At 41.8% G+C, this 70,612-nt stretch overlaps 5 protein-coding genes across 13 annotated transcripts; 2 read left to right on the forward strand and 3 right to left on the reverse strand.

Annotated features, from left to right (window-relative positions):
• Positions 1-1,047: 1,047 nt before the first annotated feature.
• Positions 1,048-35,148, reverse strand: traf4a (tnf receptor-associated factor 4a). The gene is made up of 7 exons (XM_068585840.1): positions 34,908-35,148; positions 10,716-10,767; positions 7,739-7,843; positions 7,492-7,653; positions 6,327-6,488; positions 4,952-5,107; positions 1,048-4,077 (listed from the first exon to the last, which is right to left on the reverse strand). The coding sequence occupies exons 1-7, from the start codon at positions 35,048-35,050 to the stop codon at positions 3,445-3,447; spliced, it is 1,413 nt and encodes a 470-aa protein (XP_068441941.1). The 5' UTR covers positions 35,051-35,148; the 3' UTR covers positions 1,048-3,444.
• Positions 35,149-36,382: 1,234 nt separating this feature from the next.
• On the reverse strand, positions 36,383-46,535 carry nek8 (NIMA-related kinase 8). 2 transcript variants are annotated; one of them, XR_011077934.1, is made up of 16 exons: positions 46,450-46,535; positions 45,449-45,654; positions 44,470-44,702; positions 44,244-44,375; positions 43,814-44,022; positions 43,624-43,700; positions 43,342-43,526; positions 42,700-42,847; positions 42,127-42,203; positions 41,502-41,619; positions 41,215-41,365; positions 40,697-40,860; positions 40,334-40,486; positions 39,422-39,580; positions 37,785-37,877; positions 36,383-37,646 (listed from the first exon to the last, which is right to left on the reverse strand). XR_011077934.1 is itself a non-coding variant. In XM_068584975.1 (15 exons), exons 1-15 carry the CDS (start codon positions 46,494-46,496, stop codon positions 37,849-37,851), a joined length of 2,088 nt encoding a protein of 695 aa, XP_068441076.1. In that variant the 5' UTR covers positions 46,497-46,535; the 3' UTR covers positions 36,383-37,848. The 2 variants fall into 2 exon arrangements, 1 of the variants encoding a protein (XP_068441076.1); XM_068584975.1 differs by having other exon boundaries at positions 36,383-37,877.
• A 7,461-nt stretch (positions 46,536-53,996) lies between these two features.
• tlcd1 (TLC domain containing 1) lies at positions 53,997-60,730 on the forward strand. The gene is made up of 4 exons (XM_068585192.1): positions 53,997-54,538; positions 55,502-55,584; positions 57,282-57,364; positions 58,345-60,730. Exons 1-4 carry the CDS (start codon positions 54,333-54,335, stop codon positions 58,744-58,746), a joined length of 774 nt encoding a protein of 257 aa, XP_068441293.1. The 5' UTR covers positions 53,997-54,332; the 3' UTR covers positions 58,747-60,730.
• A 1,521-nt stretch (positions 60,731-62,251) lies between these two features.
• On the forward strand, positions 62,252-66,952 carry rab34a (RAB34, member RAS oncogene family a). 8 transcript variants are annotated; one of them, XM_068585079.1, is made up of 12 exons: positions 62,252-62,464; positions 63,482-63,600; positions 63,686-63,777; positions 63,864-63,932; positions 64,358-64,459; positions 64,563-64,627; positions 64,870-64,921; positions 65,006-65,087; positions 65,604-65,694; positions 66,158-66,265; positions 66,360-66,444; positions 66,803-66,952. In XM_068585079.1, exons 2-12 carry the CDS (start codon positions 63,526-63,528, stop codon positions 66,948-66,950), a joined length of 969 nt encoding a protein of 322 aa, XP_068441180.1. In that variant the 5' UTR covers positions 62,252-62,464; positions 63,482-63,525; the 3' UTR covers positions 66,951-66,952. The 8 variants fall into 8 exon arrangements, with proteins under 8 accessions (XP_068441180.1, XP_068441176.1, XP_068441182.1 ...); XM_068585075.1 differs by adding an exon at positions 62,717-62,755 and having other exon boundaries at positions 66,360-66,900; XM_068585081.1 differs by having other exon boundaries at positions 66,350-66,444; positions 66,803-66,890.
• Positions 63,323-69,379, reverse strand: zgc:174895. Its single transcript, XM_068585083.1, has 5 exons — positions 69,226-69,379; positions 69,006-69,099; positions 68,622-68,768; positions 67,677-67,772; positions 63,323-67,263 (listed from the first exon to the last, which is right to left on the reverse strand). Exons 1-5 carry the CDS (start codon positions 69,346-69,348, stop codon positions 67,124-67,126), a joined length of 600 nt encoding a protein of 199 aa, XP_068441184.1. The 5' UTR covers positions 69,349-69,379; the 3' UTR covers positions 63,323-67,123.
• Between the last annotated feature and the right edge of the window lie 1,233 nt (positions 69,380-70,612).

Below are 70,612 nucleotides of genomic sequence, written 5' to 3' on the forward strand. Positions count from 1 at the left end.
CTTCAGATGAGCGTTTTAGAATCATTAAGAATTCATGTTGATAATAAATGTCATCAATAATTCAAATGGTATTTTATGTCCATGTTTTAAATACGCTAAGTACATTCTTGGTTGTCAATATGCTAATTCAGGAAAACAATATGAAGCAAGTCCAGTCCAAACCCAGTTTATGCTGAGGAAGATAGTATGCCCCAATACCAATACATCAAGTTGCATTTTGCAGCATGCAAATCAGTATGTTTCTCCAGGTCACTTCCACACGGTGAGGAATACAGATTAATATATAATCACTGGTATTGGATCGGTACTTAGTGTCGGCCCATACCCAAAGCCTTGGTATCGGTATCTGTATCGGGACGGAAAAAGTCGGATTAGTGCATCAATATGTTTATTCACATTAGGTCTGACTTGAATCTTCATGTCCTTTTTGGATTTGAACATGAATTTGTTTAAATTGAGTTTATCTTCATTTGGTTTTCTTTAGATGCTGTGTTTATGTAAATTATGACTACTTACTACTGCCTATGAAAATACATAGTGCCTTCTCAAGGAGCTTTTTTTTAATCTAAAAAAATGTCTGAAGTGACATCACCCAAGTATTCATTTTAGCCTGGGGACTACAGGGTTACAGAAAGGTTGTGTAGGAATTTGAAAGACTTTCTTTCATCAAGCAGTGAAGATCTAACGGAAGACTTGAAAACAGCATCATCTGAAAGTCAAGGTGTCTTAACGTGTGCCGCTTTGATTTGAACCTACTTTCATTTTTTTTTATCTGACCCTGAACATTATACAAGAACAACACTAAATCAACAGAATTCCCCTTGAACACACTTCAGCAGCACGCTGTCATCATAACCAGTGAAACCAGCCGGTTTAATACTAAGTTCCTGTGCGAGATGGGATGTTATGTATTATGTGACAATATGAAATATGAAAGAACGTCGTTATGAAGTTGTATGGATGAGCACAGGTGGTCAACAGTGTGCTGCTTTTTTTTGGTGATTTTACCAGTTTTGCACTGTATGAAACACAAAGAGATAAAACAACTATAATATATGATATTTTATTTCAATTAAGAAATTGACAAGCACTTATCGATCAACATATTAAAACGTTTTTGTGCCATCTGTTCAAACTCACACGACGGCTCCTTAAAATAAATACTTTTAAGAGGAAATAATACAGACAGAATATGTGAGGCTCAAACCACAAGTACAAACAAATTATCCAAATGTCCAAAGAGACGAAAGGGTCGAAAAATTCCCAAAGTCAACCCCGACTCTCCAACGAAAAGTGTTTGTATAAAACAGCTAAGTATTTTTAAAAATACAGAATCTTACAAAAAGTTGTTATCTTCTCACCTCTTTAAATCACTGTAAAATATCAGCTGGCATTATGACAAGAAATCAGGAGGTTTTTTTTCATGTATAATAATAAAAAGACAGAATGTGCTTCTGCATTTTTACATTAGTATTCACATACGTCATGAGAGTACTGTATCATCAAAGTCCTCCGCCCCTGTGATGGAGACGGGTGCGTCGCTCGTTCCTCCGGCCGCTCCCCGTCACAACACTGCGTGCCGAGCTGAAGATGGACACCGCTGACCACGGCAACAACAAAAGGTGTAGTCCGTCCCGACACACCCACTTATTTGCAGAGACCATGTCATTAACCATCTTTTCAAACAGTACCGACCACCCATGCCGAGGCCATGTAAAACAATACACTTCACAGCCAAATGTCTTCATGGGTTATTACCGACAGCGTTCACATTTTATGTATATAAAAAAAACAAAAAAAAAACAGACTTTTTTTTTTGACAATTTCTCAACTTTCAAACGGTCCAAAAAAAGGAGACAAAAAAAAAAGCCATCAACGGGAGAGGACTTCAAGAATACAGGTTACAGTACAAAAAATGTGGTTCAGGTGGTAGCACATGAAGCATGCATGTATTTATGTTGCCCTGCTCACCCCTAAAACCCTCATGCAAAGACATACTGTATAAAAAGGCCACATGGCTTTTTATTCACTATTAAATGTGTCCAACAACTGGCCTCTTTGTCTGCTCTGCTCATCTTAAGACCGACGAAAGGTGCTTTTTTCCCCCGTTATTGGTGAACTCCTCAATAGACACGGAGCCTCGTAGGGTCACTGCGACGTGTGTGTGTTTGGTACACGAGCATGCTCCAGAAGCTATTTACGACCGGGTCGCACTACTGACGAACACAAGTCACAGACAGTTACTGTGATGGGAGCAGGGTAACTAGAGGAGACAGATTTGTAGCTTCAATGTTGTCAGGTAAAAAACTTGTCCACTTAAAACAAGAAGAAAAAAAAATAGCTTGGTTGATCTTGACGGTTTTTATTTTATTTTTTAAAAGTCCAAAGCTTGGAGGACTTTCTCAGCATTATTAGTTCATGTGTTGTTTTTGCTGTTTTAGATGATTGATACAAATATCATGTTTGCAGCCAGTTAGCTTAGCGTTAAGGCTAATGGTTAGGAGGAAACAGCTAGTCTGGCTCCGACCAACAATGTTTGTATTGATTCAACAAATGAGACGTGAAGTGGCTAATGAGCGAGCTTTACAGCTGCTGGTCAGTGGATGTTGTTTCCTTTGGACAGAGCTTGGCTGGCTATTTCCACCTGTTTCTAGTCTTTACGCTAAAGCTGAGCTACTTGGCTGCAGGTGGTACAGATATGAGAGTGGTATTGATCCTATTCAACAGAACCAACATGTAAAACTATTCATTTAAAAAAACACGAAAACTACCAAGCTTGAAGCTGCAAGTTTCTCACTTGAAAACATTAATTTGATGTTTTTGTGCACACAAACCTGGAGCAGTTTCTTACCAAGGGCTTTGTGTTTGTTTACGGATCAGTGGGAGGATACTGTATGAGCATGTAAACAAAAGGCAGTTGGGCTTAAGCTTGAGTCTGCTGAGCTCCCTCTTCTTTAGATCACCCGAACAGGACGTCTCTAACCAGTCTAACTTTCTTTCTTCTTCAAGTGCAGAGGCTTAGTGAACCCCTTCACCTTTTTTTTTTCCATATCTTTTCCATAATCATCAACATTTGTACTGCGGAAATAACAACAAAAATATAACTTAAGATAATCTCTCTAGGCACTGTTTGATTTCCAAGGCTTTTTGTTGTAGAATGTGATAAAAGGGTAGCAAACAGATAAAAACAGAATGTAAAAAAAAAAGAATAAAAAGAAACACCAGGGAGTGATGGTTCTGCAGACCAAACACGTTCTCCTCCGTGATGTATCAAGGTCCTTTCGAGTCGGCCCACACAGCCAAACAGACTCGCTCTGTGGTGGAGAGGCTGCTTGGCCAGAAAGTATCTAAAGGGTAAGTGTGTAGAAGTCTCAAGGTTAAGTCTCAGTTCCAGTCTTGAACCTATCTCCATCGTAAAAAAAAACAAAGAAGAAACGTCAAATCTTAAGCCATAATCTTCTGGGGGATCTCTATAGAAGCCTTGACGAAGATGCAGTTGTCTCGGATGTAGTTCCTCTTCTTGATCTCCTCGTGAGAGATGAACTTGGGGTAGCCGAAGCCCAGGGTGCTCTCGTCCAGCGAGTTGCGGCTGCTGCTGGGCTTCTGGAAGTTCTTCCAGTTGGGGTCGGGGTTGAAGGTCTCCGTGATGTGCTGGGGTTTGGAAAGCGACGGGTCGCTCTGGTCCAGGATGGAGAAAGTCACCTTGAAGGAGAAGGGCCACTCCAGCAAGCTGTCGTACTCTCCGGGTAACACGCGGATGTAGACGGAGAGGTGGGAGCCCTCGCCGCTGCCGTTGCCGTTCAGGAAGGCCGACACCTGCAGCTTGTAGCCGTAGCGGTGGGTGTAGAAAGGCGGGCTGAAGAACTCGTGATTGCTTCGGAGTTTGGCCTCCTGGAGTTTGCGCGTGTAGTCGCTGAGCTTCCAAATGAGCACGCCGTCGTGACTGACGGACAACTCCTCCATCTCCCTCCGCAGCTCCAGGATCTCCTGCCTCTGGCGCCCCACCAGGTTGCACATCATAGTCAGGTGAGACTTGGTGGTGTCTTCCAGGTGACGACCGATACCCAGTTTGGGGCACTGCCAGAAAGAAATCAAAGAGGTTCATTATTAAAAAAAGCTGCTGCATAGTGAGTAACTGAGGAGGTGTTCAAAACAGGAAAATACAATTAAGAAAGTGTCCGTGTTGAAGTTTTTTTTCAAACTGGAAGTTCACATTTGACGGTTGGAGGTTCAGATGAATAACAAAATCTCTCAAACGTTTGAGACAGTCCCTAACTGCATCACCTTAACTGTTGAGTCGTGTAGAGTGCCAGCTTTCAATACAGGATGATGAGATAAAAGCAAACCCTGTGCAACATTAGTTTCATCCTCCACTGGACAAATAACCTGGTGAAGATTGGTAAAAAATGATCGTTCAACTTAGATTTTTTATATTCTACAGCAAAACTGTGGACGCTGTTCGGTGTTCATTCATTTGAGCAGTTTCTGAACAATGTACTTGTGTACATCCACAAATAGTCACAGATGGACAAATGGACAATGGATACTGTGATTATTATATTTAATAGTCACCCTACTGCTGTGGAGACATGTTTTTGCTTTCCATCTATAGATGTTGTATGTCAAGTTCTCCACAGAGTATACAGAGCGAGTATGATGCTCATCTCGCCCTCTTCCTCGAAGCGTTTCCACATTTTCTCAAAAATGATGTCAGTTTCAAAAATAGACGGAAATGCACTGTCAGAATATAGTGACGCTCTCATTAAAATAGACCCTACAGGCACAGTGCTGTATGTTCGAAAAGAGAAAAAGCATTACTTTGGAAACAGTGAGCCACGATTTAAAAGGAAATATACAATAAAATACACGCTTGTAAACAACAAAGACAAACAAGCTCGTCGGTTGATTAACAATAATGGTGTTATTGTTTTACTCTGCAGGTCAGTCCTACTCTGTGTTTGCAGCCGGCGTCTTTGAAGGGGCAGAGAACGAGCGCGCTGCCGCAGTTGTCCTTCACGTGGTTCGCCAGATCCTCTCGGGCGATGTTTGGTGTGCCGCACTGGTTCGGGCACTGGACGGGAAACCGAGGGCAGTGGTACTGATGGTTCTGTAGAGGAGTCAAGGAGAGTGTTAATGTGTGCTGACCTACAGCACGAGCGATACCAACACGGCTGCACAGTGGGGTTGCAGATTAACGGCTGCAGTGAAAATGTCCTCGAAAGAAACTGCAAGGATTTTTGGACCATTCTGCCAATAATGCATACAAATCAGTGTATAAGAACACACACTGAAATAATAAACTGATGCACAGATTATTAACCAGCAACTTGATAATTCATTGCCTATTTCTAATGGTTATTGCTTTTTTGTTGTTGCTGCTTTTCTTTTCTTTTTTAACTGGCAGCAAACTAAATAACTCTTGTATCTTTTTTTGTTTGTTGATGAATTAAATAATGAAATTAAATGTCGTCCAATCCAAAGTTATTGAATGTACAATTATATAAACACAGAGAAAAGCTGAATATCTAATAACCCTCAGGGGTCTCAGGTAATTTTCTCCATTTTATATACTTTCTTAAATTCACTTTTTAAAGTCACTTGCATATAATACATACCTGTGTGTTTTTCATCTAAAATAGCAGAACAGTCTATAATGAGGCACCAATGTCCTAACACACAAGTGTAAAGTGATATTATGGCCCTAAAGCTGAAGATATAGATATATATATATATATATATATATATATATATATATATATATATATATATATATATATATATATATATATACACACACACTATTTTGGAACGTCAATGTCTGTGTGACACGGCCGCGCACCACTCAATTCGGGGAGGATAAGTACTAATCTATTTATTTTTTTAATTACTGAAACTTTTATTTTACAAACCAATTAATTGGTGCAGCTTTAGATGAAAATAATCCCTCTTTGCTGCTTACAGACTAACTAAATGGAAGCTGATTGTTTAATATCCATCGACATGGTCGAATTATTATGTCATACCTCTATCAAATCTAAAAAAAACATCAGGTGACAAAAGGCTCTAAGACTCAACTGAAATGATGTCGACACTGGCTGCACACTGGCAGGTGCTTCAAGACAGAGACACCATGACCCGCAGAGCGCCTCCTCTGGGCCGTCCTCAGGGTTGGAAACCCTCTTCCAGCTACATGCACGACCCGGACGACAGGTAGGACGATACTGAGACGAGTCCCATTTTGACTCAATCGTGCCAAATATAAGCTAAAGTCATTGAACGAAAAACGACATTTGAGATACAGGTGGGAATCTCAGTGTGAAACTGACCTGGATTGTGTCGAAGACAAACTCCTTGCCGCAGTACTTGCAGGGCTGCGTGCGTTTGGGACACTCGGCCAGGCCGTGTTGGGACAGCAGACGACGCATCATCCTCGCCCCACACTTGTTCTCACAGTAAACGCTCTCCTGAGGACACACACCCTGATGGTTCTGGGGTTGAGAGGAAACACGGGATAACAATTCAGTTCATACACCGCAGTTTTCAAAAGCTCAAAACTGCTTTACAATTTATACAATATGACTGAATGCAATGAGGCTATTGCACATTGTTGCGGGGTTAGCCGATAAAACTAATTATGTATAAAAATAATAATAATGAACAACATTTTTGACTTTTTACTCAAAAATCAAAGTTACTGTAATGGCTCCAATCTTTATTGTATTGTATTTTATTACTTTATTTTAATCTTTATTGTATTGATCAATCCAGATAAAAGTAAGCCGGCATATCATAGGGAACGTCATCTTTTCAGAATTCTATAATCAGAGACTATTTTGATTGTAGATGAATCGTTAAAGCATTTTTTCCTGCAAGGCCAGGCAAGTGTATTTGTACAGCACATTTCAAAAACAAGTCTATTCAAAGTGCTTCTCAGAAAACCATTAAAAGCATCAACACATCCCGCAGAAGAAAACAAAATTTAAAAACAATTAAGAACATTCATTTTAAAAACATACCAAAAAAAGTTACAGTCGTGAAATGCGGAAATACATATCCTTGAATCTTGTTCAATTAAAAGCAAACAGAAAAGTGTGACGAGTCATTAATAAAAGGTTTTGAACAGGACACGGTTGTAAACACGAGTAATTCCGATGCGAGAGCCAGGAGGAGGGGCGGTGGAAACGACCGAGGTGTTACTGAGGAGCCTCTGAGGTACTTCAGCCCGCTCGGCGAGAAAAACACATTCGGCACAAGAGACCCACTCAAAGGTTCTTTCTTTCTGCCAGCACACGTGTTATTTTAAAAGAGACCAACACACGTGTACAAGCCTCTCCTCTCCTGCTGCTCTGCACAAAGACGTCTTTCACACAGGTATGGAAATGATGTGGCGTCACTCCGGGTTGTTTACATCTAGCTCCCGCTGGGTTGTAGCAGGAATGAAAAAAACAACAAAAAAAAAAAAACGTACAAACAGGTCTTTGCGTGCTTTACCTCGTAGGCTTCGCCGGTGAACTCGCTGCCGCAGAACTCGCACTTGACCTTGCGCTTGGGGCAGTCGTGCTGCAGGTGGTCGGGCAGGTCGCGGCGCGTCAGCTTGACGGAGCAGCGGTTGGGGCAGGGTATCACATTGAAGGCGCAGGTGGAGAAGTGGCCCTGAGGGAGAGACACAATGAGGACACGCTGTTCGTACAGTGTTTGATAAGGCGACCGGAGGAGAGAGATATCAAAAGCTTCTCACCTGCAGCTGCTTCATCTGGCCGGTCCAACGGCAGCCCTCCTCACTGTGGATGCAACGGATGGGCAGTGCCAGGATCTGTTGCTCCAGCTCCGGGTCCGGGTAGATCTGGAGAAGACAAGCAAGACGAGGTCAGGGTGGCAGTGGCATCAGCTGACCGGCTCATGTTGGAAGACTGTAATAGAGTGTATCACGTGCGGTGAATAGATCATGTAAAAGCCACCAAACTTTTACTCTAATATTTTGAGAGTCGTTGGTAGGCAATCGAAATGCTCCAAATTTTGTATCTGGCACCTTTAAACAAACAAGATACATTACGCAAGAATGTCACCCTAACTGTGCTTTGAGTCTTTATGCTAAACTGGGATGAAGAAATCCTCCCAAACTGCAGGTTAATGCACACAGTTGGGATTGATATATCTCTCAAAAGGACATATAAGACTAAACTTTATTCATCTCGAGCAAAATGATTGTGCGGCCGTTGCAGTACAAAGTAGTGGAAATTGAAAATAACAAGGTGACGCAAAATTGTAATATACTCAATGCCAACAGTATTAACAGGTTAACAAAAGATCATAAAATCTATAAACAGTAATAAGCGCGTTTTACAACAATGGTGAACTATCCTTTAAAAATATATTAGAGTGACGGTAGCGTGTTGGTTTCTACACCATATCATGCAAGACTGAATGTTGAGCTACAGAAAGACACACACACACACACACACACACACACACACACACACACACACACACACAGAGTTAAACTGTTGAGATTGAGTTAGCAAACTGCAGCAGCGAGTCGACCTGGTCGCTGCAGTGATAATGAGCGAGTTGGAGGGGTTATGGGACCTTTGAGAGAGACAGGGCAGCATAGGAAAATATTTATTTTTCCGCAGTCACTGAGCGATCAGGGTGAGTCAGTTTTCTGCCCAAACACCCCAAATCTCCCCTCCAGCACGCTGTCCGGGGGGATTTGCGGCTCTGCTCTGGCTCTCCATCCCCCCATGCTGTCACACGAGCGGAGGACCGGTCAAACAAGACAAGCCACTTCCTCAAAATGGCCCAACAGCCCTCGAAACAAACAGCAGCTCAGTAACAGCCCGACTGCGCTGCCGTGCCCCTGCAACCAAAACCTGCGAGCCGTCGCCTTGAAAATTAAAACCGAATTTGGAAAATAATGTAGAATGAAACACTTAACTCACTCATTGTTTAGCTGCTGTCTTAGGGAACACATGCCTCTGCCAAACTAACCAATCAGATAAACCTGTTAAATATGATGTACACATAGACACATAGATCTAACATTAAAACAGATGCTTCACTAGCAGCACTTTTACAGTGGAAGCAGACATTTTTGCTGCCATAATCACATTCTTTCAGCATAGGCAAAGAAGGGGGAAAAAAATCCTCTAAAGCAAACTGAGACACTCTCTCATTGTTCCAGTCTTGGAATCTGCAGGGAGATGGCAAAATGACCTTTTAATAACTTAGTCCCAGGCAGATCAGGGGGGGTTAAGCTCTTTGGAGCTCCAACTAGGGGGCTTATTCTGTCTGGTTTAGCAAGTGTTAGTGGGAAACTACAACTACTATTACTACTACTGCTACCGCAGCTGCAGCACAATCCTTTAATGACGGCAACGCTTTTGTTCGGTTGGAACGAGGTTGTGTTTGTGCATGTTTTTTTTTTTGTTTTTTTTTAAAAGGACAGCGAGCGCTACCCTGACAGCAGACCACCAAGACGGGGCAATTTGCAGGCGACTGGGAGCCTTGGTAAATAACAACGTCTGACAGGTGCCCCATGAGCACATCCTTCCCGTGGGGCGTCCCTGCTATTACAGGCGCCTTCATCGCTCTCAGCACAGCATGCAGACATGCACTGCTGCAGCTCCGGGTTAATGGCTCGACGGCTAATTCCGGCTAACGCTAACTAACTGCAGTGGGAGAATTACACACAGAGGACTTCTTTCAATCGATGCCAAAAACAGCTCAGACACCGAGATGATCATAAACTGTTCGTTGGGTTTGAAGTCCCTCATGCATAGTTCAGAATTAAGCCCGTATCCTTTAGTTTCACTCTCCCACTTTACAATGAGGGTGTCACGTGTGAGAGCCGTCCTCTGACTCGGTCTTTGTTCCCCCTCAGGCACATTTTGATTAACCGCCATGCAAAAACAAAACAACGTGTTCAGTTGAAATTTAGACACTTTTACGCTTTTCTTTTCTTCTCTTCTGGGAGAGATTTAATTAACGGGAAAAATAAAATGGTTGGATCAACTGAACGTACTTCTTTCCCACTTTAATGTGTAATGGAATGAAATGCAATCGCTGACTCGGGGTTAAAGAATATTCCCTTTTTGTTTAGCCATGCTGCAAGCACACACGCACACACACACACACACACACACATACACAACATACATAGACGCACACACACACACACACCATACATACATGCACACATATGCAACATATATAAGATGGTTGTAATGTATAATGTTGTAGTATTTGTTTTTATTTTGAAGCCCGACATACATTTGCATCGGTTCCACTTTATTTAAAAATAACAATGCCTTCACGTATTGTCCCGGTCAAATAAATGAATACACACATAAAATGGCTATAGGATTAGAAATGTCGGTCTGTCAGTCAGTCCAAATTATTGGTGCCAACTGAAATATCTCTGCAACTATAGGATGGATTACTATAAAATGTTATACAGATATTTATGATCCCAGAGGGTTAATCCTCTGATAATCTTTGGACCTTTCATAGTGCCACCATGAGGCCGTGTGGTTTGGGGTTTGGAATGAAATAGCTTGACCACTACTGGACGGGTTGTCATTCAATTTGGCACAAACCTTTATGCTTACAGCTTAAAGCACCACTGTGTCACATGGTACTTGTATACTATTTTAGTCTTATGTTAACAGTGTTATTAATACCTTATTTGAGGTGTGTTGTGAGAGTGATCATCATACCTTCGCATAGTCTAACGGTAGCTGGTCCTCCGGACACTTGAAGACACCCTCACTGCAACAAAAAAACAGAAGAGCTTTGTTATTGTTGGAATCACGCCGAATAAAAAAAGGACGGCAGACCAAAGTGTTTGCAAGCATCTCAACAAGGATGATCAACCATTTTTAAAATCCCTTTCAGCGTTCAGTGAGATAACTCTGACCCCGAATGAGAACCACTGGAGCTAAAAGTAACTCCTTTGACAGTCGTTGCTTTTAGGTTGATTCTGTCTCTTCATACACTCTTAATATGAGAAGCTCTCTGACTCACCACGCTGTACGATGTAAAAACACACACCCCCATCCACACACTGCACAGTAAAGTCAGATCTCTGAGCTTCTGGCTTCAATAACATTGGCTCTTTCATCCTCTCGTCCTCAGAGGAAACAACTGACAGATTTTTATTACAACGGAGGACAAAACTTCAATTTGGAGCCTGATTGTTTTATTTATAATACATATAGAAATGATGCCTACCCAGCTACTTTTATAGATTATCTCACAGCTTCGAGTTTTAATTGTTGCCCTTGCTCCACACTCTAGATAACAAAGAGCCAGTTTCAAGAGGTTTCTGTTTCCCTGAGAATAAAGCAGTGTGAGCCTCGCGTTCATGCTTGAGGCCCTTCCACAGAAAAAACTGTCGATTTGCTGATTTGCTGGTGTGAGAAGAGTTTTTTGGTTTGTTTCCTAATTTTTCTCCGCCAGAAGTTCACCCCCAAAGGAAGACTTCATTTCAGGCCCCCACTCACTTTTTGTCGCACCACAGCGGAGCCCTCACTGGCCTGTTTTAGGGCCAGATGATGCCACGGCTCATTAGGACATCCCTACCCCTGATGTCGTCATGAAATATTCACACTTGTAAATAATGGAGGCAGCAGCCACTAGAGGGGAGCTGCTACACAAAATCTAAGCTTGCAACCATCCAGACACACAAAGGTTACTGAAAGTAACACAGAAAAGACAATCGGTGGCGTATCTCTTGAGATGTCAGCGGCACCACGACTGTCTGGAGCGCTGCTGCTCTTTCTGGAGCAGAGATGCTCCCAGTATCCTATTTTGATAAACGGTTAAGACATTTCAACATTCTTTAGTGCCAGCGTCTCCGATTTACTGCTTATGTGGTCGTAAACTAACCTCCTTTGGGTTTTAGACTGCTGATCGTACACAAGAAGACATTTAAAGATGCCACTTTGCGATTGTGGGAACCCGCAGAAGGCATTTTGATAACCAAATTATTGTATGTTTAACATCGAGTTGATAAGGAAAACAATATTTCAATGTTGATTTCAAACTGCAGATAACAGAGATGCACAGAAATGTGATTTTGTTCAAAAGTCGCTGGCCCTGAAGCGTGATCTGACCTCCTGTGCAAGGAGGCCCCTCGCAACGCCGGCCATGCCTAAATTATATTAAAATAATTAAGGGACAACAGTGTGCAAACAGTCAGTGTTTGTCTCTTGGTGCTTTAATATGGTTGGCTGCAGTGTCACCTGACCACAGCTCCCAGAGGCACAGCGACATATGACAGGACGGGAGTGCACTTTGTCCCGTCTACCCAGCTGTTATGACTAGGGGTGGTGGGGGAGGAGGAGGGGTGTGTGTGGGGGGGGGGGGGGGCTGAGGCTAGGCCTGAGAGGGAGGGAGGGTTGATGAAAATGGAGGGTGGAGGAGGGAGGTTAATGCATGACGAGACAGCAGTAATTCTCCTCCATTAGGGTCACTGTGTCAGCATGAGAGCTGGAGTCCAATTAACAAGCCACATAGGACAGTGAAAGAAGAGGGTCAATCGATTACAGGCTAGGAGAGCCCAGTCAGCATCTCACGTGTGAAATGATTTACAGAACTCATCGTCGCCATCACCGAGGAATTGTCCGGAGCTGCGGAGAGCAGAGAGCGCGACAGCCACACGGGCGAGAGGAGATGGGAAGCGACAGGCTCTCAGCTCCGGACGGGGGGGGGGGGGGGGGGGGGGGGCAGCCAGAGGCCCCCGTCCAACCCGGGCCCCGTATCTGACACGCAGAGAGGAAGACAGGCGAAAAGAGCCAAGTCACAGACTGCCAGGATAATTTCTCTCATGGTCACAGAGAAGCTCCCGCAGCCACACATTCATGTGTTCGGGCCCCGCTGTCGATAATACTGCTCGGCTCCCCCGGTCGCCTGAGAGTCAAACCCTCTGCCGCTTTGTGACAGCACATTAGCAGAGAAAGGTTGGGCCGATGTGTAACGCAGCGCCAGTTCAATTACATCCATCTTCTCTGAATATACGGAGGGCTTTCTAGAAGGGACTGGAAAGCGGCGTGACCAGAAAAATGAATATCTCAAATAGGGCTTCACGATGATTAAAATAAATACTCGAAGAAGCTGCATGAGTCCAATGAATGCTGAGCATTTTTTAGTCATACCAGTCAGCCCATGTTAGCCTTACCCAAGATGGTGAACATGGTGTGCAGAAGCTGCTTGACATCAGCATGTTAGCATTTAGCATAAAGGACCCGTCACAGAGCTGCTAGCATGTTGTAGACACTTAGTCGTACACTCGTCAGCCACGTGATGAAACGTTGTGTTGCCAATCAGAAGAGCTTACAATAAGTTTTTGCTGTACATCAGTCAATCAATTGACTGACTAATGATTTTATCACACATTTTCCGTGCGGCCAACTTCGATTCAATCGCTTAAAAAACTATTAGTTGATTAAAACATTAGCAAAAAACAAATGTTGATGATTAATTCACTCTATAGGTTATTTATTAGCCAAATGTTTGTTGATCCCAGCTTCTCAAAAGGTAATAATTGGCTCTTTTAAATATTTGGGGGTTGGGGCCATTGGTCAGACAAAAACAAGAAATGTGGCCCTAGAATATTTGTAGAAATAGCAGAGAGCTTTATCAGTATACAGGCATAATTGTTTACAGCCCCAATGCAGTCATGAAAGGATAAATGTAGCTGTTCTATGAATCCCAAAGGGAAAACTCCTCTGTGCACATCCTCGTAAGTGGGAACTCGCACCTCCCAAACAGCCAGAATGTTTAAAATCAAGTTTTCCCACAAGTGTTTGTCCCTGGCCACAGTTCACACCCCCGTCAGGGAAAATCCAGGCTGAGAGGCTGATAAACAAGTGTTTCAGCGTCATGGTGGGATGTCACAGGGGAGCAGCTTAAGACCGGACAGCAGACAGTATAATACAATCATCTCATTAAAATTTCATCGCCCCCTTTCTGTCCGCACGCACTGCAAGAGCAGCCGCGGCTCCGCAGCTGCTCGGCTGCGGAGCCTCGGCTCGTTTAAGTGACCTCAAATTCACTGTCAGACAACGGCACACGCATTATCACCTCGTGTTAGCGTTGACCCACCTCTGCAGGTGAAATGCACCCACTAGTCAAACCTATCAACGCTTTGGACCTTAAATCCTTCTCCTCTCTTATTGACCCCGCCCCCAGTGCTCAAATCTTATTTTCTGGCGCAGATTAAACAGCCATGCATTCAGCCGGGCCGATGCCACGAGGACAGCCGTCACTACTTGCTTCGTCACTGTGCGCGCGGCTCCTGACAGGCAGACGGCGGGAGGGACAAATCCCTCCGGTTTAATCTCACCGGTGCAGAGCGGAGGTTTTTACTCTTCAAGCAACAGCGACCAGTCTGCAGGCCACACAGCGAGAGCGTCGTCGGTGATAGTAACCTTGAAACCTGTTCTATATTAACTAACACAGAGACTCCTAAACAGACCTCGCTGTGTTTGCCATTGTGGAGGGCAGGACTGTCGAGACGGGCTAAACAAACTAAATCAAAAGCATGAGGCCTTTGGAGGGGGCACGTCTGTGGCACGTTAACACTCTCGACAGACCTCCGTCACATGAAGGGTTTTCTCAGAGAGCGCCGAGGAGCCTCGACTGAACTGCCCGCGGATCTCCGGCAGGAGCTCACCACCAGCTTTTACGTTCATCCTCCTGCTAAACACTTTTTTTGTTGTTTCAAGTTATACCCGGGATTAACAATATTATACACAAACAAAACCTTGAATTCCACTAGAGCCTTTTTGTCAGGGTTCTCTGTCTCACAGCGGAAACTAGACTCCCCGATTCTCCTCCCAGGAAGTTGAAGAGAGAGCAGGAATCTAGGTTTACCTCAGATAGAGTTCCTATCATCCCCCAAATCCAGCTGGTTTTTAGATTGCGCGTTTAAGACTTCAGAATTTCAACAATAATGAGTTTTGATAATATAGAGACAATACAGAGAGACTGATATTCTACCCCCCAAAAAATACACCACCTGACAAACATTTATCAACACCGGCAGGGTTAGTGCTGTTTAGAGGTGCTGATAGGCTTTGGCTGAAGCCAGGTTAGCTCATTTTCCCCGTTTCCAGTCTTTATGCTAAGGTGGGCAAACGCCGTACTGATCTTCACACTATATATTCTCTGCGCTCTGTCCTAATACTCTTAGTATACTGAAAGTAGACTAATTAAACTGGCATACAGTCAGAGTCAGCAGTTTTGTACTGATATAACACAATGTGTGACTTTAGACGGCTACTGTTACTTTAACGACAGAAACTTCAGAAATGGGAAAGCAAAATGTTTTTCCACAGATTTAATAGATTATTTTGACGTTTTCCCAGCTGTCTCTGGAGCCGTCTCACCACAACCCACAATTTGTTGTAATTTCTTCAAAATGAAAATTGGGGATCGGTCTGTGAGATTCTGTTGCTCAGGCAATTTGGAACAATAGTGTATATATAGAGGAGGAACAAAAAATATTTAGCATACCGTCATCTTTCTGTATTCATTTGGGGCTGTGCTACTTCTTAAACCCACTGGCAGTCCATCCTTGGAACAGCTTGTTCTCACTACCTGGACTTTAAAGCTGCAGAAGCAGTTCGGCCTGCAGAAGCCCTTCCTCTCATCCTCGAGCTGGATTAACTTGAGCAGTCTGTGCTGACTAAAGTGGCCCCTAAACGAGGTCGAGTGACGGGGGCTGAGGCCGACTGGCGTCTCCACTGGTGCAACCTGATACAATGCGATGGCAGAGCTCCCTTCGCCCACGGCTGATTTTACCTCTTTTTTTTGTCTGAAATGGGAGAAGCAGCGCCGATACTTTCACCGAGTGTGATGAGACACTCGCCCATAGGTGGATCGACTGCTCCTTCTGAGGCGTTCTGTACGGGACATCCACAGAGTGTGGTGCTGTGACAGCTTCTTGTGTGGGATTTAATAGTTACAGGATAAGCTGCCTATACCTGTGGTTTGCTAGAGATTATATTGTGCATAAACCCTCCGACGTTCTCGACCGCCACCTCCAATAGGAAGGCCACGCTGCCTGGGACATGAAGCTCAGCCTGTTGGACATCTTGTCCAAATATCTCACATTAAAATCGGTAAAATGTTTATGGAAGCTAAAGCTGCTGAAATGCTAAATAGTGTGGTTTTAAGTCCGTACATTTTGATATATTTAGGTGGTTTAGATTTAGGAAGTTTTGGTCAGACAAAACAAGACGACTGATGACATCACTTGGGCTTGTGGAAAATGTTTTTTTTTTGCGACATTAAAAACGGTTGAAGATAATCAGCAGATAAACAGTAAATGAAAATAAACGTTAGACTGATATCTAATTAAAGCTGCATCTGTTTTTGTCTGTAAGTCAGACAAAACATGGCAAGAGAGATACAAGCAGCTAGCATGATAAGACACTTCTCTTTCAGCACCCAGCGAAGCCTTTCGGCCAGTTCAACAATGAATACTTACTGTAAATCCTCTTTTCTGTTTTATGGGACTGGCATAACTTGCTGTTCTCCTGAAATTGTATTCATATTTATAGAGGTCATCTGTGTGCTTAATCTTGTTCAAATCGGCTTTGTCCGGACTTTGTAAAGCCCAAATTTTGTCTTTAATTACTGACCATATTTCACCAAACGCAGATTCGGATGAATATTAGTCCAGTGCGAGTAAGTATTATATAAACGTCTAATCCAAAAGTCAGTAAATTTGAGTGAAGAACAAGGCTTATTCATCTTATTAATTCTTCAAAAAGCACAGAAAAACCAGGGACACGTTCTTAAATGACGCGTCTTGTGTAAACACAACATTTTTATTCCCTTAAAAGCCTTTTTTACGGTCAGACTTTTGATGAATTTCAAGTTTGTTGAGTTCAGTAGAAGCCTATCCAGAATATGACACCTGTAAAATCACATCTGATTTCCTCTGCTGGTCACTAACAGCCACCGGCAGCTGTTTCATACGAAGTAACAATGGCTGACAGTTTGCAGGACATGGTCATCAACCAGACAGAAATAAATTACATCTGACTCTGTGTTCGACAACTCTAAAAAGACAGGCGGAAAATCAAACCCCTTCCAATGGTGATTGCTTCACCCATTCAAATAAATCAAGCAGTGCTCATCTTTAAAGTGCAGTTAGAAATCTCTACTTTATGCTTCCTCATCCAGACTTGCACTGTTTTTTTTTTTTTGTGTGTGTTGCCGTGCCAAAGTAGGAAAAAAAATGATGCAAGTGGAAGAAAAGCACTACTACGTGTGTGTGTGTGTGTGTGTGTGTGTGTGTGTGTGTGTGTGTGTGTGTGTCTTTTTCTGGCTTCATCTCCGGCACCCCATGAAACACTCACTGGGACCAAATGTGGACCGAGATAGAAAAAAAACAACACGAAAAAGGTGTTTTATTACGAGCTAGACTTACACTAACTACTAAACGTGAACAAAAGAAATCATGCTTATGCTTTTGTTCCCTCTCTTTTACATAATATCCGTATGCAGAGATAATTTTACAAACCGTGGATCCAGACGGCTCGGACACCTGAGGCCACGCGTGCTCATACCGCCATCGCTTATGTAATGGTATTCATCTCTCCTTGCAGTTCACCTCACCCGCTGACATTTTGTGAGGACAAGCCATCTGTGAGCAAGTTCACACAGCGATAGAGCGTCCAAAGGTTAACACATTCTCAGTTTGTTTTTCCTCAAATGTCAACTTTGCAGTGGCACCGGCAGCAGATAAAATGAAAATCTTAAAGCTTACTTAATGTACTGTACGGACTCTGATGGAGCTTATTTACATTTCAACCAACACAACAACATTGTTGGACAAAATGTCAAGAGACTGTTGAAAATGACACAATTTTTATATTTATGACACTTACGTGTTACCCGTTTACATTTAGTTGCTAGACCTATTTCATAATATTGTTTATATTTTGCATATTTGCATTCTTACTGCAACTACTACACAACAATGTCCTTTCAGGATAAATAACATTCCATCTTATATCTTATCTTAACCCTGCTACAACAGAAAGAAATACCCATTGATTACAAGGTTACCTTTATACACACACACACACACGAGGCCTTGGTTTACTACAAGTATGTTCAGGCCTACATTTCCTGGACAGAAATATTTTGCTTGTGCGATTACAAAAAGTAGCTTTGAGATGCTGGGGAGGCAAAAAAAATCATTGGGAATGTGTGTTGAACGAATACGATGACTCATCGAACTGCCAGAGGTGCAGCTTAGAAAACACCATGCCATGGTAGCAAAGCGTAAAAAGGAAGGAGCCACCTGCCAGAGGACAAGCTGGCTACAAAGACAAAGCAGAGGAAGGAAGGAGGGATGGATGAGGAATGGATGGATGGAGGGTCCGAGGGAGGAGGAGCAGCCATCTGCAGGCTGAGCGCAAGCCTGCGAGATGCATTAATCCATCCTTAAGTGTGTGAGGAGGGGAGACAGCGCTTAGAAGTATTTATAATCCGCTCGCACTGTCTCCTTCCATCAGTGTGATCGGGCGTTGACATGGAGTCTTTATCAGAGGGGACGGTTACAACATGAAATAATAATCCAGCTCTTCTTAGCTTGTTTCTGTTGACTTTATGAATTTATAGCAACCTAAGACATGTCGGACTTTCAGTAACCTCGCACCGATGATATTATGAACCAGGAGACATAGTTTGACATTTTGCGTGATTGTTTGCTGTTTTGCAGACCGAGTTATTGGACTTGTGTACGCGTGGCTTCAGTAACAGACTGGACGCAGGCAAAACCAGCTACAGATTAAAAACACAAGATATAATTTGTTAATTAGATCATTTTGAAGGTGCTGGAGGAGCAGGAGCTTTAAATAGCGCACGGCTAACTATTTCGCCCTGATTCAAATCTGTGAGCTCAATTAAGCTAACTGACTGGCTTACTGTCGCTCGGCAGAAAAGAAAATAAGCAAATGTATTGAAATGTGGAACGCTTACTCGCTTTGAGCACCCGGTCAAAAGAACTGCTCGACGTGATACATGTATTTCAGTCGCAGTTTTGCCGTTTCATACCTACACAGATTGGCAGGCAATCGAATAAATCAAAACGCAAATGTAAGAGAGCGTCAACGTTCTATTGCATTTGCGTTTTTATTTGAGATTATTTGCTTTTCTGGTTGATTTCATCCCCTGTGTTAAATGCTGTGTGCAGGAGGTACAGGAAAATCAATCCACTTTCATTAACTGCTGCTGATACGGCTGCAGAATGGTGGATATGTGTGTGGGGAGGGGGAGTGGAGGGGTTGAGGGAAAAGTCTGTCCCATCAATTGTATCGGGAGCTGAGCTTATGCATGAAATGCAGTGCAGTCACCCTCACCCACGCAGCAAGAAAAACAAGCAAAAAGACCACCATAACAGAGGTGGACCCACATCCACGAGAGCCTGAACTGCGGACATGAAAGGAAAGAAGGGCTTGAAAGGAGATGCGCTACGTTTGATCTAGTTGAAGGGCGGTTTGTGGAGGCAGAGCGGGTGGAGGATTGCGCCCGGAGATCAATGAAAGTCCTGAAGCTTTAACATGTCGCACACGTGAGAAGGACCTACTGGTCTGTGAAGAAGAGCTAAAAGCACTTGCAAGGTTGCGGCACGTGTGAAAAAAAAAAAAACCCCACTCTCCATTTTACTACCCACTGTCACACAGTCGCGAAAGAAAGAGCAATCAACTGTTATTCACCAATTGAGACCAAATGGAAGCCGTTACATGCTGTAAATTACTCCAGACGTGTGTGAATTTGAGCTGTTTTAATCGCAGATGGTCGGTCTAATTTTAGCTCAGCTTCAGAGCATAGATTTCTGCTCAAAAGGGTGATCTGCGGCGATGACGGCTGGCTTCGAGGAGCTGCGACGCTGCCTAGCTAATCCTGTGGAATGCCTGCACTGGACGGAGGGGCTTTGAGATTGCCAAGGCATTGCCTGGCCTATGATAAAAAGGGAGCGTGCCTGCCAACTGTATGCATATGGCGCTGGAGAAACAGCGCGAGGCACATTCGCCTCATTTTTTCCCCCCTTCAAAACGACATTAATGATTCAGCTATTGGAGCCACAGTCATCAAGAAGCCCGGCATTACATCGCGGCACTAATACAGATTAACTGTGGAAGCGGCAGTGCGCTGCGAGGCGTGAGCTGAAGAGGCATTTTCAATCAGAGGCCTATGTGAAATGCTTCAGTAAAAGCCTTGAAGGTGTCATTCAGAAAACAGAAACTTGCTTTTGTGCAGGTGTTCGGTTTGAGGACAATTTCTAAATGTGTTTATTCAGACTTAAAAGCAACAGCTGGACAATTTTGGAACCCTGCTTATTCGCTTTCTTGCTGAAAGCAACCGCCTAGCTTAATTTGTTTAGAACAAAGACCGGGATGAATGGGATAACAGCTAGCCTGCTCTCTCCAAAGGTCACAGAAATCACCATGCTAAATCTTGTTAGTTTACTTCATACAAAACCCTGTTTCTAGTCTTCATGCTAACCGGCAGCTAGCTGTAATACTTTATATTCAGAGGACAGATATGATCATAGATAAATATATAGATGGTTGGTAGTGAAGAGGTTAATGCCCTGTAAATATCGAGATGAACTATTCAATATCACAAACTATTTCACTTTAAAAGATCCTTTCTCTGATTAGTAAGGATGGTAGCAGATACCTATGTCCTGTCCTGGATTTAAATGCCAGGAGAGGTTTTGCACGAGCATCCAGAGTGAAGGTGCGATTATGAAATATGAAACCTCCATCAGTCAAGACCGGATTGAGCTTTAATGGAGTCTTTCGGCTTTCTTCCCTCACTGTAATAAAGATGAAGAAAAAAAAATCAATCCTGACAAAATCCCACAACGCATTTCTGTTAAAAAAAAAAAAAGCCATTAAAATTTAAAAAAGGATTTAACATCCAAAGGTTTCATGCTCCTTTAACCAATTAAGACGCCGTATAGGATATAGGATGAATCGCAAGCCGTTTCCTAAATGAAGCGGTGTGGATTTCAGTGTGAATAAACTGTCCAAATGTTTTTTTTTTGTCAAGACGGTCTTAACTTCTGTGGACGAATGAAGAGGAATACGGCAATAGCTTGTTAGCTGGTTGGAGCGGCTCATTATTCCTGCGTAACGACCTCTCGATGCTCTCCGTAGGGTTTGTTTTACGAGTTTCAAAACCACCAAGATCTGTTTCACTCGGCCCAGAGGCCAAGAGGGACAGTTTCACTTTAAAGGGAACTTACCCTGCTGTTGGCCACCAGTGGAAAAGCATCAATCAGAGGCCACTTTGAGGTAAAGTTTCCCAATTCAACAGCATCTTTAGACACATGAGCTCATGGCACCAGCAGAGGGAAAGGATGAGCGGCTGTGTTGCATGTATTTACCATGAATCAAGTTTTATAGCAATTCGTAAGCACTTCAATTCACTCGTTTATGGAGTCTGCTCTCAATGCCAAAACCCATACAGCAGACAAAGACGGCAGTTGTTTTCATTGCATGCCGATCTGCTGCACGCCTCTGGGGAAAGAGCCGAGAGAGCCACCGCTCTCATCATCCTTCAATTAAAACTATACTTTAATCGCACGCTGATTGTCACTTCATTGAAAATATGTGGAGCACAAGTCAGTTGTAAACATGCTGAAAGGGAAAACAACACAATAACTGGAAACACATTTCATAAAAACAGACCACAATGACAGATCAGGTCCAGGAAGGCCGATTTTCTCTCCTCGTTTCTGCGTCCGGCCACCAACAGCAGCAGTCGGGGCGTGCAGATAATCCCTCCACCAGCAACATTTTATGGACAACTCATCTTTTAATGAACCTGCACACCTCACGCACCAGATAAGGAAACATAACTTAGGAATCGGCGACCATGCCGACGGTTTCATTGACTCAGTCCGCTTCACCAAATGATTCTCGCTTGCTAGATGATTTAAAAAAAGTTAGTTTTATCACCCTGTTTTTAACGTTACACCTTTTAGTTGTTTTTTTTTGTCGCAACTGTGAGTTTGCATCCGTCGGTTGTACACTTTATAAAAAGGAACTCTTTTAATGTGTCGCAGTGGAACGATGGCGCGTCGACAAACACGACGACAACATACAAATCATGTCGTATGATGCGACTTATACAGCCACTAAAGAGACACAATATGGCAATAGACAAAATATCCACGAAGAAGCATTTGTTTTGCTGATTCAAATTTGTTTGCAACTATATATATACACACACACACACACACACACAAACATATATATATAGACACATAGTATATTGTTTCTTTATAGTGGTTAGATCTTTAAACATGAACGCTATATAACTGCTTGTAACAACAGAAAGAGCAGGTCTGCAGTTCTCAACCAGCGGCCTTTTCTGTCCCGTCATTCATAAGCACTCAAACACACCTCTCGAGCTGACCTGCTTTGTGTGCCTGAGATAGCAGGTGTGGGTAAACTATTATCAGCTTTACTGTGGGAGTTATTTTAGTCTGATCCCACAAGCAGAAGAAGAAATATGTGCAATGTCCTCTGTGCCGCGTTCCTTAATTAGCTGGAGGTGGTGGAGTCCAATCCTCCAGAACCCTGAAGAGTAGAGACAGAAAATGAGTTGTGTCGACACAACGACTCATTGGTCGTCGGAGAGGTTGTGAAACCGATAAGCGCAGTGGTTTTTGCATCACTTGAACTTAACCAGGTCACAGTGAACTGAAGACAGAATGGAGATGGGATAATGATTTAGATTTCCCCTTGTCAAAGTCTGTGAGCTGCCTCACTGTGATCCACCGTTATCACAGCCGAGTGCGGGAGAGACAGCCATGAATCCGATGTGTCATGAGTCACTTGTATTCCTCTCTGGCAAGAAAAAACTTTTTCCCGGTTTCAACCTCGTCTTTCTTTCTCGACACTGCTCACCTTCAAAAACAAGTCAAATCGACGGCTCGCTTTCCTCTCTCAGATGTCCTAAAAGAGATCAGCGTTACATCATTTGAATTTCTACTTCTGACTAATTTGCATTCCCATTGAAGTGCGAGCAGAAAAGCTCCTTTTCCTGATTTGTCAGGGAGCTAATTCAGGCCTGTGAGGTGTGCACGTCAGTGGCAGCGACGATTTTAGGTCTTGTGCTTTTGTGTCCATGGTAACTGGGAGTGAAGGTGAGTTGAGGTCTTTTGAGGTGTGTGTGTGTGTGTGTGTCTTTGTCTCTCTCTCTGTGTGTGTGTGTCTCGGTCTGTGTGTGGTTCTGTGTGTGTCTGCATCTGTCTCTGTTTGTGTGCATGTGTGTAAGTGTATCTGTGTGTGTTTCTGTCTGTGTGTGTGTAGTTCTGTATGTGTGTGTCTCAGTCTGTGTGTGCTTCTGTGTGTGTGTCTCTGTTTGTGTGTATGTGTGTGTGTCTGTGTCTTTGTCTCTCTCTCTGTGTGTGTGTGTCTCTTGGTCTGTGTGTGTTTCTGTGTGTGTGAGTGTCTCTGTCTCTGTTTGTGTGCATGTGTGTGTGTGTGTCTCTGTCTCTGTTCGTGTGCATGTGTGTATGTTTGTGTGTGTGTGTTTCTGTCTCTCTGTGTGCGCGTGTAGTTCTGTATGTGTGTCTCTGAGTCTGTGTGTGGTTCTGTGTGTGTGTGTGCGTGTGTGTGTGTGTGTGTGTGTGTGTGTGTGTGTGTGTGTGTGTGTGTGTGTGTGTGTGTGTGTGGGAGCAGTTTGCAGACAGTGAAAACACACAGACACATGCACGAATTCACCAAAAAAAAATCAAAAAAAATCACTGCCCCTCGTATCAGCTGTTATAATCTCGGCCTTGCGGTGGAGAGGAGGCCTGCGTGTACTGTCGATTGAAGCGATACAGAACCCCCCCTCCTCCCGGCCTGTACATGCCCTGCTCCTCCTCCTCCTCCTCTTCCTCCTCCGACTGATTGACTGCGAACCAGTGCTGCGCCGCCTGCAGTTGTCCACTTCTCTGCTTTGTGGATGCAATGTCTTTGTTCAGCGAGGCGAGGCGCTGACGTCAAATCGCCTCCTTTGTTTCAAAACGCCTCAGCTGCATTGTTCGTCTAGCAGGAATTCTTCAACCTGCCCCTGTTGCTGGGAGCAACAATGAGATAAATGACAATATTTTTTCTCCAACCGGCACATAAGAGAGCAGAGAGGGGCAAACGAAGACAAACAAAAAAAGAGGAATGAGCAACAAATACAGATGTCACCCATTCTTTGTGAAAAGAAATCGCAAAGAGGAAAATCACATTTTCTTTTGTCAGCCGCATTTCATGCGATGCTTCAACGGCAGCGGGAGCAGCACTCAGTTGTTTGTTTCTTTACAGTTAGATTTTGCATAAAGTATTTTCTGGTTTTCTTTTGTAATTTGTAATAATAGATAAAATACTTTTAGTTTTGGACTTTTGGTTGGACAAAAAAAAAACAATTGCTCGGGACAAAATTTCTCTTTTTTTGTCAAATGTCAAACAATTGACAGATTCATCATGAAAGTCACCAGCGGATGAATTGATTATAAAAATGATAATTACTGAGGCGCCCGTTTATTAATCCACCACAACAATCGGCCAATCCTGCGCCATTTCCAAGATTGGCGAGCTGAGAAAGTCCAGAAAACAAGCGCTCCCTTCCCCGGAACAAGTCGACTGATTGATCCATCTGGACGCGCGCGCACCCGACAGAGCGACTTCCTGTGCCGCCCTTTCATGGGATCAATAGTTAGCTTGTGCAGAGGGAGGAAGAAGTTGGTTCAGAGCATTTGCGTGTTGACATATGTGAGAATGAGCTGATGGACACAGCACAAGGGAGTCAGTTTACTTGACAGAGTCATTGAGCTGTTTGGTTAAAGGACCACCACAGAAAACCGCCCCAGCTGATGACAGGAAGGCAGAAGAGTCTTGGCAGGAAGGAAGCGGAGAGGCGAAGGGGCAACCGGGCAATGACCTTAACATTGATGAAGGCCCCCTGTGGATAAATGACTATAATGCAGAGTGTGTTCGCGTCGAGTGAAGGGCTTAACTGCTCTGCTGACACCTGTTCAGCTCTACAGAGGAGCCTTTCACTGAGGACAGGTGCCGGCACCGAGACGCCCACTTCCCCCGTGCTCTCTGCTCCGCGCCCAGCTGCTCTCCTTTAAGGCCTCGGACTCGGATTCCTCACATGCCGGCCTGTCAGCTCCGCAACCGCTGCAGCGGGCACTCGGCAGCCTGACAGCGATGACAGCCCCCTAACACAAATAAGACCTCTACCAGATCACCACAGCAGCTTGCTGCATTACGGGTGATACATATTACAGGATCAGCGTGTCTATGCTAAATGGAAATGTGCTGCGTTCAAGCACCTTCCTCACTTTGTGCTACACGGGGGAAGTACGTGAGAGCTTCACTTCATGGAACAACAACATGACTTTAGTTATAATCATCGGTTTGACTCAGATTGGAGACAAAGGAACTCATGACTTGCACCAGTCATTTTGGAAATGACTGGTCAAGTCATTTTCTGACTCCATAAGTGGGAGTGGTAATTGTTAGAGCGAACATATTTGTATTATTGTACTACTTCATCTTCAAGTAACATTAATCATTCAATCGATAAAATGTCAGAAAACGTCAAGTAAAAAACAAAAAGCTGTCATCTTCAATGACCTTTGTCACAGTCCAACACCACAGATATACAACTATCATATGAGACAATGAAAAGCAAGCTCGCAATTCAGAAGCGGAAACGAGGAAACGTTTAGGTGAAGTTATTTTTAAAAAATGTACTTAATTAAGTTTCTGTTAAATTAACTAATGGCGTCGGAATCTCAAACACCCTGTTTTGGGAAATGCGGTTATGCTCAAATGTTTGACGCAAATCTGGAAAAACAAAAAGCATCCTGCTGGAATAATTTCTGTGGGAGCTTGAACATGTGTGCTGCTGTGTGCATATTCACAATCAGCTCTCTAGCCGGTTCAGTGACCTGTGCACAATACAAACAGATTGGCGAGGAAGAGGGGGGGGAGGGGTATCAGTCGGTACGATGGGGAGCCGAGAGCAGATGAAGCCACATAGAGAACCTAAATGGCTTTTAACTGAAAAATGTGCTTTCATGCTTTCATTGCGCTCTGCGGTTTAACACCTCAACTCCGATCCTTCTGGAGAGAGAGGCCCGCAAGTTTTGTGGTAACAGGCAGAGGCCATGTGCGTGTTGTGATAGCCATACCTTTATCTAAGCTGTTCCACATAGCATGCATACCCGGGCACGTGTAAGCACTGGCCATGCTTCCCAGATCTGGGCCAACTGGCTGCAGTCCAGCAGCAGCAGCGGCAGCAGCAGCGGCAGCAGCAGCGGCAGCAGCAGCAGCAGCACCGGCGGCGGGGCTGGGTCTGGCGGCTTGGTTCCAGCATGCTCGCTGTGTGAACGGCAAGGTGCTTCGCTGCATAGCTGGAATGTTTTCGGTCTTTGTTTGGCCCCAAAGGGCTGTGAGATTTATTTAAAAAGGCCCTCGTGTAAAAGCAGGGCAAGTTGAGGCATGTCTATAACTGGCTGTCATAGGCTTCTGCATCCACAATGCGGCTGCTGCTCATTTACTGTCGTTAGGGTTGTTTTTCCCACAGTAGACAGTAGTTTATGTACTCTTAATAATAATCTATGTATGGCCTTGTCAAACTTGTTTTAGCGATGCAGCCATGCTCCTAGATCTTAGCTACTAACCTAGTGAATATAATGCCATTATAATCAGTATACATTAATGCTAAAGCTTCAAAAATAACTTTAAAGTTGCATTAATCCTTACATTGTCTTTCAGTGAATCATCTTCATAATTTAAAATGTGAGGAATAAAGTATCCTCCTGAAGACCCGAAGTTTAAAATAATGACTAAATATATCGATGTCTTTTGCTAAATTCCACAAAAAGCAACAATGTTTCCGATCTACGCTCCACAACAAGCAAACCACCCGGTGACCATGAGTTCTGCTCTCTAACATAAAGTCAAACTAATTGCAGTAATTTGAAGTTGTTCTCGACGAGTGATTCAGGTGTGTGGATGTTGAGTCATGGCTTTAAGACTTTTCTGTAAACCACAAATTGCCTTTCCGACACTTTCGCATCCTTCTCGACAACATCGTGATTCAAATAAAAAGCCGCCACTTTCAGGGCTTTTTCAAAAAGCGGTGAATTATGCTTGAACTGACTGTAAAAAAAACTCCCTCGCAGCAGACGGATGATGTGACCTGAAAGCGACGCACAGAGAGCCGACCCGTCACAATGAGAGGCTGAAACAACTCCATGAGTAAATCCAGCGAAGCCGTTTAATTGCCCCTCCGTCCTCTGAGTGTCACGAGCGCCTCGGTCTCGTTTCTTTACGTTCAAACAGCTGTCACAATACGAGTCTCACAATAACTTATTTTCTGGAACTCTGCAGCTGTGTGAAGCGGTCAAGGCACTTTCTCTCAGCGATGTCATCGTCACAGCTGCATCTCTAAAGCCTCTCTGCTTCCTCCCAGGAGATTTGCTGTAGATTACCTTATCCTAAAACAAGCCTGCTCAAATCTATCTGTGTGGAATTGACAAGAATAGGGCTATTAACCCCTTAAAAACTGTGAAACCAATTTTGTCTCCAGACCTCCTTTTCCCTGTGTTTGAGTCGTTGTGGGAACCCCAAATTAATTCCAATACTTGTGTTTATTGTATGCATTTGTTCAGCAAAGTCTTGAGAAGAAATGTACATCTGCAAAAAAAAACAACACTTTTTAAAGATATTTTGATTGTAACTATGAACATCCAGCATGATATGAGCCAGATTCCCCAAAAATGGCTCCTGGAGCGTCAATAAGACACCTTTCTGGAAAGATCAGAAGGTCAAGAGTCGGAATCTATAATGTTGTTCAGTTCAAAAAATGGAAACATTATATTTTATGCCAAAAGATTGTCTGAATGAGGCATGCTGAGACTTAAAATTGGCGCGGGAGGATTTTCACGCACGGTTTCCAAAAGGTGAAGTTACGGTTTCCACGGGTCCATCAAAGAAGCTATTCTTATTCCGCTGTTAGTTTTCTTGACTACAAACCATGTTGGGAAAGTTTACAGGCAAATCACAGCTTGTAAACAAACTTCACATGGGCCATTTGTGTCATTTACCGTGGCGTTAGTGGGAAAAACAGAAATAATCTAGTGGTGTTTACGCAAAGTGAGGGTTCACTCATTTTAAACCAGGCTGTGGGTCAAAAGCTGCAGTTTGGGGGGGGGCTTTACTAAACATGGGAAATTACTGGCCGTCCAAAGTCAACATCAATTTCCTCACACCCATGAAATACTGTGATTTAGGCTCGTTTCCTGTTGTTTGTTTAGATTTCATTCTCAGGGTTTTCATTTTCAGCAGAGCCTCCTTTCATGTGCATCAGCGTTCATAGTGCGCTGAGACAAAATGTAGAAACTTTTTATATCACAGATGAGTACTTTTGGTTAGTCTTTAAGCAAAAGCGTCAGTCGTTCACTGGTTCTAGTCTTTTCTTTTATTCTAACTGTAATACCTTTGGGTTTGTGCATAAAACAATAATAAAAGTCATTTTAAACCATTGTTTTTTCTGATATCTTATATATATATATATATATATATATATATGTACACAATTATTAAGAAAATATAGTCATTGGCAGATAATCAGCAATGAAAAGAGCCGCATGGCTGTTACCTGCAGGCGTGTTTCACAACGCCGATCTGAACTAAACTCTGCGAGTCAAAGTCCATATTTTGCTTCAGGAACTTCATTTCAAATTCAGGAAGTAATATGTTTGAAGCGGCGGGCGGTAAACCTCCATGTTGAACTTTAAACATTAGGGACTTCTCACATGATTGTTAGTTTTAAAGTCCACGAGTGAGATGACGTGTAAAGTTCAGGAACATTCAGTCTCTGCAATACGAGCGACGCGTGGGCGGCACGTTGTCACAGGAGCCGGTGCTCGTCTCTTGACTTTACAGGTACGGCACAGCATGGAGGTGTAGGGACACAGAGAGATACAGAGCACCGACTGTTCTTTTCCCATGACAAACGCTGCTATTCCTCTCCTCCCAGTGAGCGTCTCCTCTATGCATTGATGTGCTCGAATGTACTGGGCCGTTTCCAGCTCTGTCGCCCCAAGTTCATCAGCCGACCGCGGCCTCAGTGCACACCCACTGAGAAAGATTCACAGACCCCAAAGTGCAGAGCGGAGGCCGGAGGGCTTTGACTCAGCTAAACACAACATCCCTCTCTGTGCAGCTCACTGACCACCGTTGTCGTCAGAGACCGGATGGGACAGCAGAGACCCCCCCCCCCCCCCCCCCGTCCCTCTGAACTCTCCGGATCTGGACCCAGGATGCCTATGCAGCCTGCGGACACCTGCAAGGGACTGTGAATGTCTCTGTGATGGGCCGGAGGGATGGGCAGGGTAATGAACACGCAGTCATTCATCAGCCATCCATGGCATTGCTCCCATTCAGATACAGATACCCACTGAGACACAAAGCCCCAGCTGCCTCAAGTGGCAGACTTACACCTAACATTGGGCACCGATGCAACACACAGCTCCATTTAGCCCTTTAAAAAACGCCCAAAGTGCCTCTCTATAGGTTCCTCTGCACGGCTGCGTGCACAATAGATAGAAGTGGATTCATCATGTGTTTAAAAGGAGAGAAAGGGACTTTGAATATCACATGTTGACGGAGCCAACCGCCTTTCAGATCTGGCGTTTGATTTTTATGGTACTGCTTTCTTACAAATGACCCTTTGTTTAGTGTGTAATGGTTAATAAATCACTTCCTAAAGCTTTACAGATCTCTTATTAATCTAAATAACTTTTGTGGTATTTAGAATGTTTATCCTCCAGCAGGACAAGTGCCTTTTGAGCTCGCTACACTTTAAGGTTATTTGCTCTCTTGCCAAGAATTGAGAAGATTGATACCACTCTCATGTCTGTACGGTCAAAATGAAGCAACAGCCTGCAGTGAGCTTAGCATAGCATAAAAGAAGAGAGATGTTGGAGAGGGGGTTGGGCTGCCTTGCTTTCTCTGAAAATAACATAATCTACCTAAAGCACTTCTGAAGCTCATTTAGAAACCTCACTCATTTCATCTGTATAAAATGTGAAATGTAAAAGACGTAAATCAATTTGTCAGAGCAGTGACTTTGGCAAAGTAATGTTTTTTTACACTTTTTTTTGCACAAATTAAACAAACTACATCTGACAGCTGTTTCCTCCTCATCCCGGTCTTTATGCTAAGCTAAGCTAACCAGCAACTGCTGACTGAAAACACAGTTGTTGACAGTGAAAACTAGCATTAGTAGTAGCCCTGATTGGCTAATTTATGAAGCGTTAATAAAGCCACTAGTTAGACCTCATAACTCTTTCATAAGAGGTCACGGATCATAAAGTAGCATTGATAACAAGTATTGCCCACACATTCAAATAAGACATACTGCTGCTGTTATTGAAGAAAAAAGACTATAAAAAGCGTGAGAGAGTGAGTATGACCGATATCAAGAAGAAGCGAAATAACCGCACTACGCACAGATGATGTCGCACAGAAAAATTGAATCGCGGCTTATTAAAAGGATAAAGGATCCCCTCCCTCCCTCCCTTCCCCCTCCCCCGCAGGCTTTTGGACAGTGAATAATCGAGTCGTGAACATTTTTTCCTCATATTAGCCCGCACTTTGTAGTTCCTCGTGACTGCGGCTATGTCAGCAGTCGCAGCACTACGCGACTGCGTGGAAGGAGACGCTCCCGAGCCAAACAAACCAATTACACCCATGGCGAGGCCGTGGCACTGCACTGCATCGTCCCCACAGAGACGGCGCTGTCACAGTGGCTCAGTGGACCCAGGACGGATGAGCCACGAGGCTTGGCATGTGTGAGGGCGACTTGGCCCCCCCCCCCCCCCCCCCCCACACAAAGGGAAGGGAATTGTGTTACATAAGTGTTGATTGCCTATTATTAAAATAGGCTGTGTTGCTTAAACAAAAGGCGGCCCCGGTCACACTCAATTGTTGAAGCATGTGACTCATGTTTGATTGCAGTGAGCGCTGCAGGGCAGGGCCGCTTCTGGCCCCATGACTCTCGCTCGGAGTCGGGACGGCCTGCGGGACTGTGAAGTATTTGAAAGCATTCCTTGAAAGCGGAAACACAGCCCATCGGCGTCACGCGCTAACATGCCGATGGACACAGACGAGGCGCTCACCAGCCCCCTCGCCGCACTGACAAACAACATGTAAAAGCAATTCACGCGTTTCCCCGAGCGCCTCTCAGGAAAGTGTATTTTGACAACCTTGGAGCGGAAAATACAGGATTAACCCTTTCATTAGGCAACACTTTAGCATTTAAAAAGCAGAATATAAACATTGAATAAATGTGGCTGTCAGCAGATATCAATTGTTAATAATGTACAAGTCAACAACTGCAAGCCCTCGTGTGGTGAATCACCTATTGACAGCTGGTGTATAAACAAAAAATGAATGACAATATAAAATGACTAATAGTATAAAATATGTCTTTGTAGGAGAAGTTAGAACTGTTTGAGTTTACAATAACACCTGCTTAAAAGTATATTAAACTGTGAAATACAGCATGTAACATAGTGCTTTTGATTGCTAAATAAGTGAAAGCCGATGAGGTCATATTGAGGACTGATTGTTAAGGGAGGATGATAAACGCTGAAGAAATGCGATGCAGCAGCATTCTCGCAACAGAGCAGCGAGCTCCGGAGACACTTTCACCCCGACAGAACCGTCAGTGTGAAAGTGGGCCGAGTCGGCTGGCAAGCCCCGACTGGATGTTTCATCCTTCAGTAATCGCAGCACAAGTATCAAGCGAGTTGCACAATGGGTGAAGAAGCATTAGATAACTAATGTCTGTCAGCCTCAATACACTTGAACACTCGTCTCAAAAAGATGCGTGCGCCCGACGAGGAAGAGGCCTCAACCGGCACACTTTGTTAATTAAAGCGGTGACAGAGCAGCTTTGTTTCTGTTTGTCAGAGCGAGCGAAGGAGCAGAAATATAATTTACTGTTGATGGAAATCTATTTCAGCTTCATTCTACCTGAGAAGTGGACCGGGAACTCGGATTTAAAGCAACATTTGAAACAAGTTGTCATCGTGGAGAGAAATAATGTAATCTGTTCCAGCAAGATACAAAAACATTTTTGATTGTCTCCAATGTCTGAACGATTGTAGATATCTCAACACTAGTATTAGATGTATAAACTGTTTTAGATACTGGCGTACCACTTTTTAAAGGGCACCACTTATGAAAAATCTATGCATTGTACCTAATGGTTAAAAAATCTTTTACAAATGCTTTAAAGATGTCGAGCGATAAGAAAACACTTTTGAGTTACAAAATTGTGAGACCTCTTATTGACTAGTTTATCTTTTCATTTGGTAATAACACATTTATAAATGGACTTAATCAACAAGCTTGCAGAAGTAAACCACAATAAGTTATTAATAAAGACTTTTAATCATCAATGCTTCCCTTATACATGTTAAATAAAGAGTTTTGATGAAGTATTTCATAAAAATGTTGACAATGTAGTCATTAATAAAGGCTTTTAATGGTCAAATCTATAGTTGCAAGTGGTTAAATGATCTCACCAGTCAAATGGAGTTTTTAAAACATTGCAAAGGAAAAAGTGAATACATAACAATTTACAATGATGTATGATGTATTATTCGTTAATAAAGCCAACGTTACAATAGGCCTGGCTGCTCTCAGTTGATTAATGAACTAATTGGACATTTCTTTATGTTTGAATCATGCTGAATTACTTATTTACAAGAAACCTATGAGCACATCTCAAGTAAACAAGATTTAAAGCTGCTCGTGTGTGATTAATTCTGGAGAAACAGAGAGTTAGTCAAGCTGCTTTGGTCGAGGACAGACCTAAGCTACAAGTTATAACTCCAGAATGAAAGGTGCCTTATTATCTAAAGTGGCATTTTTTTAATCTTATTGCAGATTTGTCCAGACATTGACGGTGTACAGATCTCACAGATGTTGCACCAGCGGTGACATCGTCACGCAGGACAGAGAGGTACGCGTCACATTCACATCTGCACCGACATCACGACCAAACAGTTACTCAACGAAAACTGTCGTAAGTCTGGAAACTTTTGCCGCATCCAGTCAGTGAGTGGGAGTATGAAAAGAGCGTAAACTGGAGGACAAAGACGGAGGCGGGCAGGATGAGGCAGACAAAACGTCGGGCCCAACTTATTGATCATCAGCGAACACTGTTCCTCCCTGGCTCCCTTTGTTCATCCGAGTTTCTGCTTTTCAACCAGATGCAATTTGCTGGCGTCTAGTGAGCAAGGAGTGGCTTCCTTAAGACTCCCAGAGCATGACACAGCAGTTCATGAAGTCTCCACCTTTCTCTTGAAAGTTGATATTTCACAATTAATTTGATATTCCTCCATCCTAATATATTGTCTGCGACAAATACGTTGTATTTGCTTGAGAGTTTCTCTCAGGGGGGCATCAGATCTCATCAAGTAAAACTGAAGACATCAGCGCTGGTTACGGTAAAATATTGTCTACCAGTTAGATTCAGTAGATTACTAGAAACACAGCACACTTAACAAACCGCAGCACTTTTAAGAGCTGCAACACAGACTTTAACAGTACTAAAACGCTGTACTTAAGTATGTTTGAGTGCTTAACTTCTCACAAGAGTTTTTCGAACAACAATAAGCAAAGCGCTCTGTTTGTTTCCTCTTTTTATCTTTCTGAACGCATCCCTGAAGCCCCGCTATGATTCATGCAAAGGAGCTACTCTTCTACATCCTCTAGGTATGAAAACATCAGTACGGTTGCTCTGTGTATGACTAACGAATATTCACATTCATTCACAACATTGAAATTAAATGTTTTGTTTTTTTGTTTGTTTATTATGTCCGGCCTTTTAACGAAGAAACAATGAACACATGAAAGCCAGATCCAGAGTGCTACGTGAACATCTTACTGGAAACCAAAACAGCGCTCACTATAAACTCTCAGACCTTCAGTGTCTTTTCTCGTAACGTACGATTACGCTTTCTTCAATAGATAGATAATTACTTTATTGATCCCCGAAGGGAAATTCAGATCACCTAAAGATACAACAAAGACTTTCTTTCTACAAGTAACACAGACTTCAATGTTGAACAGATGAGGAGGAAGTGAGGAGATGAAGGGAGGAGGAGGAGGAGGACGGAGGCACATGAGATTGCTGACCTCGGCATGAAAGGGTCCTCAGTGGCCCCCTGACTGACACCAATGAAGGAATCTGTCTAATCCTAGACTGAAGGCACACGCACACACACAGACACACACACAGGGAACCTCTGCAGGACACCACAACATGACATATTTTCACTATATCAACACCAAGTCACTTCGCCATAAAGATTGAATTAATCAAGTCTGCAAAATCACACACAAATAATACTTTGCATCATTTGCAAGCCTCGTTTTTTGGGGAGGGGGACTCGTGGAGGATGTAGCAACAACAAAAGCCACCCCCTTTGAGCAGAACAATGACAGCATCCTCTACCTGTCCAACACACAGCAGTCCCTGGATTCACCACTGAACACCGGGAGCTGGGTCATGTTTTCATGTTGACACAGCGGCTCATAAGGGCATTAAATCATTACCTTTCCGGGGGAAAAGAAACACACCTGACCCTAAAAACCAGGCCCCGTGCATGCACTGTCAGAATATTTGTGCAGCGGCATGAAATACTAAAATTAATGTTAAAAAGGTGAGGACTGAGGAGGACACGCCTACACATCCTTTATTTACTGTTGCTCAGCCGAAACTAGCCGAGGCTGCGGTGTAGTCTAGTATCGCCTGCTCCTCGGTGGCTCTCACAGACAAACAAACACACCGTAGCCTACCTCAGGAATTCTTGCAGACAGGTGTCACAGAACCGATGCCCACAGGTAGACACTTGGACCGGCTCCCGCATCGCCTTGCTGCAGAGCGGACACTGGAACCGTCTCTTTGGCTTTTCCAGGAACTTGTAGTCAAACCCGGGCATCGCTACAGGTTCCGTGGGTTATTTTTTTTTTGTTGTTCTTCCCCTGGCCTTCAGCTGCAGGTTAATGGGTACAAATGTCTTCTTTGCTCCTCTGTGATCTCCCCCCTCCCACCCCCACCCACCCCCACCCCCTCTGGAAACGGGGCTATTTAGCTGCACTGCCGTTCAAGCCGATGAGGGGTTCATATCACGTCCCGTCCGCCAACCGACCGACCGACCGACCCACCGGGCTTCAGGAGAGGCGAGTCCTCCCCGGTGTTTTTCGTCCTGCAGCCCCGCAGACTGGCGGCGACGAATCGCGGCGTGTACCGTCCAGGAAGCGCTGCAGAGATGAGCACAGACTGGCCCTGAAAACCCCTCTCCCTGCACGGCTACGGCTCAGGGGGTTAACGTGTGGCCCTCGTCTCCTCCTCCTCCTCCTCCTGCTCAGTGGACGCAGTACTGACACACTGAGCACAATGCACGAGCCCTCTCCGTCTGCTGAGGTGCACCGAGTCCCGCCTCCTCCTCCGCGCAGGAGGAGTCAAGAAGCTGAGACGCCGTTCACACCATTTTATCCCTCTCATCTCTTCCTCGCGGAGCAGGCGTTTGTGTGGCTGCTCAGGAAATGCATAGTTTGTTTTTAATATGTATCAGCTTCTTTCTTTGTCGGATGCAAGCTTATGCGCGGAGTTAGTACACGCCTATTGGCCCCGGCGTGATACATCTTAAATGTATAGTGTTAATCAGAAAGTCAGAGGCGAGAAAGTGTTTTGTTGTTCATATCTCAGTCAAATAAATATTGAAGAAATGTGCAATTGATCTAATACAGAAGCAACCAGCACAATACGAGGTGACAGATGCCCTCTAGTGGTAGAGCAGACACACAACATGAACAATGTCATGCATCTGGGTGTATTTCAGGTTACAATGTTTATACGTTATATTATTATAATATAACCTGACACACTTTGTTACACAACAAAACGCGACATGATTTTACGACAGCAGAAATAAAAAGCATAATCCAAATATTTAGGGTTTTTTTCACCTGCTATATTGCCACTGGATTACATCATCATTACATCATCATACAAAGACAACAATGTTGAGGATCCATTTCCTCAGTAAATTAATAAATAAGGAATAATATCCTCAAAAAATAACATCGTTGTACAAAAACATGATTTCTTTATCAGAATCTTAATGAATACACTTGGAGAATATACATACTAATCTACATAACTGTAATGTTGAATATGAATTTATATATATATATATATATATATATATATATATATATATATATATATATATATATATATATATATATATATATATATATATACACACACACACATATATATTATAATACTATTATTATAATATTACCATAATCATACCCACGTGATAATCAGCTGTATTAAAACTACTTACTGAATCTGGTGATAGTTTGCATGTTTTAAAATGTAATTTAAAATATCAAGAATTAGAATTTTAAGTACCATTTTAAGGTACTTTATTCTTTTACTTCACTACATTTCAGAGGCAAACATGTAACTTTTTACTTCACAACATTTATTCTGCAGTTTAAGTTATTTGCATATTTTGATTATTACACCTAAATATAATCAACGAATGCATTAGGTTCATTATTATTGAGTAAGCATATGTGAAACATACAAGATATTGCCCCACAATTGTAAGCTGCAACATCAGTGATGGAAATATTAATGCATCACTGATTTTAATAGAGTAATATAATATATATATTAGTCTGAAATGTGCCATTTTGCAAAATGATTAATTTTACTTCTATATTTTGATGCAAATGCTCATGTACTTTTACTTATTGAGTTAAAGGTCTGGGTTCAGTCCAGGTCATCTTGAATATAGTTCACACGATGTATGTACCATCTCCTTTAAAATATAATACACATTTCAGTGACACAGACCTGTGTCTGAAATCACACATTCATAGGACACTGCACTTCATTTGCTGTCCAAAGTTTTCCTAAGGTGACATTCATGCTCTAGAAATGGTGCCCCAGACTTCTATAATGCAACATCCCTGCAGGGGAAACTAATGAGTGTCTTCTATTATGTAGGGGGGTAGTGAACGAGTGAACCAGGAAGTTATTTCAGATGCAGTCATTACGTCTTAAAGACGCTGATCGGTTGAACCCTGAAAAACACATCGTTATCTGGTGTGAACGCTGCTGGAGTTACAAATGTATTGGAGGACTAATCCAATAAACACAATGTGAGCACTGACGATGCGATCAAGATTATTGTGTTGGGTTCATTCGACTGATGAAGTGGCTTTCATTCTTTTCGTTTCTCTGCATTGTGTCACCTCGTTCACCAGTGGCTTAAGAGAGCTCAAACCAGTTTGACCATTATTGGTCTTTATCATGCTAACTGCACGTGAGAGAGAACAATAGCTCACCACATAAGGGCTGCCTAATAACTTCCTGTAATCTATCTCCAGCAACAGTGTTGCAACATTCTTTTAACTAACCTGGTGAGAGATACACCCGCTGAAACACACAGGTTTTGACCTTTTCTGTGCCTTGCTGTGTGATATCAAACCGCAGAATGAAACAAACATTCATTCCTGGAGAGAGGGAAAAAAGTAGACAGAGAGAAGAAGACCAAGTGAGAATTTGAGGGCGCAGCTGCGGCGTGAAAGGAAATCTTTCAACTGCAGTGCAGACGGGCCTCCGGGAAGAGTTATATCCAGAGGAAGCTTCACCTTTTGCCCCAGTTGGGCTTCAGGGCAACCGCTGAGTGGGTGTGGGTTCCTTTTCAGGACAAAATCATCTCGGGGAAGGTTCCTCAAGCAGAGCTGAAACAAGAGAAAGAGGCGAGGGTGAAAGGTGGAAAAGAGCTGAAATACACGGTAATTTCAGTAGTTTCTCAGCAATAATGTTAAAAAGGAGAATTTGCGGCGTCTTATTATCATATAAGATAGTTCAGTGGATATCTTTTGGATCAATGGTGGGATAAAACAAAGACTTTGAAGATGCTGGCTGTGGAACATTTGATTTATTTAAATATTCCACTATTCCCTGGCATTTGTTCGACAAAACACTTATTCAATTGATTGAGAAAATATTCAACAGAATGATCAGTAATGAAAATATGTGTTAGTTGCAGATTATTGGAGACCAATGAATACATTTTCCATTAATAGTGGCTGACCATTGAAGAAGTAACACTGTAGTAGTGGAATCAAACTGTTTAGTGTTTCTATATAGTTGTTTTTTTTTTACTAAATACATGATACTTTACCTCAATTCATGATACAGTAGTTTGAAAACAAATCAAGGTGTTTGTGGGTTTTACTTCTTTTTGATGCTGTAATACTTAACAGAAAGTATATTTGGACATGACAACATCAACACAGTTCTAATAAGGTGTAGTAGTATTTTCATCAGTTCTGGACTCGTCCGATCAGCGTCAAACCCTTCTAATGATCTCTATGAGTGTTAGTCCATGTTGGTCTCCATGTCTTTGTCACATGACGCAGGACAACAGAACATTTAAACAGCAGCCGTGTAGCCTGTAGCGAGGATTACAGACATCTCTGTTACTTATTAAATTGCAATCCAGTTTAATCTTCTCAAAATCTGTAGCTATTTTCAATTTGGAGTGTTAATCCCACCCTCACTGTTTTTCAGTTTTCATTAGAATCTATGGCTTTGCACCGTCACCGTCAGGGCAAAGAGAGACGGATTGATGTTTTTTATTCCTCTCAGGAAGATGTCCATAGAACTGCCATAATAATTTGAGTCAACAATCAACAGCTATAATGCAAAATTAGACTGAATTATTACTTTTGGCATGCAGATATTAAAGGTCTGGTCAAGTGGATTCAATTATAGAACAACGCTAACATGAATGTAAAAATGGTAAACTAGTTTTTGGTTTTCAGAAGGATTTTTTAATATGTAATGAATAATCTGATTTAATTGATAACATTTAGGATAGGAATATATAAGCATTATGCTTCTACCTTTACCTTTTCAGTCTTTCTTTTTTGTCTCTTAGATTGTGGCTTTACTTCTTGTATTGTATTTAATGATTGAGTGAATAAACATATACAAGTGTGGCTGGAAAGAACTAGTTTGTTAACGTTAACAGAGCGCCTGTGAATGGGAATGCTGTACGACTGCACGAAACAAAGCTGTAGTCATGTCACCAGCTGGTGAGCTTTCAAACTTAGAAATTAGTTCATTGTCAATTCTTCATAAACATGCAATTCTGTCAACGCCAGTCTAGAGTTCAGCCGGTCTTTCACCTGGGGATTAGCACTTTCTCAGTTACATTTCACCAGCATCCCAACATTTCACAGCATTTGTTAACAAAAGCTAATGAGCAAAATATTACGTTTCACTGCCAGCAGAGTGTTGCCATGACAACAAGCCACCGACGTCACCGTGAAGGGGTGACTCTCGTCGAGCTGCACCGCCTTAGGTATCCCAGAATCCTCTTCTTTCCTTCCGAGGCGGCCGCGGGCACCCTTTCCCCAGGTGTACACCTCCCCGTCTGCGGAGAGTGGGAGGAGAAGGAGCTTGTCACTGCTTCTCAAAGAAAGCGCTAACTGACAGCTCGGTCACTCTCTTGCCGCATAATGACTTTATTTGAAGGAAGCCAAAGCTGAACAAAGACTTGTCTCAACAAAGGAAACCTACAGGCAGTGCTGCCACTGCTGGCTTTCTCCCCAGGGAGCCCGTCGCTGGCACAATTGGACATTCTACCATTTAACCACCAAAACAGAGTCTTACACACACTCAAGCACACACACATCTGTTACCTATCTGTTCACCCACGTGTTCAAAGAAGAAAACCCCTGGCTGCTGATGTAAAGCCCATTGGCTAATACCTTGTATTGTACTGCTCACCATTTATTCAAACCATACTAAATGTTCCATTAAACCATTAACCTTCTTTAGTTCATTTCAGTTATATTTTTAAACTTCCAGAGACTTGAAAGGGTAACAAAATCCATCCAGTAAAAATGTAATCGGCTGTTTTTTAATTGAAGTTACACTTCTGTTGTTTGGTCACATGGTTGCTCACAGATGTCTGAGCAATGCTATCTAGACTTAAAGCTGAGATGTGCCGTGCCAGGTTAACTTTGTAGCACCTGGTATGTCAGGACAAATGAACCCTGTATCAGTTACTAGTTCAGGAATTCTGGGGACCTCACAAATACCCCAGCCTTTAACCTATGGAGGTGTGCAAGGCCTTTTTAAAACTGAGCCAGTTAAAATATCAGATATCGTTAGTTCTACTCACCAGATCCGATAGCTAAGGAGAAAGCGTCTCCGCAGGCAGCCATGGTGATGCCCTGCAGCCCGGGCACCTGGTAGGGAACACGACTGCTACGACGGGAACTACAGCCCATCTGACCATGCTGGTTGCTGCCAAAGGTAAAACACTGACCCCTCTCTGGAAAATGTTGGTGAAAGTGTTTAATTAAAAAACAAACAAAAAAAAACCCTTAATCTTTTCCGGCAGAGTTTCACTTAAATCTGGCACTGCGAAATAGTTTGGCTAAATGAAACAATGACCTCTTACTTCATATCATGATGGAGGCAATGACTCAGAGATGCATCATTTCAAATGTTATTTGATAGATTAATAATGGGAATGTCTTACCTGTAACAGCAACCGAATGGGCTGTCCCAATGTCAATGTGAACAATCTTCTCACTGTTGAGTGGGGCTGATTGGACAGGACAATAAGAACTGACTTCTTCCAACTGATTGGAGGGATTTGGTTCCTCTGCCGCTGTTATATTATCCAGCCCGAGCTTGTTGAACCTGACCACAGCAAAACAACAAAATCCAAGTACTTACAACAGAGAAAGGAATAGAGAACACTGCATGTGTGTATATATATATATATATATATATATATATATATATATATATATATATATATATATATATATATATATATATATATATATTCCTTGAGTCCTCCTAGCTGTCTGAACAATGCTGCTTCTACTGAGACCTGAAATGAATGTTGTTGTTTTTACTGTCCTACTTATACACAACACTACATCTTGTCCAAAACGTCTCTGAGAGAAACAGATTACCAATGTTAGAAAAGTGTTGGTCATTTTAAGAGAATGCAGTCTCACAGGGTTACAGGTAGGAAAACATAACTACCTGTTGCTTCCACAAGCCAAAATGCTGTACTGGGTGCTGATAATCATGGAGCAGTCGACTCCACACACCACTCTTTGGGCCTCAAATTCTGCAGGTAAGCACACCTGCTGTGGAGAGTTGTGGGTGTCTTGGGTACCTAGCCCGAGGCGACCTTCCAGACAGAGGAACAGAAACAAGGACAGTGACCCAGAAATCAAGCTACAGCTGTCATAAATCAATCACATACAAAACAAACATCAAAAGATGAATACTAAGATACATTTGATAACAAGTACTTTAATTACTACCATTGTCTCCTCTTCCCCACGCAAATACTTCTCTTTCATTGGTCACAGCAAGTACATGGGAAGCACCACATGACACCTGCACCAGCTCGTAGCCGAGGAGTGCCTCAACTATCTTGGGCTGAGTAGAAAAAAAAATAATTACGTCTTCATTGTAATGTTGAAGTTACAAATGTGTAGTGACAAAGCATTCCGGTTGTCCAGTCATTTTAAGATCAAAATGGTAAATAAATATTTAGTTGTATAAGACTAAATATGAGAAATGAAGATATGCATCCAGTTTATTTGGTACACAGCAAACCAATATACTCCTGTAAAAGAACAGTCATGCAATAAATCCTACTTCAGGATGGTTATAATGGAAAGTTAGAGAGGTTCTTTGATTCAACTTTACAATCATTTTGGATGAAAGAATATGTGGTGCTGTTTAACTATATTACATTATACTAAGATGTGTTTCTAATATTTAGGCAAATTTAATATAAGTAAGTTGAACAACATATTATAAACACAAGCAGAACTAATTGTAGACTGCATTGGTTTAAGTCATGTGTATCTACTGTAATAAACTCGCAACTGAGTGTACATTTAATAGAAGTATTCTTTCCTTTGAATGGTGGACCCGCACCTGTGTAACATCGTTGAAGTTACCGTGTCCTAGACACCCGTTGCTCCCACTTCCAAACGTCATGACAATGCCTCTGTCTGAAAAAAATAAATAAAAAGACTGGATTAAAGACACTATTAGTTGATGACTGTAGGTGTAATCTTATATTGACCAACACAATGTTTCTAATCCTCATCTAGGAAACTAAACTAATCTGTGTCACTACAGTGAAAAGTGATGAAAGTAAGGCAATTTTGCTGAGAGGACGGCTCTTCAAGCCTGCGTTATCTGCTTTGAATACTTGACGGACTGACAGCAGCCTTCTGAGGCACACTGACTAACAGCACCACAGTTTGAGTTCAAGAAAAACTGCAAAGTGCTCGGCGAACATGGAGAGGTGTATTTTACAAGTGGACCAAAGCTATCTGATCAAGTCTGGAAATAGAGCTGACTGAGTGTGTTTTACAGGCATGCGCTGCATATGAGGGCAGAAAACGGAGAATAGACATTTATCTCTCTTAAAAAAGCTGCCTGCTAAACTCAAATGAGTGTGATGTCTCGGATGATTATTAAAAAGCAGAAGAGCCCACCAACCTGTCATGCAGGTGGTAAAAAGGTCGCCACAAGACACAGACTTGATGGTGACTCCAGACTGACCCTCAAGGAAACGTGAAATGAATTGAGGCTGCGTCTGCTCCACCACACCGGGCAGACTGGCCTCACCAGACCCTACCGATGGAGCCTGTGACCAAAATGACGATTAGTCTTAATGGGGCCAAACCGTGAGAATGTAACTGTGACCTGAAAAATATAAGCAACTAAAAATGTAAAACTGATTTAATGTGTGATGTTCTATGATTGAGTACCCATATTCCACAGCCAGCCCCATTTAGCTCTATGGAAAATCAAATCAAATCCCAAAACATGTTGATTTCAGCATATTGGTTGTTTACATTGAGGCAACTTCTGGTGTTAAATGTACTAGCTTTACCTCTCAAACACTCTATTTTTCCCCTTTAATGTGGCAGTTGAATCTACAAAGAAGCTTTCTGAAAAACAGATTTTTACCATTGGTATTTTTGACTGCTGAAAAAACAACTAAATACAACTAAAACTGTATTTTACAAGTTATCCGTGAGAAGGTTTGATCCAAGAGGGCAGAATAGAGTACAGCTGTAGCATGACTTAGAAATGATTAAAGCAGCATTGTAAAACATTTTACAGGTAAACACAAACCTCCCATGTAAGCAGCCGGCCAGACTTGGTCACTCCCATCTTCTGAGTGCGGCCAAGAGACACTTGAAGCACCTCAGTGTTGAGCATCGGCAGGCGGAGTGGCGCCGAGATTCCACTTCCCCACGTATACACCACGGACAGTGGGAGGGAATGCACCTTCCCTGGTCCTAAACCAACTGATCCATCTGTTAAGGCCAAAGAAATAACAATTAAAATGTGTAGTTAAAGGACAGTGATCTACCAGCTAATTGTGTTGTCAAATAATAGTGTTATGAGCCTGACCTCTGGACCTGTTCGAAGGAACTCTCCCTCCTGGTCTGCCGTGACCAGTTTGCAGAGTCGACAGTGGTTTCTCAATCCTGGAACAAAGAGGAATAAAGAACTCATGCACAAATGTAAGAAATCTTAATCTCAAATCGTGTGCATCAAAATGTCTGTTTCGTCATAAGGCATGCATTAATAAAGGCAGTACCTGCGCATTTTGACATTGCCTATATCTGTGTAGAGGTTGAGTAGGGGCCTGATGCATACAGGAAGAGCCATTATTTCATTGAGTTGAGGTCGTTTGGTTGGATCCAGATTGAGCATGTTGAGGATGAGCTGTCGAAGTTCTGGACTGTACCGGTCTGAAATCGGAGCAAATGTTCCGCTCATGATCTTGAGAACGAGCGCAGGTAGATTCTGAAAGCAAAATTAAAGTGTTAAAACAGTGAAATTAGAAAAATTTAAAAGATCTCTAATTATCTACGCAAAATCCCTGGAAATGGGGTATGCTTTTTACATTAGTACACAACTGTGAAGTTGGGAATGGTGATATTACAAAAGCTAACACAATTGCAAGTGCTATTCACTACATTTAAGTAAACAAGGGATATTTTTTTTTAAGCGAATGTTTTTCTTACAGCAGCCTCAAAGGCTCTCTTAAGACTCGCAAGCTCATAGAGCACACAGCCCAAAGCCCAGATGTCACTCTTCTGGTTATACGGCTTTCCCTCACACAGCTCTGGGGAGATGTAACATGGGGTACCGACCACCTGCAGAGTGAAAAGAAGAAGGAATTGATTTGCGCTAGCACATGTTATGTTGCTGAAGTAATCACAGTTCCAAACCATAGGCAAATAAACACACCGTGTAAGCTTTGCTCTTGCTGACAAGGATTTTGGAGATGCCAAAGTCACCGATTTTGACGATCATCTGGTGCTTGTCAAGAAGAATATTCTGTGTCTTAAGATCTCTGTGCAAGATAAGTTTGTTGTGTACGTGATACAGAGCAAGTAAGATCTGTACAAAGAAGTGAAGAATAGTGTCCTCATCCAGCAGAGAGTTACAGCGCTTCTGTATGTAATCAGCCAAGGTTCCACCTGCATCAGGAAAACATTCAGAATGATAGAATAAAAAATAAGGATAACTTCTGTTTCTTAAAACCACAATAACTTAGAAATCAATGAAGTTGCTGGCTTGAGTGAACAGCCGAGAGATGATGATACCAAAGCCAATGTTATTGTCAACAAAGATGGGAATTGGGATTGATAAAATAAACATCTTGTGTACATAAATATAAATCACAGTCAACTACAACAATGTAAAGGATGACACAATAAATTGATGAGTTACCTAAACCAAACTACTACGACATTTGTAGGGTGATAATAACAACATGGAACTGTAATAAGAAATAATATACTCAAAACAAAACAATGACACATCATTTTTTTTTCAAAGATTATAAAAAGGAAACAATTGAGAGACCTTTATTTTTCACATCAATAAGTCAGTCTAAGTTAGCTGTGGATTATTCACACCTTTCTGGTCCTGAACAGCAACAGTTTGGTTTTAAACCTGAACACAAGAAGAGCTGAAGGCGCCTCATCTGACTGAATACTGACTCGGGGTGGTACTGCTAAATTTTGGATTACTTGATCGTGCTCTACCTTTCTTTACATTAGACCTTATGACAAAAAAGTTACCTGATCACCTCAAAACGGGCAGATGGTGACATGGGAACAAGAGAAGATATGGAGCCCTACAGCACTAAACCATGGGAAAAGTGAACCGTTAGACAATGAACAAAAGTGGGTTGTGTAATAAGATATTACAGTAAGCTTACCTGGTGCATACTCCATAGCTATCATGAGGGCCTTGTCTTCCAGGAAGTTCTCATAGTATTCTATAATATTTGGATGGTTGAGCAGTTTCAGCACCTGACACTCGTTCTGAGCCGACAGACGTTCATCTCGTGACATCTGCTCCACTGGGATCTCCTTCAGGATGACAAAGGCCCCGTCGCAGCGCCTACGGCACAGGTGAACAATCCTGACAGGAAAGGAAATTGAAGAAAACATAGATATATTTTGTTCCATAAACACTTTAGTAGGGTAGCTGTTGGTAGTTTATATGTTTTGTAATAGTTTTGTTTTCGACACCAGCATCTTGTATTTGAAAAAGAAGAATTATGGTAAGAAAGGTTGATAAGTATGACAGTGAATCCTTGGTGTCAAAGTGTCCTTTACCTGTGAAAACCTATTTTCACTACAAACATGGTTCTTCCTATCACTTACTATGAACAGATAAAGACGGAATGAGTATTGTATTATTTTATTTGTGTAGAAAATGACTCATGTTGCATGTAACAGTATGATGTTTCATGTAACTTTACCATCAACTTTAATCAATCATCAATCAACGTATGTGTTTTTCTAGTGTTAAGTTAAGTCACAAGTAATTCAAATAGATGTGTATGCAATTATTCAGCCGTCTGCAATAACTGTTCATGTAACGTTATAGCTAGCCGAACTAACAAGTAAAAAAAAAAAAAGTCACCCCAAATGTTAGCTAAATTATAAAACCTAACGTTACCAAGTTTACTGAACAATTAATCAACCCAGAGTGCATTGGAATTACAACTAATCCCGCTGCTCACATATATATAGCAGCTAAAACAACCCTTTATATTTCACGTGTAACGTTCAGCGGAGCTAGCGGTGACTTTTCTTTTCATGTCTTCGATTTGAAGGATCCCATTTTTGCCAGTTCTCGGACATGCAATCGCCATAATAGATGTGTGGAGCACAGAGCAGCTACAAAGCGTAACTAGACTCAAAAGTTTACCCGAAAGCTCCTCTTCCGACAACTTTGATTTTCTCATACTTCTCCATCGGTGCTCCCAAACGTTTCCGCCGTCACCAGGCAACCCGTTCCAACTGCTACAGGAAGCGACGAGGGACAAACATAGGCGAAGGGAAAACTCAAGCAAAATAAATGTCTAACTGAAAAGAAATTAGTCTGACAAAGAAACACAGAAACACAGTTTATTCGAGAGAATACATAATATATTGGATTAACAGGGGAAATATGTATATGAAGATGCACCTTTTATTAAACTTAACTAAGTATTTCACCATCTTTTATTCCAGCTAACTAAGTATTTCACTGTCTTTTATTAAACCTACAGGAATTATATTTCACCAGAGTGAAAATATGCAGCATGTTGCAATAAGCTAGATAACTGGTACAGGTAAGCAGTGCCAAAAAGAAAAAAAAGGATCTACATTTCAGAAGTTGAAGGTACTCCACTAAACATTGAATAATCTACTGTCGACTTTGATTAATTTAAGGTTTTAAATGACTTGGTAAAGGTCAATCCTGGCTTCAAATCAACTGACATTCTATAACATGAACTGAAGAGAGCCATTCAAGAAAAACATTTCTGAACTGCCAAAATAAGTAATAAAATTGTCGAAAATTTTCCTGGCCAATGTAGAGATGTGGTCATCATGTGCAGGCAAGATTTGATTAAGGCCACTGCTGAAGAACAAGATTTAAATAGTTACCAAAAACACGGTTTCATTTTATTTTTCCAAAATGACTTAGAATGTTTAAGGTAATAGTTTGATAAATACGCCAAACATGCAAATGTTTTAACTTTTTCAGGCAGAGAAATCTTGTCCATTACTGTGAAATTGAAGAGTGTCAGACCACATGTAAGTGACAGACATCATGTAAGTGTTCAGAGCAATCCAAGGTGTCAGTATTTTGTTACAAACAGTTGTTTTTTTTCAGTACATTGTCATTTTATTAGTACTGATGTGTCAGAAATGTATTCAGCACAGTGTTGTCTAACAATTGTGAGAAGGAACGACTTGAGCATGAACTTCAGATACTGTAGTCTGACATCCAGACGCCCGGTGATTATAAAGTGCCTTCCCCTTGTCTGGGATAAGCAGGAAGAGGGCTGCATGAGCACTGCTTCCCCTTTGCCACGGGGATAATAAATGCTTTGTGCTGTGACAAAGCCTGCACTGTTTTGTGCTGAAGTAATCCACTATTATCATCAATCTGAAATTATGATATATCACCACAAACAGTCATCTTCATGTAATTTAACCTTTTCTCTCCAATTTGCAGTTTTCTAAATTACGTTAAGTTAGGTGGAGGTAAGATAAGAGAGTACTTGGTTTACCAAACAATGGTTTGCACTTTCTCAGGGATATACTATCTCAACAAAGGAGCGCCTATGGAGCCTTGCAGAATGTGTGGCACTCCTCAGACCAGCTCAGTGACATATTTTGCCTTGTGCTGCTGTGATCTGTTGAATTTGTCGCAAGACGCTACAGTCACTAACCAGGAATGCATTGTGTAGGATAGTGAAACTGCTGCTAAACCTCAGGTACGACCTATTCATCTCTGGAGATTTCTTAAGACTTGCAGGAAGTTGTGGGTCAGGATGTTTCCTCACATCGATGCTTTTACCTTGCTGTCTCTCCTTATCAACTCATAGGCCCTTTTAGCAGACATGACATTTTTACAGAAGAAAAAGCACAGGTGTAATTAATACAATTAATGAATCGTTAGTGATATTAGTAAATGTGCTTTTCCTAAGACAAGTGTCTCTGTAGCCAACATATAACTGTACAAATATACAGTCTATATTTGTGTGTATATGGCACTTAATTACTTTTTTCAAATGTAGAATTATATAGCAAATCATTATAATTGAAGTGTTTCACTGTTTCTTCCTCTTTTTGTGTGTTTGTTTTACATTGTTTTGTAAAGAACTTTGCATTTGTTGATTTCGATAAATTACTTTTAAGCTAGCAGCTAATGCTACAGAAATGAACACCATCCAAAATAGTAATCTTCTAATTCATATTTTGGATGATAAGTTCTCACTATAGCACCTATAGCAGTTTAAACATTACACACAGTATATGAAGATAATACATGTAAACCCATCTATTTTTAGGCCTTATGTTTTCAGTAATTTTATACATTACAATTAAGCCATATACTGCTTGAGAACAAAAACAGAATCTCCCTTTAAACAAGACAAACCTACTTTGTATTTACAATGCAGTTGCTGGAAATCAATTACCCTGTAGATTTTATCTCTTGCAGACTTGCCGTTTCTCAACAGCCCTCTGGAGACAGAAAATTCACCCCAAGATCAATATTCCACTGAGCCAGGCACAATGATCTTGGTCTCCAACACATCAAATTATATAGGCAGACCGGTTGGTGTTTGCTTGTGTGCAATAACAACTTCTGTTAGAAATCCTGAGCTGTTTCTTTGGAAAATTGATTCTGTGAGGTTTCTGATACACTTATGAGAGCAAAAGATTTATTCACTTAAAATACAACAAAACATCAACAAGGAGGTAATGAGGAAACACTATGAATGGTATTAAGTCAAAATTCTCTCTCTAATCACAATGTGTCTTATTACAGAGAAAGCCTGTACTCAATGCATGCAAATATAAGGTTCCTGTTTCCAGTTTCACACTCAGAGCACTAGACGTATTGATTAGTCTCTCTCTTTTATGTTTTTCTCAGTCACACATATTCACATGTGTAGCTGTGTAACCTGACTATTTTGTAATTGCAGCCATATTATTAACAAGGAATGTCCTAGTACAGCTCAACATCACCACGTCATCACCAGCGAGGTGGGTCTTAAGTTATTGGGAAAGAGCGCCCCCTAGTGGTTGGCTAGAGAACTGGGCGTACTGATTATAAAAATCAGTCTGAATGAAATGTCTGTGCTTCACGTGACCGTTTGCTTCTATCTAGTGATGTTTTATATGTTGCAACCTATACTTTGTATGCTGTGTTTCTTGGTGTACGGGGGCAACTGTGTGTGCAATAGTAGCTTCTCTTTGAGTAGTATCTGGAATGATTTGCCTTAATTTGACAGTAGATATTGAGAAGAGAGTTTAGGAGAGAGAGTGATTGGTAACATGTAACAAATGAAAGAAGTACACAAATATTTACTTTAAACTCGAGTGTAGAAACAGTCTGTTACAAGTAAAGGTAAATCAAAAATATGTAAGCATCTAACATAAAAGTACTCATGCAGAATGGCCCATTTCAGAATAATGTACAATATATCATGATACAAATGCATTATGTGTAAGCATCACTGATGTAGCAGCTGATATAGCTGGGCCATGTTTTTTATATGTTTTATATTCTGACTTCAGTTATCAAATAATTGTCATGAAGTAAAAAGTACTAGATTTGATTTCAAAATGTATATAGTCGAATAATAGCTGACTAAGTAACAACTCCTCAAGCTCAAACATAGAAATTAAAAAGAAAGAGGTTGGCTAATCGTGGCTTTTCTCAAAACTTCTGCAAAATCACCACCCACTGAGGTGACTGATAAAATCACAAATAGTCTGGTAGTTGCAGATAGAAAACCGTATTGCTGAGTTTCGCTTGACAGGGCGTACAGAAAGAAATTGTAGTTTGTGTTTCTATGGAGGTTTGTTCATTGTTTAGTTCAATGGAACGGTCACAAATACACAGTAACACGTGTTTTGGGCTTAACTACTGAAAATCAGGGAAACACTTTGTTGTGGTCTTCCTGAATGATACTAACGAGATGGAACAAACCATTCTAAGGAGAGGGGGAATAGTTCAAGTGGTGTGGCCTCTGTAACAACCTGACCACATTTCTGTTGGAAATCTGCACAATAACAAAGGCCTGTAGCCAATTCTTGAGTGTCCCTAAACTGTTAGTTTAGGGAGGCTGGCGATACGGGATACTGGCCCGTATCGATCTCCATTTACTTCCACAGTTCTTATTCAGTTATCAGGTGCAGAAACAGTCTGAGCAATCAGTTCTATACGGGTCACGAGGCGCATGATAGCTTTGTCACTTTGTCACTTTGTCTCCTGTTTAAAGGTTTGTGGAGTCAGAATGCAACTTTAACAGTTGAGTACTAAGGAGCTCTGACTGAGGCCTGTTGCTCGCCACACTGTTTCAGTCTGAAGCCCCTGCAGTTTAACAACGTAGCCTTTTGCCTCGTCGTCTGATGTCAGACTTCGTAAGCAGTTGTCAACATAAAATGAGCTCTCTGACAAATCGAGAGGTGGAGGAATCTGTTCTCATACCAACGGTGGCTGGTGTAACGACGTGACGGCCCAACACACCATAATAAGCAAGACCTGTCACGCCGTCCCTCGCGCTGCACCGGGACACTGACCATGCTGTGGTCCATCAGATTCCTACAGGCGAAATTACAACTCTGTAAGCGTGCTGTGAGGAAATCATAGCAGTGGACCAGTGAAGCTATGGAGGATCTTTATGTGTATGTTCTGCACACATTAAAGAGGGGTAGCAAATTGGTAGGCATCTTCTATCTCAACTCTTGTCTTGCTGTCCAGAAAAGCCACAGCCTCTTTGTCCTGGCTGGAGCGGGTGCTGACCTTTTCACTGCGCCATGGCAAAACGTCCATTTGTCACAGCTTTTTTAACATGGCTGTAGATATCTGCTGTTAGTGACAAAATAAATGTAAACACACACTGCTGCTCTGACAGTGGAGGCTTCAGTCCCTGTGCTAGGCCTTCGAGGGACCACCCAAGGCGGGACTTCACAGCTGCAGGGTCTCTGGTGGACCTCAAGTGGGGAATTTCAGAGCCAATACGTAGAACTTGGGCGGACAAAGTGCAATGAACACAGGGGCAGATCTCTATGCCAATACTTCTTCTGAAGGGCCTCCACTGCATGTGTGTGTTCAGCTAGTCCAAGGTGGTTTTGCTATAAATGCTTGGTTAATAGAAAAAACACTGTGTGGATCAGATAATTCAATTCAATTTATTGTGTATAGCCCAAAATCACAAATAAAAAATGTGCCTTGGATGGCTTTACAATCTGTACACATGACATCCCTATCCCAGGACCTCACATCGGATCAGGAAAAACTCCCCAAATAAACATAGTAAAACCCTTTCACAGGGAAAAAAGGAAAGAAACCTTCAGGAGAGCAACAGAGCCTCCTCTGTTGCTCTCCCTCATCCCTCTCCCTGGAGTGACAGAAGCAATAGATGTCATGTGACCTGAATGAACACCATAACAGAGTTACAGCACATTGCATGAATATGAGGATGATAGTCAACAGTAGGGAGATAGTAAAGACGACCACGATGCCATGTAGAATCTGCAGTGCCGGTCTGACTGTTCTTAAAAGAGAGGTCTTCCAGTACCCCTTGACGCCCAGCTGCTGCGCTGCTGGGTGAAAGACGATATGTTATGACTCAACATCCAGAATTGCACAGGCGTGCATGGATCTGTGGGTGTTGAGCCTCCTGTAGAACCGCTCATTTCTACCTACTGGGCTCGCCGTTTGGTGACAGAAGTGACAGCGCTTGTGTGTTTTGGGCCGTCTCGTAAACGAATCATCACCCTCAAGTGATTAAGAAGCTTTATGTCTGTGTGATGCTGACCTGTAATGACGCTGACGAATCTTCACTTTCAAATGTGCTAGTTTGGGACAGCTCAGATGATTATATATATAAATAAATAAATAATCTAGTTATTGTTTAAACCTACAATCATACTCTTGCATGTCAAACAAAAAAACATTAAGAGCCAGCTTGACCGTATGCAACATTAACCCAGAAACATAGTTTGAGGGGGAAATGCAGTCATCGTTGTAACGGCGGTGGTAAGGACCCAGAAGCAGTACGGCAGACACGCAGACTAGGCGACCAGAGCTTTATTCCAGGACGAAGACACAACAGGCAAACTGTCTCCTATCAGCACACGTGGACAAATCCAGTCAGTGGACCGCCAAGTCGCCAAGGGAGAAGAAAGACAGAAACCAGGGGAAGTGGAGGCTATGCCTGTGGCCATGCACAGAAGGCTATGAGTGATTTACAGGGGCGGAGGCAAAGCAGAGAAATACAAACAGGGTAGGCCCAGAGCCCACAGTTTAACAGGAAAGTCTGGCATAATGCAGATGAGAATCTGCCAATTAGTGTGTGTGAAGCTTTGGTTTAAATACTAAAGGGGGTGGGTGCACCAGAGGTGCAGGTGAGAGGCATTGAGCTGATGAGGTGTGGCTATCAGGTGCACTGAAGGAGCTGATTAGGTGAGTGATAGATTGAGTGGCAAGAGAGAAGGGGGGGAGCGGTGATGGGCTGGTGAGGTGGGAATGGCTGAGAGGTGAGTGTGACGCCGAGTAACAGGGAGTATGGAAGCTGAACTGTGAAAATCATCAGCACGAACATGGGAATGTATGCCGTGTTTGTGAAATATCTAACCAGTTGCTGCATGCAGATGGAAAATTAAAGCCTGGCCCATTGGCTACACCATAAGCCCCCACCTCCCAACTTCAACACCAAAAATGACAAAGAGCAAAGGAGCTTAATTAATCAAGAGCCATATTCTTTCTTTCCCCATCATATTCAGGGTGGAGGAAACAGAGTGGGTTTATTTAAGTCCATATACAAGTGTTTTTCTTTAGTTATTTTCATTTCATGCAACTCTGTACTTTCATTTCAGTGGCTAAACATCGCGCTCTTTACTTAACTACATTCATATTACAACTGTACCTATGGAGAGTAACACCTGGATTAATTAGCAGCACTGGCAACACATAGGCCTGGTGTGCCAGTGCACATGTTAAAAGGCCCTCTGGTCTCAGTTGTTCCCTCTCTCTGGCCTGAGACACTCGTTTGGCTTTTTGTTAAAGATTATGCTTTGTCTCCACACTTAACAACATACATGCCGTGCGTCCCGGAAAAAGTCTCTATTTGGGAGAACTGCCTCTTTCAGAGTGTTGTATAACAATCCTTTTAAACTCCAGGACATTTTGTATAGATAGAGACTGAAATGCCTTTATGTATATTGGAGTATTTTAAATGTGTGTCATTGTACTGTTAATTAAAGGATCTGCTCGATGAATTTATTACTGGCAGTATAAACAGATGACCCTAATCCAAATACCACAAACATAAATATAATATTAATTGGTAGCCAGTAACAAAAGTAACCCTGCGTTGGAGAAACTTATTGGAACTGCTGTTTACAGGTTACATGAGATGCATGAGGAGGGAGAGAGAAGGGCCCATTACGCACAGTGCCTACCCAAATGCATGCGGATATGGAAGGGCGGAAGCTATAAAGATCATCACTATGCATCACATGTATATCGATCTTTGCAGAAAATCCTTAATAGAATCTCGAGTCAGCAGCCCTGATCTGTGAAAATGATCAGAGTGAAACGTGATCACGGTCTCGGTTCCTCCATGTTTTTTTGTGGCTGAAGGGCGCAGCCACACTGCCCCACCACGCCCCCTCCCGTATGCTCCACACAGGCGGGCGGGCTGAGCGCGCGACACACTTCACGTGAAGGCGCTGCGTGAAGACCAACGTCGTCTCATTGGATTGAGCTGTTTGCGAGAATCTCCGCGACGCACTTCGGGGCCGCTTAAACGCGTGAGAAGAAAAACGCCGCAGCACCAATCGGACTTTGTTTAAACTTTTGTTAATTAAAGCCAGAAGAGCATCGCTCGCTGCTGCTGCAGCAGCGCCTCCCCTACCCTGGAGAACACTCCCGTCTCATACCGCGCAAATCTGTCCGTCTTTCAGCCGTTCAGACGTTTAGAGGAGCGTGTTAAGACTCCAACAGAGGGGAAAAGACGAAGGCAGGAAGCAATAGAGTGAGAGCACGCGTCCAGAGGTAGAGCCGGGGCCCAGGAGGACAGGATGGACGTCCTGGTTCCTGTGCTGAAGAGTCACCCGGGCAAGTCGGTGCTGGCGTTTGCTCTGATTTTCAAGTTGATCCACCGGTTGCTGCAGAGGTTGCCTGTGCCTAAAGTAGTAAAGCAGGATGACTTCAAGTCCTGGAAGTGGAGGAACCTCTCTGTCTCAATAGTGCACTCCCTGCTGACTGGATCATGGGCCCTGGCCTGGTGAGTTTCCGTCGCTTCACACATCCATCCACCCATCCATCCACACAGTGAGACACCATTGTCTATTCACAGTCCACGGTGTGTTATTTGTGTGCGCGTGTGTAGCAGTGACAGTCTGTGGCAGCCAGGAGAAGAATGGCATGTTCAGACAGGGTGAGGGACGGGGGAGAGAATGGCATTTTCAAGAGTGGGGAGGGAAATACCACCGTGTACAGTATGAGCCACATCCAACTGTTGGTGCTATTTGGTTGTACTTTTAAGTGTGTGTGTGTCTGACTTCGAGGTTTGTAAAGTAATGCATATTTACACACACACACACACACACACACACACACACACACACACACACACACACACACACACACACACACAGCCAATAGGGTTTCTTAAGAGACAGCCTACTGATATATGAACTGGAAAAACCTGATGGTTCAACAATTCTTGTGAAAGCACCATGAGAAACTATTTATTGGGGTGGAGACTGTGTGTGTGTGTGTGTGTGTGTGTGTGTGTGTGTGTGTGTGTGCGTGTGTGTGTGTGTGTGTGTGACAAAGCCCAGGTTTTTTAAGCATTTTGCACTCTGACCGTGGCTATTTATTTTGGAAAATATGTGAATAGAATTGAGACTGTAATTGAAAAGTAAGTGTTTCATCACTCAAAGTAGTGTCAAAGAAACGTGTAAAACGGTATGCTGCTTTTTATATTTGTTAACACACAAAGTCATGGTGTGTTTATACAAGGAGGGGACTCGGATAAGCCTTTCCTTATTGAGGCGAGAAGTGGCAAAGAACACTGCAAAATCAGAGAGAATTTATAAAATGTTGTGAAGCTATAAAGACACCAATGGAGCTAATTTACTACTGACAAGTATTAAACTTGGCTTTTCTCTGCAGGAGTTGGTCCATGTGTGTCTGAGTGAGGGCAACACACACTCATCTTTCTTTAACTTTCATCCCTGTGCAGTGTGCTGGTTTGGCCTGAGACGTTGCACAACCTTCACTCTTACCACACCCCTCTGTCCTACCTGCTCGTGTGCGTCTCAACAGGTCAGTGACTGCATCGCGGCAAAAGAATACCACTTCAGGTTAACGAGTAAAACAACTGCAATCCAAATGAAAATGCTGGAGGAAATATTGAGTCTGAAGAGAAAAAGCTCTTTGTTGTTGTTGTTGTTATTTATGTCGAAGTGCAACAAAGCATTGCTTTCATTCTTGATTGATCTGCTGAAAAGTGCTTATGTTATAACTTTCCACAGCAGTCTTGTGTCACATGATGGTTGTTTGTTCAACAGTCCAATCCAATATTTCTATATATATATATAGATAGATAGATAGATAGATAGATAGATAGATAGATAGATAGATAGATAGATAGTATGACAAAGAAAACACGTGAGAAGCTAAAACCTCTTTTTGTGGCCATTTTTGCGTGAAAAATGACAGACTAATGACAGACTAATTGACATATCGTTGCAGATCTAGTGTAATGCACAGAAGAGAAATGTGGTGGAGGTGCCGAAAACTTTATTAATCCCCAGTGGGGAAACTCATTTGTCACCATAGACAACAACAGACTCATACAGACAACAGACAAAGAACACATTACAAAGAACAAACGCCAGAAAATGCCATATGAAACAAGATGCATAACTAACATAGAAAGATGCTAAATGTAAATCTAAAAACCACAACTAAAGGTGTTCCTTAAAAAAATCGAACTGCGGCCGGGAAAAAAGAGCTTCTCAGTCACTCAGTCGAACACTTTGGCATCCTGACTCGCTCACTGAATGAACTTCTGAGTCCTTTTTTAAAAACCCAGCGTAGTGGATGGCTGTCGGCGGAAACAATCGTTTTTAACTTGGCCCCTTGATCTCTTTTCCATCCTTGAATTGAGCTTTGAATTCATCTGAAAAGCAGCAAGTGCCAAATTGCGCTTGCTGCTTTTCAGAGAAACAACAAAAAGATCCGCCACTCAAACCGGATTCTAAATCACTGTGGACACCAAAGATAATCCACCGGGAACTCGTGGTCTGTTTGAGCTGTGGTGTCTCCCGTGTTACCATGAAGACACAAATCTGTGGAGATCTGCGCTAACAACCACAAACGCCCATTAGCTCCACTGAGGCCAACCACACTCGATACTAGAGGTCATGTTTAACATAGAGGCTGGTTGTGTGTCAGTCCAGGCACAAAATTACTCTCAGTGGTATATTAATCACTTGAATACGCTTAACATGAAAGGAATCTTGCATTGTATTAATATGATAAAAGTCTGAATGCATGTTTAACGCAAAATACGTTTTTGCAAGCCAAACAGGCCGGGGACAGTCTGAGAAGACGCATAAGCTTTTCAAAAAGCACAAAAAGACATATACACCGGAAAATGCTTGACTAAAATTCTTAATTAATGTCCATGCTACTACATGGACATGAACTACATTTTACACAATTTTAGCAAACCCATGTTACTGTTTTCTCATGTGTCAAAAGACATGTCGGAAATAATGTATCATATTAAACATGCAATGCTGTAAGACGTACTTCAGGAAATTAAACAGTAAACAGTTGTACTGTCGTCTACGTTTATCTGTTGTGTCAAGCAGACCGAGGATGAACTGTACATTGAACATTTACATGCAAGGCTAATTCAAGATCAAACAAACAATAAAATATTGATTTTATTCTGGACCTCATCTACGTCCTGCCCACCCTTCTCTGTGCCAATATCTCTTCTTCTTTCTCAGGATACTTTGTGCACGATGCCGGTGATATTATCCTGACGGGACATGGAAGAGAATCATGGGAGTTCTTACTGCATCATGTGCTGGTAAGACCACGCGCCTGTTTGACTCGATCTGTGTTTTTCAACTTATGCTGATGTAGTGTGTGTGTGTGTGTGTGTGTGTGTGTGTAAACCTTGCTCTTGATGCGTGTGGCAACGTTGAGTAGACACCCCTCACTCAAATTGGAGGAAAATTAAATCACATTGCAAATTTGGTCGTGTTGTGAAATATTCTCATCCTCTGAAATACCTCGTGTGTACAAGATTTGCTGAACGGTTTACAGATTTTTTTTCTTAAATGCTGTTATTGAATTTGACTGAATATGTTTTGATTGAATTAATTAATTATCTAATTGATTTAGTTAAATTCCTAATTACAAATCCAGAAAGCATAAGTCTCATTCGTATCTTATCTGCATCATGTGGAGTTTCTGAACCATACCCTCTAAGTAAGTTTCAGGCTGAAAACATCCAGTCTGAGAAGCTCATGTCTGATTTGTTGTTAATTAACTTGTTCCATTAAAGCAGTGATTCTCAACCTGTGGGGTGTGACCCTGTAGTTGGACGCGGGGGGGGATGCCGATTCTTAAAAAAAAATCGTCTTTCTTTTTAAGAATCCTTCATTAATCCCACAGTGGGGGAATTATTTTACCTTCCTTAGTAATTAAGGAGCTTTGTGCTGCTGTGAAGCTCTGGGGCTTCCTTGGTAATCTTTTGTCAAAAAGTTTGACCATTTTGTTCCAATGTTGTTGGGGCGGTGGCTCCCGAACATTTTTCTTCCTCCACGTGGGGCGTGACAAAAAAGGTTTGAGAACCACTGCATTAAAGATAGGGCGTTAAATGTATGTAGGCATCACTTGTGTTGACTGTTGACAAGTTTTTTTTTGTAGATTTTCCCAAAATTCTGCCCATTTGTGGGTTTGAATTTGTATTTATTTTGTTGCTAAAAATAAAGGCAAGGACAAACATGGGAGGATTAGCTGTTAGCTGTAAAGGCCCCTCACCTCCTCTGTGTGTCTCCTCAGGTGATCTCGTGTTTCCTGTACTCTCTCTTCACTGAGCTGTATGTCGCCGGCGCTGTCGTCGCTCTCTTCGTGGAGGTCAACAGTGTCACCCTGCACACGAGGCTGATGCTGAAGCTGGCGTGCGCTCATTCCTCCGCCGTGTACCACGTCAACAAACTCATCAACATCTTCACCTATTTTACGTTTCGTCTGGGCACCCAGTTGTACCTCACCTGGTACATCGTCCACAACTACACCTGGCTGGACCACGGATCATACTTCCTCCTCTCCATGATGATGATGAATGTCATGATCCTGATTTATTTCTCCCGCCTACTACGCGCCGACTTCTTCCCGAGTAAGCGACCTGTTAGGCAGAACGGGACAAGTAACAACGAATCTAAAAAGTTTCCCTGTGATTGAGGGGAGGCAGGTTTACAGACCTCAGTTTTATTTGTGATTAGGGTGGGCGGTTTTTTTCTGTTTTAAACTGACCCCATTCCTAGAGACGAAAAGTTCCCTTGTGTCTCGCAGCCAAAGAGAAAATATTTTGTCCAGTCATGTTCAGAAATGTTGCAAAGTCGGAAATGTAAAATGTCCAAATAAATCCTCCTGTAAAACTAGTTTTAACTTCTGTGATTGTACAAGTCAAAGCCTACAAACTGTTAATTGCGCTTTCGAGGTGTTTGCAGATTTTGTTGTCAGTCAGTCTTTATGCTAAGCTAACTGGCTGCTGGCTGTAGCCTTACATTTAGAGCTACAGACAAGAACAATGTATGTTTTCAGACATGATTATATGCAACAAAGTACATGAATTGCATTTATTTTCCGAAAATGTCAAACTGTTACTTAAACATTCAATATCAGCATCTGTGCAACCTGAAGGAATAGTTTGACCTTTTAGAAAATACGCTTATTTACTTCCGTGATTGAATATCGATAATATCTAATTATGTTGCTACAGCCAGCAGAAGCTTAGAATTAAGACTGACAATGGCAAACACAGCTAGCCTCATAATGTACACAGATAGATGAACTAAATGTGTGTTAATATGTGAGCTTCAGAGGTGAGATGAATCATTACTTTGCCTTTTGAGCAGAGCGATGCTGTTTGCGTTTATGTACAGCTACGCTAGCCGACTATCCGACCAGCCCGGATTTTCTCACATGGCCGCAACAGACTCACTCTCCCTGTCTCCATGATGCCACCTGTGGCGGAAGAGATACTGGGCTGTGACTGAACTGGTACAGGTATAATGGGTAACAAGCAGGAATACAGGGAACTATATGTTTCTCTAATGGCTCTCGTGTGAAAACCTGAGACAAGTAGGCCTGAAGCTGGATCTTCCCGCCATCTAACAGTTAGATAATTGAGCTCCTCAGGAGGTGGGCATCATTAGAAACGATTCTCTGTGAGCAGGCAGCGAAACGATCAATACTGATCTTGATTTTTCACCAGTAGACTAGAAGTGGAGTGACAGAAGAGATAGCCAAAGTGTGTGTGACATATTGCCTTTTACAAAAATAAACTTTTTTTTTTAAAGATATTCTTTCCTTAAAATAGACAGAGCATTTTGTACATCATGTCTTTAAATATGCTTGCATTCCTTTGTCATATTGATACTTCATATTGTAATAACAGCAAACACAAACAGTGGACTTGAAAGCCACACTGTACAGACAAGATTACAGATTGTATAATGATTAATCACGTATAGCGTTACCTTGAATTCTTGAAGCAAACATTTTTTTCCGTCTGCCGCCACTGCAAAAGAAGAAACTCACACAATGTGTGCAGTATAGACTAAGTCTAATTAATCCAGTTGTATTTGCTCACACCCAGACACATGCATCTTCAATACAACCTTACTATTTCACCACATCTGCAGTCTAGTAAGGTTTCAGCAAAGATGTGTGGACTGGATAAATAAGACTTGGATTATATAGCATAAGTTGTGTGAGAGCCCCGATTCACTTCAATTCCTCTGTTTTTTTGTTTGTTTTTTGGTTAGTCATTCACCCTGCGAGATAAAAGTCCTCATAAATTCAAGGTAAAACCGTAAGTGATACACAAATTGGTCAGTTTGTAGGTGAAGTTATCCTTTAAATGCTTTTTCCTAATCATGCCATGAATCACGAGTGTCATTTAAAACCTAACAAGCAGTGCATTTCATTTTCAATTTCAGCCGACTGAAATGGACCAGCTTAGATTAGTCCACACTTGTGCAGCAGTGCCTTTTCAAAAAGAACAAAGAAAACGTATTGTGTAGACTGACATTTGTAACTTTGTGAAAAAGTGGACCAAGTGGAGAGATTCATGACACCAACATAGTAATTTCTGTGATTAAATGTATCCTGTATTAACATGTTTTGACAAGCCCATGTATTTAGGATGGTTTTGTGATGCCATGGATTAAAAAAGGTATTTAAAATCACAGGAGTATTGCTGTTTATTTTGGATGTATTATTTCACTCTGTATCACATGCATGTGGTCACTTACATTCACACCTGAGAGATGAAGCTACAGTCTTTAGATCCTTGAACAATACAAGCATGTCCAGTTACTCCATCACAAGGGAAAATCCTGCATTTAACATCGTACTTGTGTAAAAGTACAAAAGTATGATGAGCAAAATGTATCAAAAATACTCACTGTGAAGACGGTGACTGATGTATTTTTTAAATAATATTAGTTATAATAATGCATCCATGTGCTTGTAATTAGTATGTAAAGTCATAAAATAAAATAAAGCACATATACAGTTGTATAGACAGAGGTGGAGCTACTATATATATATATATATATATATATATATATATATATATGTATATGTATATATATATATATATATATATATGTATATGTATATATATGTATATGTATATATATGTATATATATGTATATATATATGTATATATATATGTATATATATATATATATATGTATATATATATATATATATGTATATATATATATATATATATATATATATATATATATATATATATATATATATATATATATATATATATATATATATTCAAGCCAACCTAGAGGTCGATCCTGCCAAAGGGTCACATGAGAATTCATACGGGTCGTGAAATAATTAATGAGAGAGAAAAAGAAGACGTGTATATTTTTTTGCAGGAATGTGTGCATTATAGGATACCTGGAAAATTTGACCTCTTGGGGCATTAATTATTTATTTATATGAAACCAAGAGGGGAAATCATCTGAGAAGTTATGGATGGAAGCTAACAATGTTAGTAAAGAGAAAGTATAACAGGTTGTGACTAAACTTCCTGTCTAAACATGTTGACAACAATGAAACTCGGTTGAGGAAGGATGAATAGGAAATGTGGGACTAAAAGGATCAACTTTAGACACCTAGGTGTTTGGACCAATTTAGGATAATGAAAGGAGGACAGTAAATTGGATTAGGAATGTAAAATCTTATTTATAAATAAGTTAAGTTTACTTATGTTATTATCAGAAATATATAATTATACATGTGATGTGGTATTTTCATTGAATGTTGTATTATTTTAAATTTTAACAAAATGTATGTATTTTACATCTGGAAGGCAGTGGAGCCCTGTTATGAAATATGAACTATTGTCTTTAAGCAAAATTAAAGTCTAAAGTGCTTTGATGTCAACAGGATGCTGTATTGAATTCTCTTGATTTTGTCTAGTACGTTTGTCGACATTATCTTTGGCAGCCTCCTAAAAGATCATTTGATTTGAACTGTGTCCACAAGGAGGCCGGGCTCAGTGGAAGCAGCCTTACAGCGCCCTCTCGTGTCCACATGTGTAAATGGCGGAAAACAAACGTCGTTTTTTTTTTTTCCTTTTTCTAATTTCCGAGTGTTCCTCATTTCCTCCAGCAGGGGGCCGAGCAGAGAAAATCTGGGAGGAAAGGAAAAAGGAATCCAGGGATCTGAGTCAGCAGCCAGCGGCTTCAGTCTGCTTCTCCTCCTCCTCGACTTCCGTTGATCGATTCCAGCTCTGATCACCATCCAATCCACTCTTTAACGTTGATCAATGCATATGCACGAGTCCACGTTACAATAGGAAGCGACCTGTGCGAAGGAAGAGAGACCAAGCCGAAGCACAGAAGAGAGAAGAGTCTCCATGAGGTAACGTTGCTTCTTTTGCGGCTCAAACACGTTGTTTTTGTTGTTTTTTTAATTCAATTTGGTCATGTCCGTGTACGTTTAACTTATATGTCACTTTACAGAGTTGATATCATACATAACCTAGTGTTTAGATAGAACATCGAGTTTTAAAGTTTTTAGTTTTGAGGTGGACTTCTTCTTCTTCTTCTTCTTCTTCTTCTTCTTCTTCTTCTTCTTCTTCTTCTGCTTCTTCTTCTTCTTCTTAATCAGCAGAAGCTTTGATGAGCAACAGGATTAAACCAGATCTGCACAGTAAGTGGATCAACACTGATTACAGTTGTCTGGCTCTGCATGTGGTCGTGTTGCTCTACAATGGATGACACATATTTGCTCTCACTACAGTTTATTGTTCGACTGCCTGGCTCTCTCTTTATTCCCAGTGAGCTGAAGTCTTTGTGACTTTCAGTCAGGAGGTGGATGTGTGTGCAGTTTGGGGCTCGGGTCATAGTCTGTGTTCTGGTTGCCTGGGGAACTTAAACTATTCAAACTCAGAGGAATGGACATTTGAGATGCCGACCCAGTGGATTTGACTGAGACAATCCATCGATTATTGAAGTCAATCTAATGGTTAGTCTTCTTAGTGTAACAGACACACAGACAGACAGATGCTGCACATGATGCTCAGTGTTTATCTGTCTATAAAGTCTCAGAAATGAGTTTTAAAAAACCTGACAACAACGAGGCTGAGCCCAGGGCGATGCACTCAAATGTTTTTTTTCCTTCTTTCTGTAAACCACGAGTCAATTAATCGATCAGTCAAACCGACAGAAAAGCAGCAAATGCTTCAATTTCAAAGAACATTGGTTTATTTTTGTTTCATTACAAGCTTCATGTAACATCTTGTAAGTTTCTCCTCTTGTTGGAAAAGTGAAAGTTAGCACCAAGTTGAACATTTGGGCCTAAAAATCAGTTACAGCGCTTTAAATAAAACGAAGAAACATATTTGACTTGTTAAAATGTCTTTCTCTCTCTGTCCAGCTCACCACACGTGTCCCTCTACTGACCAATAACCTCAGAGCTTCATGTCCGTCCGAGTCTCATCCATGAGTGTTCTTCCTCCGGTCCGGAAGGACCGTATTGTCGCTCGGCTCCCTCAGGTGACGCCATGCGCTATCATGATCGCCTACAGCCGCCCACCATCCCTCTAAAACAGCCTCACACATACCTCTTCCTCTGTTGTAGTGTTTCAGGAAGGAGGCAGCCTTCCACACGAAGGAGGACTTCAACAATAAAGTGAGGACGGCATGTCAGGAGCAGCGTACCGGTACCGTGGGGTGAGCGTGGCAACCAGCGGCCCCGATGATGCTGAATGGGATGTTTGGGTGGCACTTATTTACTTACTCACTTTTATTCTTCTTAGCAGATTTAAAATCTCAAAGGTCATCGTTGTGGGTGACGTGGCTGTGGGGAAAACCTGTCTGATTAATAGGTAAGCTCAAACGCAGTTTTGGGAATAAATAACTGAAGAAATGGCTCAGAGGACACGTCCCTCCTTTAAGGAAGCGCCATCTACTAAATTTGTTGTTTGACTAGAAAACATTTTGAAACAATATCTGCTCTCCCAGTGAGGGCTACTGTAGAAACAACATGGTACTCCATGCAGAGGACCCGCTCCTCTTAAATATAAGATAAGATAATTCTTTATTAGTGAGTGGGGAAGTTGCAGGATTACAGCAGCGTTGCTCACAAATAAACCCAAATTAAAGTAATATAAATAAACAGAACGGTCGTAAAACAAAATAAAAAATGAACAGTAAGAAGACTATCGTATGTACAGATGGAATAAAAATGTGTATAAAAGTACTTGAACATACTTAAACGTAAGCAGCTCATAAGCTTTTTCCGTTTTTCTAGATTTTGCAAAGATGCTTTTGATAAAAACTACAAGGCAACGATCGGTGTTGACTTTGAGATGGAGCGCTTTGAAGTGCTGGGCGTTCCTTTCAGCCTTCAGCTGTAAGTGAAATTTAATTTAATTTCTACTCATGAATAAAAAAACAAGTAAACTGAGTCTGTCTGATTTGACATTGCTCACACGTCCGTCCCTCCTATTCTACAGCTGGGACACTGCAGGCCAAGAGAGGTTCAAGTGCATTGCCTCTACGTACTACAGAGGAGCCCAGGGTGAGATATTGCTGTGCTTTAGGCCAGAAACCTTTATTAGATATTACCCTTTTATCATGCAAGGAACCATATATGGTAATTTCCCTCACAAAGTATGTCAACGAGTGCCTGATAAAGGGTTAAAGTCTCTCCTCTTTCCTTCAAACACAATGTCACGGGATTAAGGAAGCTGTGTATACATCACATAACTGGAACATGTGTGTTAAAACGGTTCATTCTTTCAACGTTGTCTCGCCTTCCAGTTGTGATCATCGCTTTTGATGTAAACGACGTGGCCTCTCTGGGCCATGTGAGGTGAGCTTACGCACGAGCAGCAGATTGCTGGCCAGTCTTTCCTCCCCGCCAGGGGGTTTTGATCTTGTGTTGCTCTGTCTGCAGAACGTGGCTGGAAGACGCCCTGAAAGAGAACGACCCCACCGCGGTTCAGCTGTTCCTTGTTGGCACGAAGAAAGACCTGAGCGTACGTCTGCTCGGCGTTTGAAGTGGACATGCCTGTGAACGTTTCTGTGTGTTTTTCACTGGAGTCAAATGGGAATTTTTGTTGGACTACAAGTCAAAGCTTTTGTGCCCCGACTCAAAGCTCCGTGACGTGTTTGCTTCGCCTTTCACTTCACAAGCCTCCAAAGCGTTTCCGATGGAGGCCGACGCGATGGACATTCCTAAGACATAACTAACTGTTGTTACGCAGCGGTCTTCTATTTCAAGAATTCTCCTCTTTCACTCTCCCGCGACGTTTAGAGAAGATTTGGCTTCACCATTTGTCTGTTGGGAAAGTGCTGTGGCTTTTGCAACAAATTCGATTACTGGATTATGTAATCTACCTCTTCCTTAATTTAAGAGTACTTCTCTTGTCCCGGAGGGATTTCTTTGCAGTAGAATAAACGTGACAGAAAACTGAATGTAGTTGGATTTTAGACTGTTTTCGACCATTAATCGATCCTGAAAATAACTTTGTCTTCTCTGGTTTCTCCGACAGTCTCCTGCACAGTATTCTCAGATCGAACAAGATGCCCTCAAGCTAGCACAAGAGATCACCGCAGAGTATTGGGCTGTGTCGTCGCTGACAGGTGAGTGTTTGGATTGAACACAGTTACATGAAAAAAAGGGGGATTATTATATAGCCAACAGTCTCTACGAGGAATTAATTATAGTCTCTATGAGGATTTATTCTCAGAAACAAGGTTGAAATGGTTCAAACTGGTGGGCCTAATATTTACATAAAGGATCGTTTTATTATCCCAGAGTCGTGAGTTTCTATTTTTGGCAACGTTGAGGGTTGAAGAAAAAAGTAAAATGCAAATATTGAATATATTTAGTAGCTCGTAGTTTAACACTCCATTCCTAATCTGGGCTGCACACAATAATTGGCCCATTAACATTTTCATCCTTAACTCAGGGAAGAGTTGAAAAATGTCTACATAGAGGTGAAGATCGGAAGCTAATATTAAAAATCCTGGAGTCAAACATAAGTCTTAAACCAAATCATTTTCATACAGTCCCTGACTTATCAATATCTGCTCGGTGCTGTAGGGGAAAACGTGAAGGAGTTTTTCTTTCGAGTCGCATCGTTGGCTTTTGAGACCAACGTTCTGGCAGAGTTGGAGAAAAGTGGATCAAGGCAAATAGGAGGCGTCGTCAGTGAGTATGCAAACTAACTCTGATCTTATGAAAAGCTTCACATTTCTCTAATAGTTGTAACATCCTGCTCTTCATTGGTTCCAGGAATCAACAGCACTTCAAACAACGTGTATGCTTCTTCAAAGAAGAAGCAGCCAAACTGCTGCCAGTAAGATGGCAGCAGACGTTTCAAGTCAAAGGTACGGACTGAGAATGAGGGGAAAAAGCTGCGGAGGTATTTCTGTGGTCGAGGCAGGACGCTGGAGTTTGACTTCAGTTTTTCCTGGCCGAGAAATAACTTTCCCCTGTGGGATGTGGATTCTTGTGGTGTTGCTAACTTTAACTTGCAGTTATAGAGCGACGCAGCAATTGCACACAAAATTACTGTTCTGTAACTGCAGAGATGCCAAAGAGTGACTGTGGATGTTTTTAACATGGTGTGTGTGTGTGTGTGCGCGCGTGTGTGTGTGCTTAAATATTTAGTCTCGCTGCTGTATTTTGTTTGACAATTAAGATTTTTCGATGTTGCGATTAATGCTGATTTTCTTTCATCTACAGTGTCTGCTTCATCGGTACTATTTACTTTGTGTTAACAATCAATTCAATGACTTCATTTAGATGTTTTATGTGGAAAACTGTTTGTCTGTCTGATTATTTTAAGCATGTTTTTTTCTCTCAAATGTATCACTGTATGTTTTACATGTAATAAAAAATGATGTAAAAAATGTCAACAAGTATAGTTTGTCTTCTTCAAAGAAAACCGTGATCTTACTGTATTTCATTAAAAAAAAAAAAAAGCTGTGCCGTCTATGCTGATAAACTTTCATAGAGCATATCACGATTCCCCCTTTCTTCTTCACTGGAATAATCTTCTCTTCTTCAGTCAAAGTTTTTGAAGGAATCAAGATGCTTCCGGTCAATTTGGCTCTGGAGCTCTTCAGGGATGCAGTGAGAGAATTTATAATTTTCTTTTATCCACTTTCCTCCTTCAGTGTTCTCGATGGCCACGGCTGCTACACCTGCAGGAAAGTGTGTTACTTTTTTAACAGTAAAATGTTGAGGATATTTGATTCATGTTACTATAATCAGTGTGGAGGGGAGTATTCAGATATTTGACTTAGTAGGAATGATCAATTCAAAAGTATACTCCAGTGAAAGTACAAAGGTAAATAAACACTTGAAGTACTGACTGTAAACACATGTATTAGGCAGACTGGCTCATGTCAGAATCATATATTGCCGAATCATAATTATAGAAACATTAATGTGTTCATTACTTTAACGCTGCAGCTCATTTTCATGAATAAGAAAGAACAAAGTAGCATGAAACAGACACAAAGTACACAAGTAAAGTATAAGTACAGCAATGTTGTATTAAAGTGCAGTATTGTAATTGTTCTTACAGTGATTATAAGGTCACACGTTGACTGACCTGCAACTGTGGCTCCGAGCCGCTCCACGAGCTGGATCGCAGCCTTCATCGTGCCTCCAGTCTCGATCCATTGGTCCACCAACAGCAGCCGCATACCTGCAGAAAGAACCGGCTGTCAACCACAAAATCTAGTATTATAAGAAAATCATTGTCATTTGATAAAAAGATTATCAACGGAATTTAGATAACGCAAAAAAAAAGAAATACAATAAATATGAAACTATATATCAAACAATCAGTTGAATACACGTGTAGATTTTGTAATGTAAATAAGCACAAAAAAGTAGTAAATTATTAAAGTAAATTATCAAACTTCAATAAAATAATATTGATCTCTCTGCTTATGTATATTATGGTATATTCCTCTACCAAAGGACTACTCTGTAAAACTATACAAAAATATACAACTATATATATATATATATATATATATATATATATATATATATATATATATATATATATATATATATATATATATATACACACACACACACACACAAAAAAATACAATAATAATAATCCCTAAATAAATAACTTAATATATAACAACCGGTTTCCAAATTGTAGCAAACTGTTCTTATCAAAAAATAGAGTAGCATATGTAAAAACAATTACATTCATGCATCTTATGGCGGGTAATGGGAAAAAGAGGATTGACCCTTATAATATCTGATGTGATGTAAATGTGAATATGAAAAATGTTGACGTTTCTTTAACACTAGATGGCGCTGTGTCACAGTGAATAAATGAACACTGTCGAGTAAACAAGGGGGTTAAAATGGTTAAGCATTGTTCAAGTTTATGTTGATTTCACATCACATTTAAGGCGTAGCTGTAATAAATCTTAGGTGCTTAGGTGTCTGAAAATTGCAGGGTGGGAAACATTCATCTAAAGAGAAATAACTGAAATGGTTAAAGGGTCAAATAAAATGGGTGATTAACCTGGTTTTAGCACATCCAGTCGGACTTCCATAGTCTTCTCTCTGCCTGTGTAGTCCGTGTAGTTTTGATTTTGGGTTGCGACACACAAGTGTCCTGCTTTTCGGATGGCCAGAAAACCTTTTCCGAGGGTTGCAGCGACAGACGCACCTGAAAAACAAATTCAGTAATATTCATCCACAATGTGTGGCCAACCTGCAGTGCAAACTGACAATGAAGTAAATGCCATGTTCAATGAGGAGTCAAAGCATCTAAATTTAGTCCGGGGTTTCAGTTGCTTGGCCTTACCAGCAGAGTAACTGGATCTGAAAATAAAATGTGTGGGACACCCACTGTCTCTCTACCTCTCCTGCTAAGATTACTTTCCACTTAATGTGAACGTCATACCAAGAATAAATCCCATTGCATCAATCCCGGCAACCAGGTCAATACTGTCGCTGTTGAAAGGGCCGAGAAGGTCTTTGACACAGTCTGCGAGCGCCTGAATGGAGTGCGAAGACAGTAAATACACAAAGTGTGCATACACACGGCTTGTCATAAATGAGCTTCATGCAGTGTTGAATGAGTAACTGACCCCCCCCCGCCCCCCACACACTCCCACCCGTACCTGGGAGTTGCAGTAGAGTCTGGACGGGTCCAGCCAGGAAAACGATGGCCCTTTTGTGTTGGGTGCCATCAAAGAAAGGTACCATCCTTTACGTCCGTCTGCAGGAGCGGCCATCACGTCCATTTGACAAACAACACCTCACGTCTGTGCTGTGACAGGGAGAAACTGGGGTGAATGAAGTGGACTGTGAATGAGAGAGTGGCCCATCTCAAGTTCCAGTGGGAGGAATGGTGGGTGGGAGGAGGCTGTGAACAAGCTAGTTATTTATTCACTGTGCAGTTATAATGATTTGAAGACTCGTCTCAGACCTTTCAACTATTAGAACATAGTTTTATTTGAATCTGATCGTGACTTTGTGTATCTTGATTACAGTAATCTCTCTCTGTTGAGGCAACCTGATAACATTGAGTAGTTGAATTCCCTTATTTGACCTATAGCGCTTGCCGCTGTAGCATTAGCATGGTGGAATTGGCAAAGATAACTAACTAGTCCGCTTGATTATTTCATCATGCTGAAATGCTACACTGGGTCCAGAAAAGGAGTCGCACAAAGGTGTTACTCTTTTGGTGATAGCAATTTGCTTTCCCACAATGTATGGACAAAGCATAAGTTGTTAAATTTGGCCAATTTACTCTCTGTGCTTAGTAAAGTTACTATGTCCACTGCTCATTTTAGTGGTTATTGTAAACCTTTACCTCAGCGAGTCACCACTTGCTGTGAATCAGTTTAGTTTATACGAAAGTAAGGAAGCTACAATAGTCTTTATACTTTATTACTAAACAAAAAAACAAAATCAACTCCAAAGTCAATTGATAGTAATTGATATTAACACCGGACTGGAAAAACTAGACAGACCAATGATCCTTTAAAAAATGTTAATTTTTCCACTCGTGAATGCTTCAGGTGTTATATCACCAGGGGATTAATGTCAAAATAAACACAGCTGGAGCAACAAAACTCATTTTCTGACTGCACATTTCCCAGTTCTCAGACAAGAAAGGTTATTGCAGTTATTACATAAACTGATCTAGAATTTCATCCCAGTATGTGCAGCAGAGTTCAAGCTGGGCCAAAGATGTAGTGTTTACCTTCCTGCCATCCACGACTTTCCCACAGTCTTTGCCTCATGTGCATTGGGAAATAACATTTAAAAAAAGTAAACTTGATGCACACGCTTTCATTTAAATGTGTTACATTTTTGCACATTGCTTGCACATTAACAATATTTACAAGGCAATAAAGCTGAATAGATTCAAATATGAACATGTCTGTCTGTCTTGAGTGCTGTATGAGCTCATGTGGATGGATGTACCTTGTGTGGCCATCTGGGGGCAGCTTAAACAAGCTGCAATACAACACTGGCAGACATTATTACCACCTATTATGA

This window comes from Clinocottus analis, unplaced genomic scaffold (genome assembly GCF_023055335.1).
Source record: "Clinocottus analis isolate CAN_PGR_092001 unplaced genomic scaffold, fCliAna1.0.p SCAF_2, whole genome shotgun sequence".
Taxonomy (NCBI): domain Eukaryota; kingdom Metazoa; phylum Chordata; class Actinopteri; order Perciformes; family Cottidae; genus Clinocottus; species Clinocottus analis.

What these genes read in the sequence shown, in the direction of transcription:
- traf4a (XM_068585840.1), bottom strand. Translation starts at nt 35,050, where the DNA reads ATGCCCGGGTTTGACTACAAGTTCCTGGAAAAGCCAAAGAGACGGTTC. An exon ending in TGTCTGCAAGAATTCCTGAG is followed by an intron (nt 10,768 to 34,907) that starts GTAGGCTACGGT and finishes TTTTTGTTGCAG; the next exon opens with TGAGGGTGTCTTCAAGTGTC. An exon ending in ACGCCGGCTGCAAACACAGA is followed by an intron (nt 4,078 to 4,951) that starts GTAGGACTGACC and finishes TCTTTCTGGCAG; the next exon opens with TGCCCCAAACTGGGTATCGG.
- nek8 (XM_068584975.1), bottom strand. Translation starts at nt 46,496, where the DNA reads ATGGAGAAGTATGAGAAAATCAAAGTTGTCGGAAGAGGAGCTTTCGG. An exon ending in GCCGGCTGCTTACATGGGAG is followed by an intron (nt 42,848 to 43,341) that starts GTTTGTGTTTAC and finishes TTTTGGTCACAG; the next exon opens with GCTCCATCGGTAGGGTCTGG. An exon ending in GTGGGGAAGAGGAGACAATG is followed by an intron (nt 41,366 to 41,501) that starts GTAGTAATTAAA and finishes TCTGTCTGGAAG; the next exon opens with GTCGCCTCGGGCTAGGTACC.
- tlcd1 (XM_068585192.1), top strand. Translation starts at nt 54,333, where the DNA reads ATGGACGTCCTGGTTCCTGTGCTGAAGAGTCACCCGGGCAAGTCGGTG. An exon ending in GGATCATGGGCCCTGGCCTG is followed by an intron (nt 54,539 to 55,501) that starts GTGAGTTTCCGT and finishes ATCCCTGTGCAG; the next exon opens with TGTGCTGGTTTGGCCTGAGA. An exon ending in TCTTACTGCATCATGTGCTG is followed by an intron (nt 57,365 to 58,344) that starts GTAAGACCACGC and finishes GTGTCTCCTCAG; the next exon opens with GTGATCTCGTGTTTCCTGTA.
- rab34a (XM_068585075.1), top strand. Translation starts at nt 63,526, where the DNA reads ATGTCCGTCCGAGTCTCATCCATGAGTGTTCTTCCTCCGGTCCGGAAG. An exon ending in GTTCCTTTCAGCCTTCAGCT is followed by an intron (nt 64,460 to 64,562) that starts GTAAGTGAAATT and finishes CCTATTCTACAG; the next exon opens with CTGGGACACTGCAGGCCAAG. An exon ending in GCCTCTCTGGGCCATGTGAG is followed by an intron (nt 64,922 to 65,005) that starts GTGAGCTTACGC and finishes CTCTGTCTGCAG; the next exon opens with AACGTGGCTGGAAGACGCCC.
- zgc:174895 (XM_068585083.1), bottom strand. Translation starts at nt 69,348, where the DNA reads ATGGACGTGATGGCCGCTCCTGCAGACGGACGTAAAGGATGGTACCTT. An exon ending in GACTCTACTGCAACTCCCAG is followed by an intron (nt 69,100 to 69,225) that starts GTACGGGTGGGA and finishes CACTCCATTCAG; the next exon opens with GCGCTCGCAGACTGTGTCAA. An exon ending in TGCAATGGGATTTATTCTTG is followed by an intron (nt 68,769 to 69,005) that starts GTATGACGTTCA and finishes TTTGTTTTTCAG; the next exon opens with GTGCGTCTGTCGCTGCAACC.